This window comes from Coptis chinensis, chromosome 4 (genome assembly GCF_015680905.1).
Source record: "Coptis chinensis isolate HL-2020 chromosome 4, ASM1568090v1, whole genome shotgun sequence".
Lineage (NCBI taxonomy): Eukaryota > Viridiplantae > Streptophyta > Magnoliopsida > Ranunculales > Ranunculaceae > Coptis > Coptis chinensis.
In genome coordinates, this window is record NC_141459.1 from 28,411,230 (window position 1) to 28,483,318 (window position 72,089).

The 72,089-nt window shown below is 37.1% G+C and overlaps 1 protein-coding gene and 1 pseudogene across 8 annotated transcripts; one reads left to right on the forward strand and one right to left on the reverse strand.

Annotated features, from left to right (window-relative positions):
• The first annotated feature begins 24,243 nt into the window (after window positions 1-24,243).
• LOC147503035 (V-type proton ATPase catalytic subunit A-like) lies at window positions 24,244-36,622 on the forward strand. Of its 7 annotated transcripts, none has more exons than XR_015221876.1 (7): window positions 24,244-24,894; window positions 24,992-25,047; window positions 25,138-25,166; window positions 25,290-25,403; window positions 25,510-25,550; window positions 36,040-36,100; window positions 36,182-36,622. XR_015221876.1 is itself a non-coding variant. In XM_086607852.1 (5 exons), the coding sequence occupies exons 1-4, from the start codon at window positions 24,798-24,800 to the stop codon at window positions 25,363-25,365; spliced, it is 258 nt and encodes an 85-aa protein (XP_086463978.1). In that variant the 5' UTR covers window positions 24,244-24,797; the 3' UTR covers window positions 25,366-25,403; window positions 25,510-26,092. The 7 variants fall into 7 exon arrangements, 2 of the variants coding, with proteins under 2 accessions (XP_086463978.1, XP_086463979.1); XR_015221879.1 differs by having other exon boundaries at window positions 24,253-24,894; window positions 25,290-25,377; XR_015221877.1 differs by lacking the exon at window positions 36,040-36,100.
• Window positions 32,247-36,182, reverse strand: LOC147503036 (anamorsin homolog pseudogene; annotated as a pseudogene). Its single transcript, XR_015221875.1, has one exon. The product of XR_015221875.1 is annotated as an anamorsin homolog pseudogene (transcript).
• Window positions 36,623-72,089: the final 35,467 nt, after the last annotated feature.

A 72,089-nucleotide genomic window follows, 5' to 3' on the forward strand; every position in this document is an offset into this window, starting at 1 on the left:
TCATGACTTGCGTTACTAGAACGGCAAGGGGCGTGACCTAAGAGTGGCATGTGTGATAATATCAAAAAGAAAGGTAACATGAAGTTACCCTTTCGCCCTGGAGGATCCAAAGAAGGTGGAGGAAGGTCTTGTTGATGTCGGAAGGCTTCGAGGTGCCAATGACGTTCAGTCCCAGCCATTGAGTTACTGCTAGCTGGTTTCGTCGCACCGGAAGTCGATACGCATTTTCCGTCGATGTTGTACTCTCCTCGATAAAACGGGTCGAGCATTAGGTCGTAAGTCCGTGGGTACCGCAATTTGCTCTTCGAAGTCGTCCGTGGTCGACCAGTGGAATGCCCGTGATCCCGGAGAGCAACACCGGTGTGACTTCGTGTCGCACACCCTCGACGGTGATCCAAAAATGGTCGCCATTAAAGCTTCCATTGTCGTAGAATTTCATCACCAAATCCTTAGAATAAAGCCTCCATTGGCATATAACAAACTCTCCCATCCTCTGTGAGTGAATTTAAAGTGATCAAAGAATGGAGCAAACATCCCGCTTTCAAACAAATTTCCAAAAAATTTTCCACAAATCCGTCTGTTTCCGACCATTGCTGATCTAAGAGGAGGATGGCTATGGATTATTGATGAGGGGGAGAATTGGGATGATCGGCCGGGAAGGAAATTTTGAACGGAAGTGAGGGTCTCGCCGAGACCCGGTTTTAGTGTGGGCCTATCTCGCGTGCGAGGCCGATGCGAGGGGGGCAAGATCCGGTTTTTTAGGGAGACGAATCGTGGAATAGTGACGCGTGTTACCGGGTTGGTTGGGTTTAAATGGGCCGAGAAATCGATATTTGGGTTGGGCCAAAAATTTTCTCGAAGCCCAAATCAAGCCTAAAGCCCGATTTAAACCTAAAATCTAAATCGTTACCCATGACTCGTTTGGGTCTCGAATTGGACGAATGAGATATCGAAATGATCGGCACGAAAAATTCTATCCAATTGTATGAGTCATTCTTGAAAGTCACACATTTTTTTTTTTTTTTTTTTGAAGGAAAGTGTAAGGGTTTTATTTACATACAAAGGAGATATAATGAAAAACACTGAATGTCCGTCCCGAGTCAGCATCTTAAATCATAGACAACTGTCATGTCGGCTCGAGGCGAACCCAATCCGACCCGGGACTGTGGCTTCACCTCTATGTATTATGGGGTTAGGCGTGATCGGTACCATCCCCGACCGTCTTGCCAGCTTCTGGCCTATTAAAATTGCCCTTTACATATGGCTATCCTCAAACCGCCCCAAGGACTCAAAGTAACCAATTCTAGGGTTGGTCCGGTGGAATCCATTGCCCGCTTTGTGTTCCAAGTATGCAACATCCGAGGTTTGACACCAAATCCCTTGTGCAAAACTTAATGCAAAGGGAAGAGGTAACAAAATAAACATATTTACAAGGTGAGTCTTTTAACGTCGATCCTCAAGACGAATTGAGTCTTTTTAACGCCGATTCTCAAGACGAATCGAGTCTTTTATCGTCGATTCTCAAGACAAATCCCAACAACGTGGGAGAAACGGCGCGGCGGCGACGGAGATTATCCCGCGGTGGTGTTAGACAAAAGTATACCTTAAACCGGCTAGTATCGGATGGAAGTCGAGCCTAGACGAGAGGGGTGTTTGGCAATGCATACACCAGCCATCCTTCAAGCATCGCCGTTTACGAGCAAAAGAACTCCACGACCATTCCCTATTAAGTGATGAGTGAGACTTACACCAAATGATTAGCTGAAGTTCGCGGGTAGAGAGTAGAAAAGGGAAGAAAAGGAAGGAGGTGAAATTTTAGGTACCCATCGTTTACCAAAAACGCGTTTGCTCGTGTTGCGGGATCACATTTATACTCCGCTCAGTAAAAGAGTTTTAAGTGGACTAAGGTTCCGCTTTGCAACCACACACTTCAAAGAACTTTGGAGATCATAAGATAGAAGATGGCCCGGCTACCAAAATGGCGTACTCTCTATAGAAACAAGATTGAAAGTACGCCAAAAGCGAAACATCTAGTCTACGTGTATATTGGATTACAAAGAAGAGTCCGCTCAACATCCGTGGCGTAATTAGGTGGTAATGTTTTAGGCGTTGTCCATTGACTTGAAATTCACTGTTATCTTTTGGATTAAGCAAAGAGATTGCCCCATAATGTTTCACGGTGACCTGATGAAAGGACCGACCATCGTGTTTTCAATTTACCGGGAAAGATGTGTAACTGGAGTTATCAAGAAAACTTTTTTGGCCAATTTTGAAATCCTTACGCAAAATGTGCTTGTCGTGCACTCTTTTCATATTAGCTTTGTAGGATTTCGAGAGATCATAAGCATCACTCCGAATCTCCTCAAGCTCATTTAATTGCAGTTTTCGCTTCTCACCTGCCTCGATGATATTGTAATTGAGGCTTTTGATGGCCCAAAAGGCACGATGCTCAAGTTCAACTGGCAGATGACAAGGTTTTCCAAAAACAATGCGGTAAGGAGACATCCCTATAGGTGTTTTAAATGCTTTGTTAGGTATGCCCACACAAGGCATCCGATAAGCGGAGAGACGATCCTTTCTTGATGGGTTGACAGTTTTCTCCGTAATAGACTTTATCTCTCCGGGCTGGAGACTTCCACTTGGCCACTTTCGTTTGTGGGTGGTATGGAGTAGCAACCTTGTGAGTAACTCCATATTTCTTCATTAAAACCCAAAATTTTGTTACAAAAATGTGTACCCCATCGCCGATGATAGCTTTGGGAACACCAAAGCGAGAAAATGTTTTCTTTACAAATCTCACGGCAGTCTTATGGTCATTCGAAATGGTATATGCGAAAGTGCCTCAATCCATTTGGACACATAGTCTACAACTAAAAATGTATAGAAAACCTTGAGAAATAGGGAAGGGTCCCATAAAATCAATGCCCCAAACATCAAAAATTTCCACAATTAAGATAGGATTTAGGGGCATCATATTTCTTTGGTAATTCGACCTAGGTGTTGACAACGAATGCAAACTACGCAATGTTAGGTGTGCATCGCGAAAAAAGGGTAGGCCAAGAAAACCACATTGTAACACCTTGGTCGCAGTTTTCTTTCCACTAAAATGACCTCCGCAAGATTGTTCATGGCAAAAAGGATAAAACGTCGGTGTGTTCCCGGTCGAAATGCAGCGAATGAAGTTGGTCGGAACAATACTTAAAGAGGTAGGGTTCATCCGAAATAATATTTTACAAGGATAAGAACTTTTATGATCGGGGCGTGACCAAAAGGAGGGACTTCCTCAAGAACTAGGTAGTTAACGATATCCGCTTACCATGGAGATGAGAAAATAGAGTACAAGTATTTCGTGCGGGAAGGAGTCACCGATAGCTTCCGAATCACTATCGATGTCACCAACCGGTCTTGATAAATGGTCGACTACGACATTTTCTTCCTTTCTTGTCTTTGATTTCGGGGTGAATTCTTGTAAGAGAAGGATCCAGTGTAACAATCGTTGTTTTAAGTCCTTTTTCGCGAAAAGTACCGAATTGCGGCATGGTCAGTATATACTATGGTCGATGTTCCAACTAGGTAGGGGCGAAACTTATCCAAAGCATAGACAACAGCTAGGAACTCTTTCTCAGTTGTGGTATAATTACGTTGAGCGTCGTTAAGAGTTTTACTAGCGTAATAAATGACAACGGGTTTGTCGTCGCTGGCCGCTGGCCTAGCACGCACCAATAGCAAAGTCGCTAGCGTCACACATCAGTTCGAATGGTTGAGACCAATCGAGGGGGTTGAATAATAGGAGCGGTAGTCAGAGCGGTTTTTAGTGTATCAAAAGCTTGTTTGCAATTGAAATTGAAGTCGAATACTGCATCCTTAAGCAGGAGATTGGTTAAGGGTCGAGCAACTTTAGAGAAATCCTGAATGAATCTCCCGAAAAACCCGTGGCCTAAAAAGGCACGGATATCCCGAAACGGGGGGAAGGGTAGCGAAGAAATCTTAACAATTTTAGCTTTATCAACCTCTATCCCGTCTTTTGAAACAATATGACCTAGAACAAGTCCTTTTGTAACCATGAAATGACACTTCTCCCAATTGAAACCAGATTTTTCTCCTTGCAACGCGTTAAGACTTTGGAAAGGTTGGATAAACAATCGTTAAAGGAATTTCCGTAAATGGAAAAGTCGTCCATGAAGACTTCCATATAACGTTCCACCATATCACTAAAAATGTGAAGCATGCAAATGTTGGAAAGTGCACGGGGCATTACAAAGACCAAAAGGCATTCGTCTGTAAGCAAAGGTTCCAAAGGGACACGTGAAAGTTGTCTTTTCTTGATCGGCGGGATCGATGACAATTTGGAAGTATCCGGAATAGCCATCAAGAAAACAGTAGTAAGCATGACCGGCTAAACGTTCTAGCATCCGGGTCAATGAATGGGAGAGGAAAATGATCTTTACGGGTTACGGCATTAAGTTTGCGATAGTCAATGCAAATTCTCCATTTCAAAGGAATGCGAAAGTGGAGATGCACTCACCACTTTCATTTTGCACAACTTGAATGCCGGACTTTTTTTGGGAACAACGTGGACCGGGACTAACCTGGTCCACTATCCGAGATAGGGTATATGATACCGCATCAAGTAAACGTAGAACTTCCTCTCTCACTTCTTTCATAGCGGGATTAAAGCGGGCGTTGTGGTTCTCGTGATGTCTTTGTGTGCCGTCATCAAGATGTATACGATCGTGCATATGCTAGGGTCTATTCCCTTGATATCATCTAAGGACCATCCGATAGCGGAGCGGTGTTCACGAATGACATGAATCAAACGTGTCTCTTCGTCTGTAGTCAAGTGAGCAGAAATTATTATAGGGTGACTACCATCGGGATCGAGATATCGCGTACTTCAAATCAGGGGTAGAGGTTTTAAATCCGGAGTTGGAGGATTGGGGATCAAGGATTCGTGAGGGATCATCTCTTCAATGGAAAAGAGCGAATCTGGTCCTTCTGAATTAGTTTGCACCGAAGCATTAGGGTCAAATAGTGGTACTGACTCTAATAATGCATGGACATCCCTTATGTACGAGTCATCGTCAAACTCCGGATTATCAAAAGAAAGAAATTGGTGTATCTCGTCTGGGGGAAAAGAGTTTATGAAATAATCATGTTCCAGACTATCAACCAAGTTAATCTCGCCCTCCATTATAGGATCGGGAAACTGTTTCATTAATTTGAACACGTTGAGTTCGACAGAAAGGTTCCCGAAAGACAATGTCATTGAACCATCCCGACAATTTATGAGAGCATTGGCAGTTGCCAGGAAAGGACGTCCCAAGATGATAGGGATGGAGTCACAAGCTACTTCAGTATCTAGAATGACAAAATCAACTGGATAGTAAAAATCTTACTATGTAAAATCTTGACCTTTACTATAATGTTCTCTACTATGCCTTTTGGGTACTTGATGGAGCGATCCATGAGGAGTTCCAGAGTCATATTGGTAGGTTTCAATTCATGAAGACCTAACTGCTTAAATAAGTAGTAGGGAAGTAGGTTAACACCGCACCTAGGTCTAAAAGTGCAAGATGGCGGTATACTTGTCGCCTAGCGTGCGTATGGTACCGCTGGGTCGACTTGGGTCCTTAATATTCACCACACCATTGGTAGTGGTAATGGAGGGAAACCGCTTCGAAAACGCTTTTGTCGAGGCACATTTGTACGTCGTTTGGTGGTGCACATGTCCTTCAAAAACTTGGCATGCTTGGGTAAATGCTTTAAGCGTCTAGGAAAGGTAAGTTTATGGTCAAATTTTTTGAAGGTTTTCACGGATCTCATCAAAATGTTCGTCGTGTTTGTTCTTTACCAAACGGGCAGGAACGGAGCTTTGGGGACGAAATCGCGATAGGGATCGAAAAGGCGTCTTTCCCCTGGGGGCGTGGGTGTAGATTTTGAAGGTACAACTTCGTCCGTTATAGGTTGCGAGGTAGGAGTTGGAAGGACGTCAGTCGTGACTTCCGTCGATTCCTCGTCTGGCATACGTATATTATTGTCGATGGTTCGGCCAGAACGAAGAGTGGTAATGGCATTTACCTCACCCTGGCTTTGATTACTAGGTCCTGGTGCATTGTTGAGTTCAAAGGCAGTGTTGGGAGGCTTAGGGTTTGGAACTGCTTGGCCAGGGAACACGCCCTTTTGACTTTTATCCTGAGCTAACAGCTGAAGAGACTGTTGGATAGAAGCTAGGATTTGATTCTGTTGATTCATGTATGTCAGGAAAGTTTGACCGTTTTATCGGTGTGGATTGTACTAAAGGGAGCGGCAGGAACTAGTTCACGGTTATTATTCACGGGTTGATTTTGGTAGCCATATCCTTGACTAGCGGGAACAAGGTTCGCGGTTGTTTTGGTATCCCATATTTGGCGTTGTTGGGAAAATTACTTTGCCCTTGCTGAAATTGTGGAGGATTTCCTTGACGATAGGAATTGTAATTCGGGGTGGTTAGACGAGGAACGTTGTTGCCACACGGAGGAGCTTGTTGTTGGACGGGGGTGCCCAAGCTAAATTCGGATGTTGTCGCCAAGGTGCATTAGGAATGTTGAAAGCACAAGCCTCTTCGTAGGTTGGGGAGGACACTCATATACCAAAGGACAATAAGAATCGTGCTGCTTCGGGGACTTAAGCAAAGGGGCATGGGGAAGCGTTGGCGGCCATGACACCGTTGGGTTTTGTTCAATTACTTGTACCGAAAGAGCATCGACCTTTTTGTTTAAGGTCTCGATTAGAGTTTTTAATTCCGGATCGGGTTTGACCTCGAACATAGACGTAACTTTGGTAGGAGTGTCTTTAGAAGATCTAGAAGAATCAGTGTTTCCCCAATGGGTGCTTCGTGAGGCCTGTTTCTCAAGAAAAGTGTATGCTTCAGTAGCGCCCTTGTCCATGAAACAACCGCCGTTCATGATGTCTAATGTTTCCTTTTGATGGTCAGAGAGACCATTGAAAAATGAACGAACTAATACAGCGGTGTCGAGTTGATGATGGGGACATTCGAGAAGTAGATCAGTAAATCTGCTCCACGCTTCCGAAAAGGATTCCTGGGGGTGCTGGCGAAAGAATTGAATCTTTTGAAGCATTTCTGTAGTTTTCTTTTGAGTATAGAACTTTATCATGAATGCTTGAACAAGTTTGGCCCATGTGTCAATGGATTGCGCTTGTCCGTGAGCCAAACCAAGCTTTATCGACTAAGGTGAAGGGGAACAACCTAAGCAAGACTTGTTCGTTGGTAACGGTCGGATGGCGGAAAGTGGTGACTACTTGTTGCATCCGACGAAGATGATTGTCTGGTTTTCATGGTCTAAACCATGGTAAACAGGTAACAAACCGAAAATGTTTGGCGGAATACGAAAATCACCTACAATCGCATCGAGTTTAATGCAGGAAGCAGGTCCTTCCTGTAGGGCAGTATAGAAATCCGAAAGGGGTTTCTCGACTGTGAGGTTTTCTTCAGCCATAATTAAAGGAGATAATGGAAACGGAGATGTTTGACGAGGTTGATTCTGAGGAGGAGGAACAATGCCTAGGAGATAACATAAACAGTTGTTTCTTGTATTTTCGACGATGATATGTAAGTTCTAATTCCTTATGTTTACCAGACCGTAGTCTCATACAAATATGAATTTTAATTTAGTGCTCATAAGGAATGAATAATGACTGGAGGTTTTAGAAGTTAGGAAGGAGGGAATTTAAGCACGCGTTTTCACGAAATTGCTAACCCGGAAAGCTAGGATAGCGATGTGAATATTCCAAAGCAGCGGTTACGAGAGAATTGAGGGAGGTTGTTAGGTGCTAGCACGCCCTTAATTAGGCAACCTCAATTTTTTTCTCAAGTTTCCTAGGCACTGATGGAATAGGATGATGATTTATGATGGTGTATTATGCGGGGTGTTATTAAGATGATTTAGATGAAATTTTTAATTACGATGATTTTTTTTTTTTTTTTTTTTTTTTAATTTACGTAATTAGTGTATTATGGAGACGTGATTACGAAACATGCAATTAAAAACGATAAATGCTAGAAATAGAAACTAACTAACATATACTAGTTTACGCAGAAAGTCTACTCATGCAAATCTATAGTGCCTATACGTGCAACTATATGTAAGTTATACGTGAGCTAGGGGAATGTCAAGAATGAACTCATGCAATTGAATACCGTGTACGTGAATTGATGTTACATACACATACAAAAATATTCTAAGCAGGTGGTTTGATGCTACGCATATATCAAAATATATTCGAATCATATTAATTGTGTTACGTGAATATGTGATGACGAACCACCTTTACATGCACAGAGTTCTCATGTTAACATACAAATATACGAGGTAAAACAGGTTATAGCGAATAATATCCTCGACAAAGTTTGAGGAGTTAAGAGTTTGAAACCTGGCGTCCCGCGATTCCTCGTATAGCGATCGACTACTCCCCGAAGCTTATGCTTACTAGAAAAACAGGACCAAAAGAGCCCAAAAGAGTAATCGAAAAGGAAAGTGGCTCATACACGAAAACCGGAGTGTTGATACTCCGGGTTAGTTTCAGGCGTGCTTACTAATTCAGTCTCGTCCAGAGACTCTTTTTCTGCTTTAGTACTTCAAATTCCTACGAATTACTTAGGCGTGCTAATGAAAATAAACAAAACTTGGCTCCAGCTATTTGTTAGTAGAAAAAATTACGGTAAAGAGTTAGTATTGTAAATGTAAATGAAAATTAAAAAGATGATGAGGTAAGGGGAGGGTTTTATGGATGTATTCCAGTTATTACGTTAAGTCCAGAGTCCTTCGGCGTGCAGCGGCGCCATTTGATAAAACGGTCTTTAGGCACGTTTATTGGTTTCAGTTACTTATTTCTTAAGTCCGAGGTCCACAGTCCAAAGTCCGAGGTCCACAGTCCTGTCCAAAGTCCAAAGTCCAACGTCCGTATAGTCGTACGTTTTAGTCAAGTTACCTTACTCACGTGGGATTGGTAGGATAGGTCGAGTAAGGGATCGTCAAACCTTAGGGACGCGGATAGGTTCACAACCGGAGTTACAACTTTAGGTGAGTAGGATTTTTAGGTTTCTTTTAGTTGGTTTTAATTAAAATAACGGTAATGCAAATAATATAAATTACTACTGGCGATTATATGTAGGTAAATAAAAGTAGAGAAACAGGGGAGAGAGTTAATCATACTCATGCAAGAATCATTTTTCAACAGTTTTTATTACTAAATCACTACATCTCTAGTTAGTCTCGTTTAGGAGACGGCGTCGAAAGTTGATCCCTAGTGCATGCCCACATCTCTAGGTCGCAGCATTTCACTAGCATAAGGAGTTTCGATAATACCTCATCTCTCGGTATATTATTTCTGCTCGCAACGCAGTTCACATCACCGGACGAATTGGAGAGTCATGTCGACACAGAGAGTCGCGCCAGACACATTTTAGCTTGGCTATCTGGAGCATCGGCCTCCAACTTTGTCTGATCTCGATCATTTTGGGACCTGATGTTAATTCTATGTCTAATTCCTAAGTAGTGATTCTAGAATATTAACGAAGTCAATCCGGTTTTTACGAAAGCGGCATAACCCTCCCCGAGGGGATTAGCTAAATCATCATAGGAGGAATAATAAAACTTCTTTGTATACATTAAGTAAATAAATGCGGGACGTAAATTAAACAAGAAAAGAAATGACTGTTATTAAGGGTAAAATAACTTACGTATTAAAGATTTCAATGAAATAAAATGACGAGAATGTAAGAATCTTGAAAGAAACTAAATTGAAGCGGAAGCTAAAGCATGAAAAAATCTTTGAAGGGGAAATAATGAAGGCGACCCCCTCATATATATAGGCTGGAGACTGGAGACGGTTTTAATTGGGTTTTGGCCTTTTGTTGAATTGAGAGAATCAAAACTTTGAATATCTAAGTTTTGTCTCTATGTGAATTAATTTGACCCAAAGTTTTGTTACGAAACAAAACTTTCATTTAATGTTTTGTACTTTTGTGTTTTGTCTTTTAGCTAATTTCAATTCAAACCACCTGGTTTGAATTGATACGTGTCTTCTCTCTTGCCAGGTGGTATCAATTTGAAACCATCATTTGCCACCTGCCTATGCTGACTCATCATGTCTTCTGGGCCCGCATAATGTGTCCACTTAGTGTGTCGATTAAGCGGCCAAAATTGGCGTTTTACGACTTTTTTGTCCTTCTTGCAGAGTTAAATGCCCGTCGCCATGGCGAAATTTCTTCACTAGCCCACGTCGGCACCTAGATTTATCAGATTTGAGCTCGAAGTTTCACGCCTCTTTATATGTGGGCGGATTCCGGTTCTCGTTCTTTTTGGAAACTTCGCTCTAGTCGCTTTGTTTGGGCTTTTACGGGATTGGCGGGAATTCCAATATTCCCAGATTCTTGTACTTGGCGGCTTCACTAGCCAACGTCGGCACCTAGATTTATCCGATTTGAGCATCGGAAGTTTCCCCTTCTTCGTATGTGGGCCCGCCTCTCAAGACCGGGTTACGTTCTTTTGAAACTTCTTCGCGAAGGTCGAGTGGGAAACTCCAAATATTCCCGCATTCCTGTACTTTGATGCACGTTTTGTCACTATATTCATTTAAATTGCGGAAACCTGCAAAAGTACGAAAATATAATTATTACATGATTATTAAACACATAATCGACCAAAATGCTATGTCTCTCGGGGTTTAATATTACAATTTTGGGTGCTTATCAGTATCAATCCTACTCTAAATAACTAAGTGATGATAATAGAAATTTCTAATCTAAATTACCCTAATGGATGCAAGTAAAAGATGTGGCTAAGTAATAATTAATATATAGTTGATTTGATTTGAGATTTAAGCTATGCATAAAATAAACTAAATTAAATATATAAATATGAATCAAGAGAGAGAATATCTTGGGAGAGATGAATCCACCAAAATCATAGAATTAGTCTAATAGATCTACCTATCATGCTTAATATAAATCACCAATAGAAACTCACCATACCTACAAACCTTATGCTCATAACCATGATGATAATATGTGGCTTTCAACGTGCTTTCTATCTTTCCATCAAATATTTCTTCAATCTCCAATGATATCTTCTATCTAACCAAATTGTGCTTTAAGTGGCATTCAATATACAACTCTAGGTGCCATGGAAAATTCACATGTGGCATTAACCATACAACTAATTGAGGTGCCATAAAGAATCCAATCATCACACTAGAACACTAAAAACTAGAAGAAAAAAATCTAGGGTTTGTGGTATTTGGCTCTACACAATCTTGAATTACCCTAATACCTCCTAACCTCCACAGGAGCGTTAGATCAAGGGACGAATAAGAAGAAACTCAATGAGGGATTTAAACTAAAACATGATAGAAGAAGAACTAAACTAAAACATCACGAAAAAGCTTTCATCTCCTCCCAAGAGAAGGGAGATTAGCCCCTCATACTATGCTATGAACACAATATGAAAATGAATAATTTTTATAGCTATTAATGGTGAAAAGGTCCTGAACTTTCTTCTCTCTTAATTCTAGATCTAAGATGCAAACACTAAATTTCCTAGATGATGTAAACCGAGGTTTTGTGCCTTATATATTGGCTTACATGCTTTCGTCTGGATAGAGATCCTAATCCTATGTTTATTTGGTGTCAAACTTTCTGTAATCTTTCTAGAAGCAATCCTGGAAAAGTTAAATTCGGTTGGACCAAAGTTAGACGTGGCCCACTTTGCCCTGCAGGCTATTTCCCAAGCTGCAGCTTCTGACAGCTTTCAGTTTCCTAATTCTTGTGAAACTTTGACTTCTTTTCCATGTTGATCTCATCTTCCTATGAAGTCGAAATTAAGGCTTTGAGATCAGATTGAAGACTCTTCTAACTCAATTATTATCCTATTTTAGGACTCCATTAGGCTTGACACTTATGGAGACAAATATGACATTTTTGCCCTAGGCCTTTAGCTGTAATTCCCAATGACTCCTTTTTGACTTGTTTGACTTCTTTTCCCTCCATATTTCACATTTAGGTTCTTTGACCTGCAAAAACTCAAATTGCATCATATTAGAATATTTAAATATAAAATGGAGACTAACATACACATAATTGGGGTTATAAATCATTACTTTTGAGCACTTATCGATCTGACATGGTTTGATGTCGATGCCTTTGTAGGTGTGTAGGTCTAATGCAGAAAGCATGTGTCGGTGCTTCATCGTGGCATCGCGTTCTCTCAACACTATTTGTGGAGATCTCCGGACTCGGCAAGCTGCCATCCATCGTAACTATGAGACTTGCGCCCAGCGCGAGGATGAGCGTTGGGAGGAGATGAAGGCCAAGATAGAAGCTCAGCAAAAGTTCTGAGCAGATATACTTGAACACTACCCACCCTAGGGGGGTTCTTCTTCTAAGGAGGCGTCTGTGAGGCACGAGCGTCGTCACCGCAGGACGGATGGCTATGGCCCATCGGGAGCCCAAGAGTTATCTCCTTCTCATGTGCCATCCACTACCAGCAGCGTGTTGTTTAGGGATATTATGAGTTGATGTTGTTTTGTCGTTGTTTTTATTTAGTTCGTATGTTAATTTTTGAATTCCGTAGTTAAATTTGACTTGAGTAGTTAAATGATGTTTGAATTTCAATTTTAATATAATGTGGTTCTTTTCAAATTGTGCGTTGTTTTTAGTGTTAATCCCACCTTCCAGAATTGTTTGGGGGTGGTCTTATTTATTCTGGCATGATTTTTATATGAACCTCAATTTTCGAAGTTGTTTTGGAATGATTGTTGGGAATATTGCCGATATTGGCAGGATATGAGTAAATATGGTGGTAGGATGAAATCTAAACGAGTTTAGAAGTTAATATTCTAAATTCAGTGTAAAAGATATTAGGTTTGTTTTAGAATCAAGTATATGGGTTGTTTCCGTTTTCGGTTTTGGAAATTTTTTGTTTCTAGAAATTGCCTTAAAACTTTTTGACAAATTTCGGATTTGTTTTGGAAACTCAAAACCTATATAAACTTTATTCATTCTCTACACACAACCCACACTACATCCCACTTTCATCTCTCACCTTTCACTCCCAAGTTTCCCTTTTTTTCTTCTTCACTTTAGCACTTCATTAGCGAGAACACGCTGGCTATCGATTGGAAGCGCCACCTGCTTCAAATCACTGTAAGTCCAGTTTCCCTTGAGTGCGACCCGCACCCAAAACACTGTAAGTCAAGTTTCTCGGAGCGCATGCTTCGATTGGAAGCCCAGCGACCTCCTCCGTAAACACGAAAAATTCTGATTTTTCGTTTCCAGGATCGTTGCGGTTGTTCTAGAGAGTTGTTTTGTGATGACATCTCCTATAATCATACCTAAACAATCTTTCGACAAATTGTTGGGAAGCGAGTCTTATGGACATTGGTCCCGCGATAGGATCTTGCAGTTAAGATGACGACATCTACTGGTAAGTGAAGACGACTCGTATTCACCTAAGCTTACTGAATATTTTTACAATAATGTTAGTTTCTATTGTAACCAGGATGGAGAACAAGAATTCTCCATCATGGTTGATGACATGCCACTAGAATTCAATAAGTATTTGTTAGCGTTAATTTCGGGATTAGCCTTGCCTGACCCTTTGCACATGTGGGGATATATGACCGATAATGCTTACCTCTATGACTATACATATTTCCATGAGTATTATGGGGGAGGGGTGTTTCGTATAATGGACCAAGGGCATTATAATTTAGCCCTTGGTAGCCTATCCCTGAATGTAGGCACCACCATGTTATTCATTATGATGAATATTTTAGGGGAGTGGCAGTTTACTTCTGCAAATAGTACCGCTGGTAACGTTTTCCTTGTTTTAGCTGAGGGACGTCGCCGCTATAACATCCCCCGAGTATTAGTGTCTAGTCTTAAGAGAGCCCATAGCATGAGGCATAAGTATCTTCTTATGCCTGTTTTGGTTTGCCGCATCATGCACGCTTGTTTAACTGAACTCTGTACCCAGTTCATGGATTGGAAAAGGGTTGAAGTCATGAGACCCACCAATTGGGTGGTTCGCTCATTTCGAGCAATGACTTGGCCGGGATGGCAGGTGCAACCTCATTTGGTTGCTCTTTACACCCCATTAGACATAGTAACACTCGACAGGTTAGCACAAGTTGATGACACACGGCGGCGAGCCTGGCAAGTTATCATGGCGTGGCAGGATGCGAAGGAACCTCATCTCTTTGGAGAGGAAGATGAGGAGGATAATGCTTAGATGTGGGAGTTAAGGTAAGTTTTTAGTTCAGTTAGTGTCTGATTATGTCCCAAGCAATTTGATTCTTGTTAACCCCATAATGGGTGGAACTCATATAGAGTTGTGTCTGTTCTTCTTTTTCTATATTAGTATGTTTTAACCTTGTTTTGCAGATATTCCAGAATTTACGCGTTTCTATGGTATTTCTCTACCCTATTATTTAAATACTTTTAGGACAAAGCATGTTTCTTGTTTGGGGGGAGGGGGGGCATAGAAACACGTGTAATTAAGGCATCTGTTAGGATATAGATATGTATAATATGCACTTGTTTTCTAGTTAAAAAATTCAAAAATTTTAAAAATATAAATAAAATTTTTATGCTATACACTTAAGAATATTGATATTGTTTTCTTTCTCTATGCTCTCAATAATCTAGAAGTCTCAATGAGCTTTTGCATTAGAATATTTTTAGAAACTTGGGTTAATATGTAGGTAATAATCTTTGCATCTATCTATAAATAAGTTACATGAGTATCTATGATTGTTGGCGATGAAGTTTAAAATATAGGCTAGAGTACTTATTCTACAAATCCTGTGAGAATATAGCCTAAAGCCTTATATGAGTGAAACATTTGAGAAATGACACAAGGAAGAAGTAAAATCCGGATAGAGAAATCACACGTCCACTTGCTTGATCACTATACTATATCCTAAGCGAGAATTTAGGCCCTTTTGAATCGATATAGCAAAAAATTCAAACCTATGAAATTATTTTCCGCTAGTCGCCCTTCTGAGCCTTTCTTTAGCCTTTCATAAACCGCAAATCCATTACCCTGTTACAAAAACAAAACAAAATAAAACCTTTGAAATGAGTGTGAGAATAGAGATGAAGAATAGAAAAGAGAAAGACCTTTGAAATCAAGAATTTGTTAGTCGCTACAGATAAGAAAATAAAGTTTCCATCCAAATAAAAATAAATAAATAAATAAAAGAAAATAAAGAGTTAGAACTCCAAAAATAGAATCAAATGAGTCAAAAGCCAAAGAAAAAAAAATATGGCTAAGGATGGAAACAAAGTGTAGAAGCAAAAGTAAGGAACAAGGTTTTCTCTAGTTACATAACATGAAGACCCTATTATCTCAGACTTTTCCTTTTTGAATATCCATTTCCTTCATTCTTAAACCATCTCCTAATAAAGACCTCTAGCTCAATTAGGAATAGGTTAGTGTGATAGTAAGTGGCAGATGTGTTTGATCGACTCTGGCTTCCTTGTGTATCATTGAGATTAATATAAGGTAAAGTGTGCCCACTGCACACTGGAGTAGCGAAACTTGAGCGGAAAAATCATAGTGGTTTTTGTCTTGACATTTATGTGAGGACCTACTTAAGGACGCTATTCCGAGTTTTCATAAACGGACCTGCTAGTGCATTTCATAGTATTACTCATTGTATATATGTTTATTCATAGATGATTGATTATTATGCATATATTAGCTTAGGTTTTGACTTGATTATTCTATATTCATTGCTAATAAGATGTATAGATAATTGAGACATAGATAAGGAAACAATAGTTTATTTCTAGTCGTTGTAATATAGATACAGTTTGTGAGTATCTTCACTAGAAAACTCTCACGAGGCTATAACTCGTCCACTAGGGAATTCCTAGTGGTTTAAGGCCTTGTTGCATATGGTCAATGATGCAATCGCTTCTCTACAAAGCGAGTAGTTAAAACTTCATTTTTGGTTACTTATTCTAATTTCTCATATTTGCTTGAGGACAAGCAAAATGCTATTTGGGGGTGGTTTGATAAGAGCCCAACACTGTAGTTTTAACCCCTTAACAATAATACTTTTAGACCAATTATATGAGTAATAAATAAGAGTTAATGCTGATTATGTGTTTTTATATATTTCAGGCATTGAAGTCAATTATGTGCAGAAATGTGTCACTTTGGCGAGATAAAGGAGCAAGGGTGGTTGGTTGCTAAGAAGTTATGTGATTAAAGGCCAAGATTCAAGGAGAAAAAACCTTTGTAAAGCCCGGTCAAGGCTGAAAAGTTAAAGTCAACGTAGGCAAAAACAACACACAAAAGTCAGCAGAACTTCCGAAGACCGTATCTTTGGGCTCAGAGCTCGGAATTGGGCCTACCTTATGTCAAAACGACCGGCTTGGAATCCGATTTCTAATGGTTCAAGTCTTGACCCAATCAGAGGAGCAGAAGTAGACGAAAAGTCTATAGAAGTCAAATCCAGCTGAAAAGGCCTATGTGGACTGAAGAAATTGGGTTTTAGGCTCGATTTTCCGGCCCAAAACATGGATCCTCAGCCCATACACAAAAATGTGGATCTGGTCTCCTCCATTTCAACACACAAGACTTAACTCTTAAGTAATAATTAGCTTATGATAGAAAGTAGCCATTAGAGAATAGTTTTAGATCTAGATCTAGTTTTTACATTCCATTAATTAGTTTTCTATTACCTTGTTTTAATTTAGATTATTAAATTATTGTTAATTCTTTATTAGATTAATAAAAATAGTAGTTCTTCATAATTTTGGTTTTGATTTATTAAAGTACTTAGAACTAATTTCGATTCTTAGTTGTTAATCATTTCTTAGTTGTTAATTTAGATTGGAATTATTGTTTAGATCAAATTAGTAAGTTTACAATCTTTATATGACGTCTTGTTTAATTTCATTGGGAAATAATAGCATAATGATTCTAGGCTAAACCTCCATTAGAGGGGGATGAAGAAATATTGATGAAGCTTGATTTGTGTTAGCGTAGAGTAGTTGTAATTTCCATACCATTAATCTAGAAAAGATTAGTTTACTATGAGAATGGATTTGATTGTTTCACATGCTAGATGTTAGTTGGTAGAGATTACCATGAACAATTAGGGATTAAGAAGAACCAATTGTATGCGAAAGCAGTTCAATTCGGATTACGACGATTCTTCGTTAGTAAATTAAGTCGAGTTAAGGTGGAATCAATCCCCCCTAATTCTTTATCTAGTATCAATTTAGTATTCCGTAGTCGTATAAATTCATATCTTGTTAGTATAATTTGCATTGTAGTATAAATTCGTAAATCTCTCATTGACTTTGGATGGACTGATAATCTTAGAAAACGCTAATTCTAAAGAACTAGGAGTGGAACGAATATTTTACTCCAACTCTATTTCAATAGATTCGAGAGTAGAAATCTTTGATAAATAATTAGACACGAGTTCAGTTTTAGTTTTACTTGCATTTAGAATTCTATCATTTATGCGTAGGTAAAACTATTCATTTTACGTTTATCATAAGCCTTCAGGTCGTTGAAAGCTTTGTGGCATTCGTCTATCCATGTGAATGTTGCGCCCTTCTTTAGTATCTGTAGGAACGGTCTGCATTTGTCAGATGCACGTGAGATGAATCTGTTGAGGGCTGACACCATGTCAGATAGCTTGTGAATTTGTTGTTTGGAAATTGGTTCTGGCATTTCAAAGAGAGCTCGTATTTGTTATAGGTTTGCTTCAATGCGTCTTTGTGAAATGAGGTTTCCTAAGAATTTCCCTGAGGCTACCCCAAATACATAATTTGCTGGGTTGAGCTTCATCTTGTTTTGGTGCAATCTTTCAAAGGCTTCTTGCAGGTGAGAAATGTGGTCACCAGCCTTTGCGCTTTTGACTACCATGTCGTCTATGTAGACTTCCATAGTGTCGCCCAGCAAGTCTTTTAACATTTTTGTGACAAGTATCTGGTAGGTCGCACTGGCATTCTTTAAGATGAACGGTAGGATATTGTAACAAAACGTTCCTTGTTCGTTTATGAAGGACGTTTTTCCCGGTCTTCTTCTACAAGTGGTATCTGATTATATCCTCTATATGCGTCCATAAATGATAAAAGTTCATGACCGCAATTTTGATCTACTAGTATGTCAATCCTGGGTAAGGGAAAGCTGTCCTTTGGGCAATGCTTGTTGACGTTGGTGAAGTCTATGCAGTTGTACCTGGCCATTTTTCTTAGGAATGGCTACGATGTTAGCTAACTAGGTCGGGTACTCGACCTCTCTAATGAATCCAACTTTTTTTAGCTTTTCTATCTTTTCATTGATGGCTTTTTGAAATTTGAGTGCTAGTTTCCTAAGTCGTTGTTTGATTGGCTTTATAGTTAGATCTACATTTAATTTGTGGCAAGTGACCTGAGGGTTGATTCCTGGCATATCGATATACGACCAAGCAAAAACATTGTTATTGAGAGATAGAAAATTGACAAGTTGCTCCTTGAGCTTGGGGTCTAAATCAGCCCCTACATAAACAAATTTTGGGTCATCATTTGTGCCCAAATTGACTTTCTCTCCAGGTTCGACTTGTGCTTATTTTTCCTTAAACTTGTCTATTGCTGATGCTAGAGGGCTGGAAGCTTGAGGATCTTGCAGCTTTGGGATGTCTTTCGTCTGGACGACCTGAGTTTTGGCCTTGGTTGTTGTGCTTACTTGATTGCATCGATGAGCTTCTAGTTGGTGGCTTCTAAGCTCCATGATGCCTCGGGATCCGGGGAACCGTAGGACTAGGTGTAAGGTTAATGGAACTACTTGGATCTTGTGAATCCACCTGTGTCCTAAGATGGCAGTGTATGACGACTTGACAGCAATCACACTGAAGCGTGTTGAGGTCTTGACCATGTCATCTTTTTCTCCAATGGAGACTAGTAGGATGACGTCTCCAATGGCATCTATGCGGTCTCCATTAAACCCGTAGAATGGTGTATTTCACTCTATCATCACCGAGTCTGGCAGGTGCATATCCTTGTATGTTTGGTAGAAGAGGATGTCGCAAGAGCTGCCTGGATTGATTAGGACCCGTTTGACTATCCATCCGTCGATTTTGATGTGCACTACCAAAGCATCATTATAAGGTAGGCACACCTTGTCGAGATCTTCCTTGGTGAATGATATTGAGGTCATAGATTGAGCGCTGGCGAGAGTGATCACTTCAGTTTTGTGGGATAGGTGGTAGATTTCTTGCAGTGCTCCTACGCGCCTACGCTTTTCACGACCGGAGGTCTCGCTACTGGAGGTGTCTATAATCATGTGGATTACTTTTTCCTCATCGTGATCAGAGGAGTGTTGTCTTATGTTGTACCTCGACCGACTTGGAGATTTAGATCGTTGGGCTGTTTTGCTTCTACTCTTTCTACGAGCAGGTCGTTCATGACTACAGCTCCTACTTCTATTGCGGTTGGCATTCAGTTTATGCCTGAGGTCGCTTTCTAGCAAGAACTCTTTTAGTTTTCCCTCTTCGACTAAGTCTTGGAGGTAGTGCTTAAGGCTCCAACATTCATCGGTGTCATGGTGGTGGAGTTTGTGGAAGTGGCAGTATGGACGTCTTGAAATTGTGATCACCTTGTTGATGCTTGATTTGAAGTAAGGTGTTGTATATATCTTCTTCAGGATATGGCTTGGCGTCCTGGAGAAGTTGGAGAATTCTGTTGGTGTATGATGGCTTGTAGGAGTTGGTGCCCTTGTTGTTGCCTGAGTACTGGTTGCTTTCTTTGGGTCCCCGTTTGTCGCTAACTGCGAGGACTTCTTTGCCTTTGTGTTGGGCCATCCATTCTTCGTACTTCATGTACTTGTCAACTTTGTGGTACAACGAGTATAGGTCGGCTTGTTTCTTCCTGTTGTGGACGAACTCTGCTGCGAATGTCTCGACCAGCTTACCAAAGTTGTTGATTGAATCAGGAGTTAGCGTGTAAAACCAGTCTAATACTCCGTCCTTCAAGCTGGCTGGAAATAGTTTGCATTTGAGGTAGTCAAAGTCTGGAGCACTGTAGAGCACCAGGATTTGGCTAAAATGAGCTATGTGTTGGCTTGGACACGAGCTTCCGTTGTACAATAGGAACTTTGGCTGGATAAAATCAGTGGGAGGCTGTTTGTCCTTGACTTCTGTGGTGAATGGTGGCGCTTTGTATGATTGGAGCATCTTTTGTACGATCTGGGCTACGCTAGCTTTTTTGTTTGACTTCTCCAACCACTAGGCGAAGTCCTCTAGTCGTTGGTTGGTGGTTGTTGTGAGGGCTATGACTGCGTTGTTTTCAATTGCGTCTGGAGCCAGGTTGTTGGTGTTGGAGGTGGTTTGCTCGTGCATATCTTGGTTCGTGGTAAACGATTCATGGAGGAACTTTACTTGATCTACTAGAGCTTTTAGTTGTTCTTCCATGGTGGTTTTCTAACCAGTTTCGTGGGCTTGAAAAAATAGTGTGGGTGTTTTTATCAAGGAAACGAACTGGCAGACGGCGCCAATGTAAAGGTGTGGATTTGTATCTACGAACTGATGTTAAAGTTGATAGGGAATGGCTGCACTCTTTCTTGGGATAAGAGTGGCCTACGTATCAAGTTTCTTGGGTGAACTTGAATCAAGCATTACGTAGTTCATCTCTCTCTACATATAGATGTTTGAGCTAACCTTCCTTATTTGCTCCAGGTCGTTATCAAGTGTAGATCCATATTTTGTGCTATCTTGATGATTCATCATTACTTCTGTTGTTACCAAGTAAATGTCTCCTTCATTGGTGCGTTGACTGAGCTTCAGGATCACGGTAGATCATTTGCTTCCATATATGGCTGTGTTTGATATTTGAGACGACCTGAGTCCTAGTGGCGTGGTACGACCTGGTGATGTATGAGCTGTGAAATTACAACCTAGTGTGTGGACACATGTGCTGTAGTGATATGTTTGAGAATGGAGGGTACTTACAGTCATTGTGTCCGGATGATGTATCATCCGTGATCCGTCTTGTAGAAAGCTTGCAGGGTTCTGACAAAGAAAGGGCGTACTATATTCACTTCCATTGCAGATAGATTTTTCAACTGAGATACCCCATATTACATAAGTTCAGGTTGTATATATGACGATTAATTTGTAAAAACAGAGAGCGACTCTGAAGGACAAATTCCCCGAAAAAGTAACTCTCAACACCACCCTTTTTTTTTAATCACCCTCAAGGACCGGGTAGATGAAAGGTCAAGTATACTCTTGACACGAAATAAAAAACGGCTCTAGCAGATGAAAGGTTAAAAGTATACCCCTGACCCAATGTATATAGTATGAACAATCATTGTTCATATACAAAACATGCGAGCTCATTGTTCATACCTATTGGTGTATGAACACTCATTGTTCATACCTATTGTAAAATATGAGCAATGATTGTTCATACCTACTAGAGTATGAACAAAGCGTGTTCATTCCCATTGGAGCTATGAATACTCATTGCTCATACCTTTAAGCAGGGATAAACCATAAATGTTCATACCCCCAATTATGAACATGAGCCTCCCTTTATTTTTCTTTTTCTTTTTCTTTTATTGTATTTTACACCTTTTCTTAATAGAAATTCAACTTACCAGGCAAAAAAAAAGTTATCACATATAGCTCATGACTATCAACAATCATTGTTCATAGTCCAATTGTGGTATGAACAAAGAAAGTTCATAGCTCATGACTATGAACATTAATTGTTCATTGTACAATATGGACTATGAACACTCATTGTTCATAGCTCATGACTATGAACAATGTTTATAGCTACCGAACTATGAACAATCAATGTTCATAGTCCAATTGTGGTATGAACTAAATTTACCTGATGATCAATTTCTCTCTCAAATAGAAGATCTTCAACTAGAACACCCTGTATTTGTAAAATTTCATCTGACCAAGTGATTGCTCTTCAAAAAACATAAGAAATAACCATTAGTCAAAAATGATATTTCCTCAAAACAGATATGAACATTGATTGTTCATACCCAAAACGTATATGAATAATAAATGTTTATACCCAAAACATATATGAACAATACGTGTTAATACTTAAAGTAGGTATGAATAATACGTGTTCAACAGTAAAAAAATGAACAATATTAATCATTGTTCATACTTATTGGACTATGAATAATCATTATTCACACTGAACAATCATTGTTTATACTCCTGTTGGACTATGAACAATCATTGTTCACACTGAACAATTATTGTTCATATCTATTGGACTATGAATAATCATTGTTCACACTGAACAATTATTGTTCATATCTATTGGACTATGAACAATCATTGTTCACACTGAACAATCATTGTTCATACCCCTAGTGGACTATGAACAATGATTGTTCATACAACAACAACATGAGGAATGATCAATGAGAACACCTATTGGACTATGAACAATCATTGTTCATACCCCTATTGGACTATGAACAATCATTGTTCATACCTCAACAACTATGAACTTTTTTTGGACTATGAACTTCTTTTGGAACTGAATTTCAGGAACTTCTTTTGGAAGTGTCGTCCAAAAATTAATCACATTACACAATTGATTCCTTGTTTGATTAACATTAAAATTTTAGACGATCTTGGTGGAATCGAACCACCATCACCTTTGGATATCTCCAAAGTGCTTGTCCATTTGAGATAAAAATCCAAATCATGCACAGCCAATCATTAAAACAATAAAATAAACAATCCCAAACAATAGAATAAAAATATAGACACTTATAGAGAGAGAGGTGAATCAGGGAAAGCAAATTGAGTTTTAACCTTTCCTAAGGTGAGCTAGAACTAGATCTTATTTTATTGCACATGCCCTTAAATCACCTGAGATCGCCATCACAATTTTCTCTCTTTTCAGTGAGACTGTTCTTGGGAAGGGCAAAAATAGATTGTGAGAATGAGAGAATTTTAGTGGGGGTTTTTTTTATAAAATAACGAAGTGTACTTTGAAGGGTAAAAGTGGGAATAAAATAAAATAAAACGGACCGGGCCAATTTATTTTGTCATTGAGGGTTATTTTAATTAAAAGATTGGGTCCGTGAGTTATTAAAACGTGGAATTTGGTTTTGTGAGTGATTTCTAAAATAGGTTGTCCTCTAGAGTGATTTTGGCTCAAAATTAGTCCTCAGGACCAATTTCTTGTTGTAAAAATGGGTCTCTATTTCTGATATACATATCCATATCCATATCAAAGTAGAAGGCAGTATTAAGGAAAAGCCATATGTGCCTAACACACTAACAAGCAGAAGCCAACACCATACACATATACCGTACAGACTTTCTGCATTAAAGAAAAAAAGAGATCAAAGAGATGGATTCAGTCTTCCCTAACAGATATTAGGAACACATGCACCGTTTAGGTAGGAGGAAAACTCCTACATCTAATGAGTCCAATTAGTGGATCACTTTTATGGTAATCTTAAAGGTTATGTAACCATCCCATCAAATAATAATTTCTATAATGCCTAATTAATAAGGGAACTTTTCAATTCTATAATCGTTGCTAATTTCTAATCTTGCACACACTCACTATAGTGCGTCTTGAGCTTTGATTTATTCACCCTTGGATGGAGTCAAAAGAGTACAAATTTGAATTCCAAATGTTTGATATTAATGCATCTATATGATTCTTACTTCCTACCCCACCATCTCAATATAAATTCAAACTACATTCCGTACAACTCAATAATGACCCGTTATGAAATTCCTTTTTGTCCAATACTACAAAAATTAAGACTTGGATCTCATTATATTATATTGTGATTGTCTCAAGTCCTTTTTGGTACTAGCAAGACTCAATTTTGAGAGGATTGATCATTATAATTAAATACGTCATCATCATATAACACCCAATACCCACAAATATAGTCCCTCTCTTAAACGTAGGTACTTAAGATAATAACTAATCCTAAAACTAAAAAACCCTACCGTATCTCTCTTTCCCTCCTTATTTTCTCTCCCATTTTGTGACTTTCTTCTCCTCCAACTTTTCTCTCTCACGGTTTTCCCTCGTTTCTCTCTTTCTCTCTCTTCCAAGGAAAAAAAAAAAACCGTTCATATCTCTCTCTATTACTTTTTCTAGAGAAAGTTTTTATTTACTGTTTAAAAGTATGAGTTACTATTTATGCCTCATTAACAATATTATATTGAAGTGGCATGTAACAATATTATCTTGCAAAAAAAAAAAAATCAAAGTTCAGACAAGGATTTTCTTCTTCCATGTCTGGCTAAGTAAACATCAATTTCGTAAACAACAATCTTACAGCAAAATATTGGTCGTTGGATCACCAAATCTAAATCAGATCTAAACACCAAAATATCAAAATCATACGTACGAACGAAGGGTTTTCCTCGCTCCTTCTCTTTCCTATTCCTCTCTCCAACACTGAAATCATTCCAGTAAATTCAATGCATTTCAGCTCCAAAATCAACCAATTGCAACTCCTCCAAAGTCGAATTCTCCAAAATCAACCCATTGCAGCTCCTCCAAAGTCGAATTCTACAAAATCAAATTCTCCAAATTCAACCCATTTTTTTTTTAATTCTCGAGTTTGAAGATTGGAAAGCGAATATGGTTACATTCGCAAGGAAATTTCGATTCTTATTTAATATAATTTGTTGCATTAGGTGTGAATTTTGGTTGACTTGAAAGGTAAAAAAAATTGGTTGATTTTTGATAGGTATATGGGCCAGTGGTGGTTGCAGATGGAATGGGAGGTGCTGCTATGTACGAACTCGTACGTGTTGGTTATGATAAACTTATTGGGGAAATCATTCATTTGGAAAGAGATTCTGCTACCATTCAAGGTTTCTATCATCATAACTATTGTGTGTTCGTCTGTTGTTAATTGCTTGTTGAGTTGTAATTAAGAAAAATTAAACTCATGTTTTCTGCCCTTTGTAGTTTATGAAGAAACAGCGGGCTTGATGGTGAATGACCCTGTTTTACGAACACACAAGGTATTGTAATAGCTTTTCTTTGTGATTAGATGGAGTTTCTTTACACTATGTAATCTTATTATGAGTTTTTATTTTTATTTTCCGTTGTAGCCTCTTTCTGTCGAGTTGGGTCCATCCAGGTGTGTTGTAACTAATCTATTAGTCAAACATTTTCAAGTGAACCTTCCCAATGTTGTTGCAACTTGCAAATTATCAAGTCATCAGTGCTAATGGGTTGCTCTGATCTCTGGTTCAACACATAGGCCTTTGAAAACAATTGCTAAGATATCTGGTGATGTCTACATTCCTCGTGGTGTTTCTGTCCCTGCCCGGCCTTGACAAAGATACTCTGTGAGAGTTCCAACCTAAAAAAATAGGTAGTGCATAATTATGATGGTTAATTGTTTACAATCCATGCTTGCAAAGATGGTAGGGAGTGGAAATACTTGTTTTGGTCAATTCCTTACATTTGTCTGCTTGCAGGTGAGGGAGACCTTCTAACAGGCAGAAATCATATTGAAGTGGTAAGTTCATATTTTTTCGGTTGAGTTGGCCATCTGTATTCATATTTTGGTCATCACTGGTTATGGTTTTTTACCTGCTGGCGCATCCTGTTTGTTTTGCGCAATTCGTAATCAAAGCCATTGGCTTTCTCTTCAGCCCAAGTTGATTCTCATTCATCTTATCGATCAAGTTCTGATTTATGAGTTCAAGTTTTCAAACTTGTTTCATATGGTATTCGATAAAATGTCTGCAAGTGATTTTTGTTTAGTTTTTACTAATTTGCTAAGTTGGGATAAGTTGTTTTTTAAATAATATGTTGAGCAAACATCCAAATCGACGATAGTGGATCTTAAGCTCAAATGGCAGAGCAGTTTGGAGATATCCAAAAATAATGGTGGTTCGAATCCACCGAGATCCTCTAATAACAAAAGTTCATACAACAAAACTGGTATTTCGGTATTTCCTATTAATTTTGTTATCTCAGATCATTCGTACTGATAAGAGAAGCACTCTTACCATGTAAAACAAAAAACTTACCATGTAAAACAAAAAAGAAAATAAATCAAAGAAACATGTTACGTACAATAAAGCCACTGTGGAGACAAGACAACTTAACTCCTAAAGAAAAAAAAAAAAAAAACTAATGAATCTATCAAGATTAGGGGAGCAAAATCCATTGAGTGTTCACCTTCCTAATAGCATTACTCAATTTGGCAAAAGCCTCTACTTGCAAGAACTCAAGCAGAACCTGCAACACAAAATTATAAGGAGAGGCAGGAAGAAATATAAAAATGAAGAGGGAAAGAGAATAACTTCTTGACCCTAAAGAGAAAATATGGGTATTACTCACTTCTGCACTTGAAGCAGCATAGTTTGATAGCCTCTCCATCAGTTGAGACAGCACTGTCTTGGTGTTGACAGTTGGCTGAAAAAGAAGGAAGCCTTAGCTACCATTTGTCACATAGATCATAGCAGTTACTTCCCTGGAGATGGTCTTGGCATCACTACTTCACAAAACTCAATCATCTTAAAACAAATTCAAGGTCGACACCCTCTATTTGACTGAGGGCATGTAAATTTTTCTCAACCTAATAAGTACATAGAAGGCAATCAGAATACTTGTAAACTAATATTAGAGTAGGAGATTAAAAAAATTCAATAAAATGATCTGATCCAATTCAGACTACTGATAATACTAGATCCCTGAGCTCGCTCCTCTCCTTTTCCCACTTCTCTTTTTCACGGACAGGACCCTACAAAGAAGATAGCCCAAATTGCAAGGGATCACCTACGAGTGTGAACTAGTAAGTAATATAAGATTGTATGATCACAATAACAACAGGTTCTTGTTAATAAACTTCAAACATGTTCTTCCAAATCTCAGTAGAAACTTATAGCCATTACTACATGTGGTTGCTAGCTTGCAGTGTACACACGAACTCTCTTAGAGTCTTAGTACCACAAACTTGTAGAAACTAGTATGCACTAATAAATGTATTGTTGTGAATAATTAACTGCGGAAACAACGTTACCCACACCAAACGGATCAATCCTACACAAAGATTGATCTTTCTCAATAGACAAGACTTCAACACCCTCCAAGCAATATCCCAACACTTCTCAATATCAAATAACAAGCATATGAAATAAAACAATCAATGTAAAGAAGAACAAACCACAAGAGGCGAGATATATATCGTGGTTAGCTTCCACATCAAGTTCAAGCTTTACTAGATGTCGAGATGGCCCGATTACAAGTCTCTCTCAATTCACTCACAAAGAATGAACACTCAACTCACTAAATTGTTCTCTTGTAATCACTCTCTTTCTTGGTTTTAAAAAGTTAAGTTTTCCAAAAGACCATTTTGTTTTTATATCAAAACCAAAATTTCAAAATATCCAAATAAAGCACGGAAAATTCTCTGGCCTTGGCATGTGTTAAAAGCCATGGCCAGCGGGTTAAGCCCTTTCTTTGGCGCGGTCATCAAATCATTAAAAGTTCACATTCTCTACCTCGGTGAGGTTTTAACACATAAAACCGGGCGAACACATCCATCACATCCATAAGTACACCTCCGGAAGACTTCGCGATCACCGCCTCTTAAGTTCTCTTTCAAACATGTAGGATTTGGAGCAAGTCCAAAAACTTAACTCCGGTGACAACTTTCATCGGCATATCGGCCGGGTTGTCATGGGTGTCTACTTTCTCAAGTCTACATCACCATCCTCAACGACATCCCGGTATAAAGTGATATCGGACATCGATATGCTTGGTCCGAATGAACTTGGTTCTTCGCCAAATGAATAACACTCGACTATCACAATACCGCAACAACATCGTTTCGCTTTCGATACCCAAATCATCTAGAAGACCTCCGAAGCCATAGTGCCTCTTTCATTATATATACTCTTAGCTCGGTGTAGATTTCAGAAAGCATAGACCTCCAACTAACCGTGCACCATGCATCATAAACACATAACCAATGTCGATCGTCGTCTATCTAGATCACTGCATAATCGGAATCCACAAACCCAACATAACAAGTGCCTCCACCATAAGCTAATCCCACATCCAAAGTACCGCTTCAAATTACCTTAGTACCCATTTCATCGCCTCCCAATGCCGCTTCCCGAGTTTGCCATATACTACACAACACTAATCGCCTGAAATGTCCGGCGTGTGCACACCATAGCATACATCAAACTACCCACGGCACTTGCATAAGGAACATTAGCCATATGCTTTTGTTCCTCCAATCAACTAGGAGAAACTTAGGTAAAATGCCCAAAATAAAGGGGTAGAAACCGACTTTGCATTCTCCATACCAAATCGAAATTACTTTTCGAATGTATTTCTTCCGAGATACAACTATCCGTCGCTTCTTCCTATCTCTGTCAATCTCCATGCCCCCGATCTTCTTGGCTCCACCTAAGTCTTTCATCTCAAACTTCGAGCTAAGTTGAGATTTCAACTTGTCTATCTCCACCATGCTTTTGGAAGCAATAAGCATGTCATCCACATAAAGCGGGGAGATAGATGAAGTTATTACCACGAAGCCTTCTAAGTAGACCGCGCGATCATACTTCCATGTTGCATCATGAATGTGTCAAAGCTTTGTACCATTGCACAAGCGATTGCTTTAACCCGTTGGTGAAACCGATTCAATTTGCATACATAATCTTCTTTCAAACGACAAACCCTTCAGGTTGTCTCATATAGATCTCTTCTTCAAGTCCCCATGCAAAAAGTTTTCACATCAAGTTGCTTTTAACTCCAAGTTGAAGTGAGCAACTAGACTTCAATAACACCACGAATGGAGGGGAAAATACCTCATTGTAGTCGACTCCTTCATTCGTGAAAAACCGCTTTGCTACCACTCTTTGCCTTGTACCCAAGATCTTTGTCGGACTCGGGAAGGACCTCTTTCTTTCGAACACCCATTTATCCATAGTCATTTTGCCTAGGTCCCATGTGTGATTTTTATCAAGAGATTCCATCTCGCTTTGCATATCTACCAACCAATCTCTTGTAATGAGCATCTCTAACGGCTTCCTTGAAGCTATCCGGCTCATCATCTTCGATATTCGGTCATATGCCCACTAAATCCACGACCATAGTGTTTCACCCACTTCATGCCCATACTTGTGCACTTCTTTAACTTGTCTCTGTGGCTGGTAGGTCACTACAAAGTTCATGGATGCTCATGCTCTTCTTCCTTCTTTGTGTGGTTCCATGATTTGGTACCTCATCATGATCTAACCAAATCATCTCTGCTGCGTCGGTCTTTCTCAAGCTCAATGGACTCACCATTCGCCCTTCCTACTCGAAAGATAACCGCGGAAGTCTCATCAAAGGTAACATCTCTGTACCGGGGAACTTGTGGTCTTCTAGACACCACAATCGTATCCGCTTTACCCCATTTGCGGGCTAAGAATATGGCCTTCTTAGCTCTGGGATCTAGCTTTTCCCCTTACATGGTAGTAAGTTGTCATCCAAACACTTTCGCAAAATACTATAATCCTTTGGGTTACGACCACACCTCATAGGGTGTCCCGCAATCTATGGTCGGGTATTGGTGACCTATTAATACAGTAACACGCCATGGACACCGTGATTCGCCAATACTTTTTCCTGGGGACGGCATTAGACAATAAACATCTTGCTCTTTCAAGCAAAGTTCTATTCATCCTCTCTGCCATTCCATTCTGGCGTGCGTGCAGTTCCCGATTAATTAATCAACCGGGTAATTCCTGTAACTCTTGGAAAGGTCCATAGGTATACTTCGTTACCATTGTCGGGAGAATGTCTTTACCTTCCTATCCGTGCGATTCTCAACCCTTGCCTTCCACTTCTTAAATGTCTCAAACACTTCATCTTTTTCGATTTCATCATATACACCCACACATAGTGAGTATGATCATCAATGAATGAGACATAATAGCGGTTACCTCCTTTGGAAGCCACCACGAGGGTCCCCGAAACATCCGTTATGCACATAATCAAGGATGCCTGTTGTCGTGGTGCTTGCTTGACTTGAACTTGACTGCTTTCTTCCCATAGACCTTGATGCTCACGAACCCCATACTGGCTTCTTGAGTTCTTCAAGAGCCCTCGCCTGACTTCTCGGACAAACCCTTTTCCCATATGCCCTAAACGTATGCCACATCTTAGTGCACTCGGAATCATTACTACATGCACTCATTTTGCTACATCGCTATCACCGCATTCTACTACCCGTCGAGTATACAAGGTTCCATATTTTTGACCGCTTCATAACAACTAAAGAGCCGTTAACAATATTTAGGACTCCACCTTCGCCAAAATTTGTGGCCTTTGGAATCAAAGGTACCAAGAGAAATAAGACTTTTCTTTAGCTTCGGGAACATGTCTCACATCGGTTAGAGTCCTCACTACACCATCATACATCTTGACCTTATAGTTCCAATTCTACCGCCTTACAAAAGCAGCGTCATTACCCATTAAAAGCGAGAACCACCATCAATGCTCTCATAAAAACTAAACCACTTTCTATTCGGACACATATGATAGGAACATCCTAATCAAGGATCCACCTCTCGGTCGTATAGTCTTGTGTGGACACACAGATCGAACTCATCCTCTTGAGCACGAAGCATAATTTGCCTCAAATTTTGCCTTACCTTTCTTCGACCTCTCTCTCTTTGTTCTCTTTCTTGGGGTGAGGACAATTACTTAGCGTAATGTCCTTTTTCATTGCAATTGTAGATTTGTACATGTTTTTTTAAGGCTTTCTTTGACTTGGACCTAGAATTATCATTATTTAAATAATTACGAAACTAGCCCCCGACTTGCATCAATGTTATTCTCTTGTCTTCTTCATCAACTCATAAGAAAGAAGTGCACTCTGAACTTCGTCAAGATCGGCGACTTCTCTGTTCATGAATGTAGTCATTAGATGCTCATAAACCACCATGCCGCATCATCCATCTTCATACCAACATTCAAATAATCCGCTAGGCGTCGGCGGAACTTCATAACGTGCTCTTGCATCGTTGAACCATCGACCATCATGTACCGATAAAGACGCTTCTTAAGGTACATCTTGTTCGGCTTTTGGTCATATACATAGACTCTAGTTTGAGCCAAATACCGGCAGATATTTTCTCCCATCACACTATACATGACATCATTAGCAAGACATAACCGGATTGATGAACAAGCCCCAAGATCGAACTCTTCCCAATCATCATTACTTTTCATTCCCCTTCAAAGCCTTGTGCAAACCTTGTTGGATGAGGATGTCCTTTACTTGGACTTGCCAAATCCCAAAGTTATTCTTCCCATTAAACTTCTACTTCAAACCTTGCGTTTGACATCTTGGGAGCCATCTTTCAAGTTACACACAATAACCCAAAAAACGGTTTCATTTAATCGAACACCTTGTCTACAAAATTTTTAGTACTAAACTCAAAATCCCAGTCGTTATACCTACGCTCGATACCAATTGTTGTGAATAATTAAGCTGGAAACAACGCGTTACCCACACCAAACGGATCAATCCTACACAAAGATTGATCTTTCTCAATAAACAAGACTTGAAATATCCCAACACTTCTCAATATCAAATAACAAGCATATGAAATAAAACAATCAATGTAAAAGAAGAACAAACCACAAGAGAGATATATCGTTGTTCGGCAATTTGCCTACTTCCACACAAGGAGTTCCAAGCTTTACTAGATGTCCCGAGATGGCGATTACAAGTCTCTCTCAATTCACTCACAAAGAATGAACACTTCGACTCACAAAAGAATTGTTCTCTTGTAATCACTCTCTTTTCTTGGTTTTAGAAAAGTTAAGTTTTCAAAAGACGATTTTGTTTTATACCAAAACCAAAATTTCGGTAGCGAAGCCCACGGAGAAAAAGCCCGGCGGACTTGTGTTTAAAGCCATGGTAGCGGGTCCCGCTCTTTTTGAGCTGGTCATACTAAATCATCGAGTCATGAGCGAGTCTTATCTGGCCTTGGCGCGCCTTCGATCGTGAAAACGAAATTTTCTCTACATGTACCTTAAATGGATATTGGTGGATTCGAACCACCATCTTAAGAGATGTAGTGGAGATCCACTAGCATTCTCAAGCGCTCTACTGTTTGAACTAAATTCCATAAAGAAAATAACACATAGTACCAAAAATATCCAAATAACGAAAATTATGTGTCGATACTCGATCCCCTTAAAGTTCACCAATTCTACTTCCAATTAACATTTTACCCGCATTCAATTTCACTTAAATTAAATATGTTACAAGTCAAATTAAACAAAGAATCTTGCTTTTGCAAATTAACAAAACAAACGCCTGCAACAATTCTCTATAAAACATGATAGAGAAAGAGATGTTTTGAAGGACACCCGACACTTTTTCCAGAGACCTAAACTTCAGGTATTGATTCCAAATCCAAGTGCCTCTGGACCAAACTTGTAGATGCAGCCTGAAACACTCGCCAAAACAAAACAATGCCACTACATAAACAATAATTTTAGGGGTATAATAGGGTTATTTAGGGATTGGTCCTACTTATTTAGGGGTATTTAGGGATAGGTCCTAAAATTATCGATTATTAGGCTTTAGTCCTACTTTTATCAATTGACCTAGAGTCATCTCAGTTGACCGTGGTCAACCCATTTTATAATAATATAATTTTTATTTTTTATAAAAATGGCCAAACTACCCTTGAGCGGGCTTGACCAGACTATCTCTAAAATGGAAAGCCCATGAGTTTTATTCCAAACTACAGCATCTCCATCGTAAATAAATTCTTTAACAACAAACTTCTCTATAGATTTCTTTTGTGGTAACTAGAAGTCAGATGCAAGAAAATTCCCATCCAGTGATACCTTCTCACCCAGTTTAAATGGAGGCAGACTTTTGTAAGGGCACGAGCCGCAACAGAATGCATCACCTAGACCACAACTACCACATGAGGATTGAGGATTCTCAATCTGGTCCATAGTGAGTCCGAACTTCTCCACTTTCTCCACTGCCTCAGCACGTCCACAACTACAATTTTTACATGTTTTCCTTGTGCTTCCAACTTCACAATCATCAACTGGTAGCAATTGTACTTTGGGTAGACTCTTTGTAGACCTTTTTTTATGGTAAAGGAGGAACCTATCTTCCACGAAGGCTTATTGGCCCTAACTGTGAAGGAGTTGAGATTTTCCAATGGTACTTTTGCATCTAGAAATCCCGCTAGCAATAACCTACGCTTAAGAGAGGAAACTATCTCATCTTTGTTCATTACGTCAGACTAAGACTTTTGAAAGGTAACTGCACCACCAGGCTTTAACGCTCTTAAACATCTTTTCGAGTAACTCATGACCAAGAAGCTCGTGTGTCGTCAAGACAAAGACAACAGCATCCATTGAGAAAGATGTAATTGGCAACTGTTTTAAAGATAAAGCTTGTGTGATAATTAAGGGATCATTCAATTATGTTCAATTCCTTTAACCCCATGCTCTTCAATTCCATTCAAAACTGCACTAACAAGCATGACCACATTGTCTGTAAGTGCTAGAACACTTCTGTTCATCTCAGCAGTATCCTGAAAAATAGATCCCATTTAGTTTTGATAAAAAATTTTCCAAGATTTGACTTTGGTTTTTTTTTATTGGGTGTCAAAAATGAGGATTTGATGAATAAAGACCAACAAACTATTAACTAGTGGCTAAACATGCCACATTAGCAAATAAACCTTTCTGTTAATACCTTTCTGTCGCCAAGAAGGATGTGCAACACTAGCAGCTCCTAAGGAAGACGAACTAGCTTGATCACCATCCATTCCTTAAAAACTCAAAAAACTAGCAATTGCAAACACATAACCAATACTTGGAAGTGTTATTTTAATGCAAATTTAAGAAAGGGTCAATGGTGGAGCAGTTGGGTAGTTTTGTTGTCAGTTAATTCAACTTATATTTCGAGACTTTGAAAACGTCAAACACCCTCTTGGACGAGGATTTCAATGCAAAGCTCTCAGACTTTGGATTAGCTGGGCAGGGACCATCAGAAGGACTTGGCCATGTTTCAACATCAGTAAGCTTTGTGACTGTTACTTGACTTTTTGGTAGTGACATTATTTTATAGGGAACTTGAATATCAATTTGAATTGTTAGTATAATACAATCTCCTTGTTAATGTAAGAAATTCCTTGCAAGGGAAATAATATAAGAATTTTTTTTGGCAAATGGGTCTATATGTAAATGGGTGAAAGAGATGATGAAAATGGCTTATATGGGTCAGTTTCGGCTGAGGTGGTATGGCGAGTGGAAAATACAAATAAAACAAAATTGAAAAACAATAGACACATCATCACTTAACTGGGGATGCTAACATATTGCTATTTTTGTGAAATCGGGCATAGTACATTGATACGTTTGTGAAAAAAAATTCTATGTTGATACAAGTGTTAATAGGACCTAAGTATGTTGCATATTTTTGTATTTAAAACTAATTAAAATGGTTTCAATTACGAGTTTGGAGAGAGAGTCAAACTCAAGAATTAAAAAAAAAAAAAAAAAAAAAAAAAAAATTGAACAAATATTTCAAAATTTTAAAAAGTACATACCTTGTGAGAATCTAGAATGGGTTCAAATCGAATTTTAAACCCTAAATCAGAGATGGGTTCTTCAAATTTGGGTGTTGAAAATCGAAAGAATAGTTGGTTGCTCGCTTTTGATTTTGGGTTAGAAATTTTGGGTTTGATTTTTGGGTTATTTTGAGTTTTGTTGGGGTTAGCAAATTCCAATTTTTGATTTCCAGTAGTGGAGGAGAAGGTAAGGGTTTTTTATCGCAGAATAGAAATGAAATTTGGAGAGAAATAATTAAATTTAGCAAAATACCCCTGCTTTGTTTAGATTTGTGCCTTTGATTTTTTATTTAGATTTGGTGATCCAAGGTCGGAATTTTGCTGTTTGGATGATGTCTACGAAATTGATGTCTCCCTAGCCTAACCGTATATATATATGGGTCAGGCTGCCTTGACATCTTATTTTGCACCTTATCTTGAAATCCACAACCAAAAATCGAACTTGCACATTAAATTAAGGGCTGATTTTTTGTAGAGAATATTTTCATATCATGGATAGAATCTCCACCAAAACTCGTCTGAATTGGATATGTCTAGTTTTATTAAAAAGAGTGCTAAAATTGTGAACTATTAGATAAATATCGAATTTAAACACAACTTTTGATAAGGTTAGACATCTTCAAATGTCTTGATATTTTATGGAGATGATCTTTATTATATGGAGAACATATTCCCATAAAATCCACCCTTAGTTCATTGTGTAAGTTGTGGATATCAAGATAAGGTGTCAAAATAAGATATCAAGGTAGCCTGCCCCATATATATATATATAGGGGAGGGATACACCCACTCCCATTTTGCCCACATCCAGCCCACTCCCAATCTCATCCACTCAACTCACGAGATGATCTCAAGATCTCATGGCTGAAATTAAAACAAAGCAAAAGAACGAAATAAAAGAAAATAGAACAAAAGAAACCCTTCGCAAGTTTGAACTGAACTAAACCCTAGCAAAAACGAAATCCAAACAAACATAACCACTCCAAATCGAACCAAATTATTATATTTTCATTTTATAAATTTCTGAAATATATACTACTTCTGACCTTCTCAAACAAAATTCTCTACTTCTCAAATAGAGTTCAAGCTGCATAGCTGTCTTCAGGCTTCTGGCAAGTAAAAAAAATTCGTTTTATGCAATGTTGACATTTTTGTTTTTTTTCTGCATTGCTCTAGTTTTTGTTGTTTTGATTATGTAAATGTATTAGATATTAGAGTAAATTCGGACCCATTCATTGATAAAGTTATTATTGTTTGGAGAGTGTTGAAATCTGGACTTCGACTGGGAGTTTATTACAAATTAAATTGGTGTTTGGATGGGAGGAAATTGCATATGATTGATTGTATTAGCATTTGATTTGTTTAAGCTATTGAAAAATATGTCAGAACTGAAAATGGCATGCAGTGGCCTATCAATGTACTGAGAGTTTATTGAAGTACTTGGCTGGTGAGTTTTCTCATTTCATAATTGTAGTTCCACTCTTTTAAAACTATAAATAATAAATTAGTTTTGTATTTTTTTTTATAGAGCAACATCCTCGACGAAACTACTTTCATGCTGGAGAAATCTCTGCAATTGGGTGGGCCTGCGATTCTCGAGGAAGCAAAGAGATCGTTCAACAAAGCAGAAAACTTGACTCGGTGCAAGTTTATTGGTGGGTGTTACTGTTGTGATCGTGTCTAAAGTTGGAGCTTCGAAGTTGGATTAGGGTTTTGTATATAGATTAGGGTTTGGTTGTTACGGATTAGGATTTGGTTATGGATTAAGAGTTTGAACTTAGAATTTGAAGTTTGAAGTTGAAATTTATATGTTTGAAGTTATTTTATATGAATTTCAAATTTGAAGTTATGTATATGAATTTGAACGTGAGTTTGAGTTTGAATTTGAATATGGATTGATGTATATGAATATGAATTTGAACGTGAATTTGAATATGGTTTGATGTATATGAAGTAAGTTATTTAAATTTGATCGAGTGTTTGGATATGAAATGAAGAAAAAAAAAAAAAAATGCAAGTTTTTTGTCCAAATGACCTAATCAGGTCGTATAACTCAAAACAATCTGAAGAAATCGTTGCCTGAGAGATTTTCCCTTGATGACCCATGCAGACCGCTTGCCTTTAGACCTAAACAACCCCATCAGATCGTTTAGGTATGCAGCCAAGCAACCCATCCATGCTGTCCAAGATCGAATTTCTTGCCAGAGACATTTGCCCTTGACGACCCATGCAGACCACTTAGCTTGGACCTAAATGACCCCATCACCTCGCGAGATCTTCTCAAGATCGTGGTCACTCACCTCGCGAGATCATCTCAAGATCTAAGGGTTTGAAATAAAACAAAACAAAACAAAAAAATAAAACAAAAGAAAATTAAAACAAAAGAAACCTTTATCAAGTTTGAACTAAACTGAAAACCAGCGCCAAACCCTAATGTATTCATCTGAAACCCTTAACTAAAAACTAAGAATAAACTCTCTCCACTAAACCAGCAAACCAATTCTTACTAATTCTCTTCTCCAACAAACCTTTAAACTCTGTCCAGTTTCCCACCAACCAGAAAGAGAGATGGAATTGACGCTAACATTGAATGATTCAGGTGAGCAAACATTGATTTTTGCATACTTATATTGAACTGACAGAGTTGTTTGCACTCTACTTATATTGCCAAGTTATATTTCGAAATTATTTGATGTTGATTTCAAACTTATTTTGACGTTAGGGGTTTTCAACTTGGTTGCATACTTATATAGGTGACTTATATTTTCAGCCCATATTTTGAACTTGTTTTGAACTGGCAGATGAAAATCTTCAAAGATGATTTTTTTTCCCCTTCTCTAGCTTTCAACTGATTATCTATTGTGTTTTATGTAGAACCAATTGATGACATCTTTTTTCATGCTGGAGTATCTAAGGAAAATGAAAATGAGGCTTCTTCGTCTTCTCATCCAACTCTATACGACATATACCGAGTTGATAGGGAAAAGATTTCGTATTTTATGATGAATTTTACAAGTCTGGAAGGTGTGAAACATTTTTATATATACTACAGAAAAGCATTGGGATTTAGTGTCATTACTCGAAGTACCTAAAAAAGAATTATTACATTCAGACGAAGTGAGTACTTGTTAAATGACTTACGAGCGTTTTGGGACTTACATAGAACGAGTAAAAAAAAGAATAGATGAGGGTTTGAGAAAGAAGTAATAAACAAGAGGAGAAACACGAATACGGTGAAATGCAGGTGTTTAGCAATAATGAGAGCGACAAAACAAGACAGTGGATTATGGAAAGTGGTGAAATATGTTGGTGCACACAATTTCAACCTTGTTAGTCCGGCGAAAAGGATGTGCATGCCTATTTGCAAAAAATTGCCTTTTGCAGCTAAGATGTTGATTGACTCGTTCTGTGATAAAGGCATACCTCTGAATATAGTTGTTGATATACTTGATGGACCACAAAATGGTTTTTTTGACAGAGATTGTTTGGAACCACTTAGGTCCGTCAAAGTAGTATAAGAAACCTGTCAAAGGTGATGCTACTGTAGTGCTAATTTTTTTTTTTAAGAAGAAGAGTATAAATGATCATAATTTCTTCTACGCAATACAAATGGATAGCAAAGCATGGGTAATAAATTTCTTTTTGGGTAAATGGTCGTTCACATATGTAATTTCAATATTTTGGTGATTCTTTTCTTTAACACCACATATCGCAAGAACGTATATAAAATGTCATTTGCGTCGTTTACTGGAGTAAACCACCACATGCAGTCAATCTAGTTTGGTTGTGCACTCCTATTGGATGAGATAGAAGAATCTTTTGAGTGGGTTTTTCAGACTTGGCTTGCAGCCATGGGAGGGCAGGCCCCATCTTCAATCATCACAGATCAAGACAGAGCTATGACGGCGGCTATTGCAAAGGTTTTCCCAAATACACGACATAGATTTTGCCTATAACACATTTTGAAGAAATTCCTTGAAAAACTTCCACATGTTTATTTCAAGAGGTCATCTTCCAAAAAAGCTATCAAAATGTGTATTCTGGAAACTTATATTCCTAGTATTTTCGAAACAAAGTGGAAGGAATTGATGTCTACATATGAGTTGGTGGAGAATGAATGGCTCATAGGACTATATGAGATTTGAGAAAAATGGGCACCGGTTTATCACTTGATACTTTCTATGCTGGCACTAATACTATTGGGCGTTCCGAAGGCATGAATTCTTTTTACTAGGATTTTTTCCGTTCAACTACAACTCTTAGAGAGTTTGTTTTAAAGAATGATAGGTGTTTGAATAGAATTATTCAAAGAGAAAAAAGAAGATTATACTACAAAACACTTGGATCATATCACATGGTCGATAGTAATGTCTTTCTCTTAAAGAGTGCATCAAAATTGTATACGAGGAATGCATATGATAGGTTCAAGAAAGAATGTGAGAAAGCTCGAGCTGAGTATGTCTTGGATGATGATGAAAAGGGTAGTGATGGCTACACGATCAACATTTACAAGTCTCGAGTGGAAGGTGAAGTTCAACTCATCCACAAAAGAAGGTAACTGTGAATGCAAATTTTTTGAGTTCCTAAGGATACACTGTGGACACCTTGTAAAGGTTTTTCAGTGTCGTGATATAGAGATACCCAATCACTTTATTCTAAAGAGATGGATGAAAAGGGCTAACAAATATAGAGCTGAGTATGACGGTGGAATAGTAAGTGGCCATGAGAGTTCTGAGGTACTAAGAACTACCCAACTTCATATGGTTGCCAATCAATTAGTCTATGAAATAGCTGAAGCAAATGAGACTTACCAATTGATGTTGAAAAGATTACAAGCACTATTATTGGAGCTCAAGGAAATAAAGAACACTAATGACGGGACCAAGATTTAAGTTGTCGATTCATGCACTGTCAATGAAAATTCACAACTTGCAATTGATGTCTCACAAGTTTTACTTATGAATCCCAACATCTCACAAACTAAAGGAAGGAAAAAGGAAGTGAAGGTTTACAAAAGTTGTACTAGAAGAAAAGGAGGTTTGGAGAAAGGCATTGCAAAAGCTAGTAAAAGGAAGACAGGCAGGAGATGTACTAGTTATAACCAGGTTGGTGTTAATCACGACAAATAAAATTTCCACAAAATTCAAATAGGAAGAAGGGGATAAGTAAGTAAATTGATTTTTGTAGTTTTCATTCATTCCTAGTATACTAAATTTTCTTGTTTGGAGTTCATTGTAAAATTTACATTTGTCATCACTTTCTTACTTGAAAGCTAATGATGAAGAGATTGAGGATGTGGATAATCATAGAGATGATGACGATGACGGAGATAGAGATAGTGATGAAGACAACGAAGATAGAGATGGTGAAGAAGTTGAATTTAAAATTTGAAGTTAGAATCATTTGTGTTTGAATTTGAAGCTATGTATATGAATTTGGAATTCGAAGTTATGTATAGTGGCATTTGAATTTGGAATTTGAACTTAGAATCATTTATGTATGAATTTGAAGTTATATATATGAATTTGGATTTTGGTTATGTGCATTTGAATTTCACGTTTGAATTTCATGTTATGTGTGTTTGTATATGAATATGAAAATGTGCGTTTGAATTTCATGTTGAATTTGAATATTTTATTTGAACGTGAATTTGAGTTTGAATTTGGTTGGATAAGAAATGAACTTGGTTTGGATATGAAATGATCTTGGTTTGAAGTTGGATTAGGGTTTGGTTGGATATGAAATGAATTTGAGTTTGAATTTGGTTGGATATGTGCGTATATGAATTTGGTTTGGATATGAAATTAACTAAATCAAATAAAAAATTTGTTTAGATTTTGGTCCAGACGACCCACCCAGGTCGCACAAAAGCATCAAAAATGATTCCAAAATATCGTTCATAGGCGAATCTGACCTTAACGACCTCTGCAGATCGTTGGTCTATAGACCTAAACGATTTTATGGGGTCGTTTAGAGGGATGATGAGCGGTGATAATAATTAGTTTGATAATGTAAAAATAGTAAATTGAAGGTGAAGAAATAGTAGATATATGATGGGAAAACAGAAAATATAATACTCTCAATATCGTAAAAATAATGATGAGAGCCGTGTTCGCCAACTCTAGTCGTACATTACTTGGATGCAAGTTTATATTAGAAATATGCTTTACTTGTCAGAGCCAAAATAGTAGATTTGAGGGTGAAAATAGTGAATTTAAATGACAAGAGAAGATATTATAAGGGGTTTAATCTGCCACATGATTCGATTGACTATTAGTTACTATCGAATCGCTTATGTTAATCCCTAGTGAAGACCAAGTCCTCTCGGATCAAAGTTTCACTAGCATGAGAGTGTAGCTCCACCACAAATCTCTTTGGTGGTACTTCTATACTCTAGTTCTCCATTATAAGCTCTATCTCTAGACACTCATAACGAAGAACTTGACGTTCCTTATGAAAAATAATAAAACTAATAGCTACTCATCCTCACATGGCTTCATAAACCTCCTCTAATGGAGGTTTAGTCTTGTATTATTAGAATCATTACACTAAAGCAATAATAAGAAGACATAATTGAAAAGATAATTGAATTGAATTTAACTAAAGTTTTTTATTTATGGGAAATAATGGTGGCTACAAAACTAGAACTATCCTAAACTAAAGAAAAATAAACCTAATTAAAACTAAACTAAACTAATTATTAACAATAGAGTGGAAACTAGCAAGAAAGATTAAGTGCTCAGGAGTGTTTAGCCTTAACCCTCTTTATATAGGAGAGGATTAGGGTTACATTTTTGTGCATGGGCCAAAAAGGGGGACTTTGGGCCTCTGAAGTGAGCCCAAAGTCTATTAGGTTAAGTCTAAAGAGGCCACAGCTGTTGGAAATTACTTTTGTATCCTTTTTGTCTATTTTCTAGCTCTGATTAGGACAAAACTATGTCCATTGGAAAGATGGTTCCGAGCCGGTCATTTTGACCTAAAGTATGGCCAATTCTGAGGCCCGAGTCCAAAGATACGGCCTGTTGAAGTTTTGTTGACTTTTTTGTGTTTTTTCTACCCGGATTGACTTTGACTGGCCTTGAAAAAGGCTTTTCTTCATGATTCATGGGCTTTAAACGTAGAACTTCCTTAGCAATCATCTTGACTCATTTTCCATGCAAAAGTGGTGCATTTAGTCACCTAATCAACTTCAAGTCCTGAAATGCACAAAAACAAATAAATAGTACTAACTCTCATTTATTATAAACATAATTGTCCTAAGTAGAATACTATAAAGGGGTTTAAAATACACTTTTAGGTGCTTATCACACCATCCCCAAATAGTATTTTGTTTGTCCTCAAGCAAAGATGATAAATAAAAACAGATAAGTGGCCAAAAGTGTGGTGCTAACTAATCTCGTTTCGCAGAGTGCGATTGCATTTACCATATGCAATAAGGCCTTAAACCACTAAGAATTTCATAGTGGATGAGTTATAGCCTCGTGAGAGTTTTTCAGGAAAGGTACTCACAAACTTTATTTATACTACAACGACTAAGAGATAAAAATAGTTCCTAATTAATCTCAAATATCTATACATCTCGATCACAATATAATAAGAACAATGCTTTTGAAAACTAAACTAATATATGCATAATAATCAAATCATCTAAAGATACACATGCATGCTATGAACTATGTTATGAAATGCAATGGCAGGTGATAAATGTAAAATGATAGTTTTACCTACGAATAAGTTACAAGACTCAAACGCAAGTAAAACTAAAACTATTTTCAATTCTAATTATCAAAGATTTCTATTCTCGATTCTATCAAAATAGAGTTGGAGTAAAAGATTCGTTCAACTCCTAGTTCTTTAGAATTCGTGTTTCCTAAGATTATCAATCTATCCAAAGTTAATGAGAGTTTTACGAAATTTATACTACGATGGAAATTATACTAACAAGATATGATTTTATACGACTATGGAATACTAAATTGATACTAGATAAAGAATTAGGGGGGATTGATTCCACCTTAACTCGACTTAATTTACTAACGAAGAATCGTCGTAATCCGAATTGAACTGCTTTCGCATAACAATTGGTTCTTCCTAATCCCTAGTTGTTCATGGTAATCTCTACCAACTAACATCTAACATATGAAACAATCAAACCCATTCTCATGGTGAACTAATTGTTTTCTAGAATGGAATGAAAATTACGACTATTTTACGCTAATCGAAATCAAGTTTTCATCAATGCTTTTTCAACCCCCTCTAATGGAGGTTTAGCCTAGAGTCATCAAACTATCATTTCTAATTGAAATTAAACAAGACATAATATTAAATATTATAAATTTACTATATCGATCTAAACAAGAATTCAAAACTAAATTAACACTAAGAAATGATCCTAATTTATGAATTTAACAATACTAAAACTAATAAGAATTTAATCACTAAGTTTATTGGAATTAAAAACTAATACTTTATTGTAAAACTAAAATTGATTCTCAAATAATAATCTACTTGTTCTAACACTAATTAATTGAATATAAAAACTAGATTAATCTATATAAACTAATTTAATGAATTAAAACTAATTCTATATTACAAAACTAATTTTTTATGAACTAGAACTAGGTTTGGATCTAGATTGCTTAAGAGCTAAGCTTTTGTCTCTTTATATAGAAGAGCTAGATCCCCAAATTTGTGCATGGGCTGAGGAGCCATATTTTGGGCCAAAAAATCGAGCCCAAAACCCAATTTGTTGAATCCAAGACTTTCAATTCTGGTCGTGTTACTGTAGCTCGAGGTTTCACCAACTTATACTACTCTGATCGAGTCAAGGTCTAGACCATTGGAAAGAGCTTTCTGAGTCGGTCATTTTGATATAAAATGGGCCCAAATCCGATGTCTGAGCCCGAGGTCATTTGATATAAAATGGGCCCAAAACCTTTTGAAGTTCTATTGACTTTTCTTCAGCTTTTTAATCCGGTTTGACTTTCACTTAACAGCTTGACTTGGGCTTTTTAAGGGCTTTTTCTCCATGAAACTTGGGCTTTCTTCATAGAACTTTCATAGCAATCATTTTAGCTCCTTTTAGCACCTAATTATTAACAAATTTATATTTATTCAACTCGGAAGCCTGAAATACTCAAAAGCACATAATTAGTGATAAACATATATTATTAATCACATAATTGGTCTAACAACTATATTGTTAAGGGGTTAAAACTATAGTTTTGAGCTCTTATCACCAGGTCCATTTTTGAAACTTTTGGAATAACATTCTTAAGTAGGTCCTCACAATTTGTCAAGACAAAAATAATCTAATTTTTCCACTCAAGTTAGCTCACTCCAGTGTGCAGTGGGCACATATTTCTGCACAATCTCAATGACGCCCAAAGGAGCCGAGGTCGATCAATCACATCTACCACTTATTATCACACCAAATTAATCCTAATTGAGCTAGAGGTCTTTAGTAGGTGATACAGGGCAGAGGTGATGGTTTTCAGAAGAAACGGAATGGATATTCAAATAAACAAGTATGAGATAATATGGTCTTCAATTACATGTAACTAGAGAAAACCTTGTTCTTACTTTGCTTCTACACTTAGTTTTCGTCCTTAGCCTTTTTATTTTGGCTTTTTTACTTCTTTTATTCTATTTTTGGAGTTTTTGTTTTATTTCTATTTTTATTTTTATTTTTTTTTTTTTTCTTTAGATGAAAGTTTTTTTTCTTTTTTCTTTTCTGAAGCAACTAACTAATTTTTGGTTTTCCACAGGTCTTTCTCTTTATTTTCCTTACTTATCTTATTTCTCAAACTCATTCAAGATGGGTAGGCTTATTTTTATTAGTTTAAAAGATAGGTAAAGAATTTGTGGTTGTAAAAAGGCTAATTGAAAGGCTCAGAGGAGTGACTAGAGGATAATTACTTATAGGGATGAATTTTTAGCTATATCGATCCAAATATGGCCTAAATTCTCACTTAGGATATGGTATGGTGATCAAGTATGTGGATGTGTGATTTCTCTACTCATATTATATATCTCCTTTGTGTCATCACTCAGATATTCACTCATATGAGGCTTTTAGGTTAGAATCTCACAGGATATGTAAAATTAAGTAGTATAACCTAGGTTTTAGAAAAATACTGCCAAGTACACTCATACATGCTCATGCAAGATGTTAATGAAAAGATGCAATGACTATTACCTACTTATTAACCTAAGTTTCTAAGAAATATGCTTAATTCTATAGCTACTTGAGATTTCTAGACTAATATCATCATGGAAAAGGAAATAATACCATTATCCTAAGTGCATAGTATAAACTATTTTTATGCTTTTCATATTTTTTATATGACAAATAATACGTAATATACAACCTATTATGTGCTTAAACATTTACAACGTATTTCTATACCACCCCCAAACGGAATCATGTTTTGTCCCTAAAGTATAGAATGAAAATAAATGATAGAGAGTACCATAGAAACGTACTTGTAAATGGGAGCACCTGTAAAAGGAAGTTAAATGATACAAAATATAAACAATAAATTGCAGACGCAACTCCTATATGAATTCCATCCATTATGGAGATAAAAAATCGCTTGGGACATAAGTGATAAGTATGTAAATGTTACATTATTTACGCCCAATTTTATATTAGTTAGTCCGTTTATTTTATTTGTTTAATGTAGTTAGTGTGTTTCTTGTGAATGTGCAGAAAATAGGCATAATGTATTCAAATGGCGTAAACGTTGAGATTCTGAATATAGATTGGAACTCCAGTAGAGGGGCTTGCCAATGCGGAAATTTTATGTTGGTTGGCTGACAATTGATTGTGCAATTCAGTGGAGATTAGCACCTGATCAGCAAGGTTATAACTATGTATATTTGGGAATGCACATAAAAAGGAAACTTAAGTGGGCACGTGACCAAGGTGGAAGCTTCCTATCCATGTGATTGTTCATGACCGAAGGCTTGGGTCTGTTTGATAGAATATGAGCTAACAGGTGAGGTGTTGATTGTTAGAATACATGGGACCAAGTTTAGTTGGTCCAAGAACTAAGACCGAACCATCCCATTTCTTAACACCGAAGCCCCTATAAACTAAAGCCCGTTCCCACCATAGTTCCTAGCTACTAGACCACCTGAACAGTCTCCACCTTTTGTCTCTCACGAATAGAAATAGAAAAACCCATCCCGCAAATTCCGGTCAATGAAATTGAACATTCAAGCTTCCAAAATCAAACCAACCAGTAAACCAAAATCAAAGCCCACAACATCATCTACCATCCATTCGATACAACTTGTAGCACCGAATCATAGCTTTTCCCTTCATACAAGCAGTAAGAAAAGAGACCGACTTCTGGATGCGAAACTGTATTACCAAATTTCATGAGAATATTCCAATTTCCAATTGCATCTTTTTGGGAGAGTTTCCGAAACCAAATGGACTTCCTAATTTCGGTTTTGGGAGACACTATATAAACAGGGGAGACAGAGAGTTTAGGGAGGCTCTCCGTAACGCATAACATAAAAGTAAGAAAGAGAAAAAGAGAAAAACAGTAGAGAGAGCTCGAGAGTAAGAGGAGAGAACTAGAGAGAGACCGCATGCTTGAACATGTTATATCTTACAGGGTCGAAATAGTGGAATAACGCAGGAGCAAGAGAAGAAGACAGAAACTGGAGGAAAGGAAGAACCGAACCCACTATTTACATGAGTCCATCTATCCCTTCCTCTAGTTTATGTTTACTTATGATTATGTTTGGCTAAGTTCAAGCTAGGGTTTAGATTAAGCCCTAGACTTGCGTAGGTTTTTAATGTTTAAAGAGTTTATTGTTCTCCAACTTATGAATAACTGATTGATTTCTCTGACATTAGTAGAATACTTTCATTGATTATATCTTGCATGTTAAAAGTTCATGACTTGACTAGTTAATCGTTAGATAAATATTCCGTTCTTATCAAAGCATTGATTTTATCGTTTACGTAAACTTGTGAGAAGTCGTGCTGTAAGAAGACGATTTTTGCTAGGAGTTTATATTCTTGTTTGCTAAAATTCAATCAAACCAATATATAAATTATATTAAAGCTCAACGTTCACATCTTCGAGAAAGCTAGGGTTCACTTTCCCTCGTGCTACTCGTAATTAAAAAAGAACTTTAAATCAATTTAACTAAGATAATCTACAACAGTCTAGGGTGGATTTTTTATTTTTTTATTTTTTATTTATTGGCAAGCCTGTTTTAAATGAGATCAGTAACTCTTTGATGCTGGCGAGGTTCGAGCCCCAGACCTCTAGTATCATCACCCAAAAGTTTTACTAACTTTGCTAGTCGGCACTTGCAGTCTAGGGTGGATTCGAGTGTCTTAGCATTCTCTCCATTAATAGTATTTAATATTAGTTTTATTATTTCCATAGTCTAACTAGCTTTAGTTAATAATTATCATTCCTACAAACCAATATAGTTCGGATTAGGTTAAGTAGTATTTAAATATTCAATTGTACCCAACACGCATTCTCTGTGGGATCGACCTCGTATTTGCACACCTACTACAATAGACCTCGTGCGCTTGCGAGTATTATTATAAGTAAAATAGGATTTAATTAACCTATTTATTTAGGTTGATTAAATCTCTATCAATAAGCAGACACTAACAGGAAATTATAAATATTACCATATATAGGTGAGGTAATCAGGCATTAGCTTCACCTTGCTCGACACTTGTGAAATGAGGCTCCTTTAAATCTTGCATATCTATGACAAATTTCCATGCCTTCATCTTGTTTTCATCTACCTTAGCCAACCTGTTTAGTGCAATTTGGTCGGACGGGGTATATAGGGCTACTAGGTGAGGTTGTAGGTGCCAGCCAGGCCAAACATAACACATAAAGAACGGACTATAGCATTGGTCATACGCATTGTATCAGCATTTACCCAATCAGTGAAACGTTTACAGAATTCTGAGAAACAAAAGGTCATTATACGTGTGACTGTGAGTGGCATAAGAATGTATTGATGCCTAACAGTCTGTGCTCTTGCAACCAGCCACTATGGTTTTGGATATATCATAATACCAACACTCTTCTGCTAAAGCAAAGAAGGCGTTGAATGCGCGGGAATCCGCATATTTGAAATGCCAATCTCCTAGGATATTAAGCTAGCTATTAAGGAAAAGCATAGCAGGGCCGTATTAAGGGCCGTGCTTCCTAAGGATACATTATGTTGGCCTTGGTGTACTACTTGAAATATACCCGCACCATAGGTCTAGTGGAAATTTACCCAATCATAATGGTTATCATTATCATCTATATAATTAATTTGGGTATGTGGGGCAGGGGTTGGAATTTCTAAGGCACATGCAATTAAGTACTTAGTCAGTAAACAAGGTTTGTCATCTAACGTCACTATGAGTCCGTTTTCTCCTTGGGAGCATGTATAGAATTCAACGTGCTCATAAAAATATTTAGTAAGGATAGGAGAATAAGTTTGATCAGGTCTTACCAGTAGGGTTTTCCAATGGTGCTCCATAATCATATCATCAAAGTATGCACCGTACTTATCATTGAGAAATAGGTCCTCAAAAGACTGTTTCGGTATAATTTTTGGAGTAGACATAGCAAACAAGTAATGAATTAAAGTACTGGAAGTTAGAAAGGAAGAACCTGGAAATCTGCGGTGAGGGTGCGTGAGCGCTTGAGATATCCCTTCGGAGGGCGCGGTACAGTACACAAGTAAGAATGCTAATACCAAAGTTATATGAGCGTGATGCGCGTTAAGTTTGTTCGTGTGTAAGGCGCGTACACGCTCTGGGATGTAGCGATGTGTTTAGGGTTTTAAGTTATGAAACTACATGCTTAGAGATTGTTTTTATAATGTTTGGTTTCTAAGTCTAAGGCGGATGGTTGCTAAATAAAAAGATGTGAAAAAACATATTTTTAGAATAGTTTCCTACACATGAATTCTATTTCAGTTTTTGGAATTTCTATATATGATTAGCTTCTAAAATTCCCTGAAATTTTGACAATCTATGAAATTTAAGGTTCCTAATTACATTATGGATCCCAATTAATGTAAACAAGGCCCATGGGTTGCATATAATGGGTTTTCTCTATTAGATTAGCTTTTGAAATTCCATGAAACTTTGAAATTCTTTGAAATATCAAGTACCTAATTACATTATAGATCCTAATTAAATTAAACAAGGCACAATGATTCTTATATTTTGGCCCAAAACTTACAAAAATGTGATTAAGGCATGCAATTTCATACATGCATAGCCACCCCCAAACAATTTGAGAGGGGGGGGGGTTCATGACATTGATCAATTAAATTACCTAAACATGCTGAATATCAACAGAAAAACTATATGGTAAAGAATATGTGATTAATCATGTGTTAAATTTAACGATACGTGCATAGTATAGCAATCACATAAACAAATAAATACTATCTACTTAACTAAATAATGCAATAAACAAATAATTAAACTAAAGTTACTGAAATTAAAACAAGTACAAAAATTAAATTGTTATTACAAAACCAAAAAAAATCTAAATCAAATTCATCACAACAAATATAAAAGAAAGAATTTATCCCTGAGAAGAAAATGGTCCAGAACCATCAGAAGGACGACGGCGACGCTCATGTCTAGAGTCAGAAGAAGAAGGCGAACCTCCTGGCTGGGGCAAACATCTCAAGACCTCGGCCTGAAAAGCTACCTATGCCTCTTCCATATTCTCTATAGAATTAAGCTTGTCAGCTATGGTTTGAATGTTTTGCTCTAAGTTGGGGTGATCACATTAAATGGAACCCTGACGCTTCTGTATCGATTCATAGAGCGTGGATAAGGTTCGCTGATGATCATAAAGCGTACGCATCCCGCTATGGAGTAGTGAAAAACGTGCAAAATCAGAAGAAGCACGATCCGTAGCATTCTCAGCAAAACAAACAGGATATTCATCCTCCTCCTCATCCTAATCTATACCATCAGCTCTCTCTTCAAGCAATGTCCAATGCCTTTGAACATAGTCACTATACGCCTTTACGTTTGAGTGGAGCTTAATATGAGTCCAAGGTAACTCAGGCACGCAACCCCAAGATAACATAATCTTAGTAACTAAAACAGGTAGGGGTGAAGTGCTCAGTCCTACAACCATAAGCTCTTCACGCAGAAAATCAATGAGGCAAAAGCCATACCTCCTGTTCTACAAAACCCAAAGAACGTGCAGGAATAACAAGCTGATGTCACTCGACTTTGAGGTGCTACAAGTGTTCTTGCCAAGCCACTGCGTCACAGCCAGCTGGTTAATCCTAAGCGACTGTTGCCTGGCACAATGAGAACGAACATTGTAATGACCCTCGAGCAGCATCTCTAGCATCAATTAATGCACTCTATCAAACTAGGATCTCTGTAAGTTCAAGGTGACATGTTTAGTGGGTATCCCAGTGATGGATACAAGCAAATCATGCGTCACATCCCTCTGAACTCCATCTAAATCCATAAACATCCTCCCTGAAGGAAGTATCCTCTTATTCTAATAAAAACGCAACACCAAATCCTCATGGTAGTACTCCTCAGTAGAGTACCACATTCTATCCCACTCTCTAGCATGCATCTCAGTACCATAGAATGACTGGAATATCTCTGCGTTAAATGCGAATTCGGCATGATTTTTACTGGTCGGGCCATTGGTTAGTTGGATTTTGAATACGGGTAAGGGTTTAAATAGGGGATGATTAGGGGAAGGTGTTGTAAAAAGTTGGAGAAGGTCTGTTTTGATGAAGGCGGTGTGCGCTATAATTTAGTTTTTGATAAGCGCAATGCGCGCTGGGATCGATTTAGGTCAGATTGAATTTCGTGTGGGAAAATGAAGTGAATGGGCTGGTGCATGAGATTAAATGGGATGGCTGGTGGGGTATAAATATCGTGGATTGGGTGTAAAAATAAATTTTGGCCCAAGCAGAAATCTTTTCTGAAATACCCATCATGTCTTGCTGCCTCATAAACTTAAAACTAAGATTCCCAATTTGTTACTGATCCGATTTTTGTAAATGAGCTATGAAAATGATCAACATGAAGAATACTATCTAATGATCTAGGAAAAACTAAAATCTAACCGTGGATGACATATGAAATGGTAGAAGAATGCCTCAAAATGCGTAAATGGTATAAGTTATGAGGGCCGAAGGAAAATCTAGATGACTAGATTGTGTCACACGAATCTATACAACTTAAAGCAGCAAAAACAAAGATAGGAAATTGAGAGAACAAGGTGGGATGATTACCTACCCTCAAACAAAATTTTGAAATAGGATGAATTTTTTTTGTGTGGTGAAAAAGAAGGTCTTTTAAACTTAAAGTCAGATACCCTAGACTTTCTACTCTATCTAATATTTTTGGTTTTTTATATTTTCTAATTTTTATGAAAAGGATTTTGAAAAAATACAATAATAAAGCAAATAAAAAAAGTAAATCACTCCATAGAGAAACACTACTCAAAAGAAATGAGAAAAAGTGCAAGGAATGCGTGAAGTACATGAACGTGGACTAAGGATCCGGCACTTACAACCACACACTCCGAAAGGAGAGTCCAATTACCTTAATGGAGTACTCCCAAAATATAGAATATGGATAGGAAGTACACCAAGCATAGAGGGTCAATCCTCATAAACAGGGTCTTGTAGGAGGGTTTCTTCTACATCAGGTGAATGTAATTTGTGGAAATGTTTTAAGCGTTGGCCATTTACTTGAAAGGTATTGTTGTCTTTGAGATTTACCAAGGTAATTACCGCTTGAGGGAAGACATCAGTAACTAGAAAAGGTCCAAACCAACGTGTTTTTAATTTACCAAGAAAAATATGCAAACGTGAGGTATATAGCAAAACTTTTTGACCAAGATCAAACTCTTTACGCAAAATATGTTTATCATGAATACGTTTCATGTTAGTTTTATAATCCTTCGCTAACTCTTCTAGCTCATTTAATTGTAATTTGCGCTTGACACTAGCAGCGCTAATGTTGAAATTAAGACTTTTAATAGCCCACAGAGCACGGTATTCTAACTCAATAGGCAAGTGACAAAGTTTACCAAAAACTAAGTGGTAAGGTGACATACCAATAGGTGTTTTAAAAGCCGTTCTATATGCCATAAAGCATCTGTTAAGCATCTAGACCAGTCTTTCCTATCAGGATTAACTGTTGTTTCTAATATCTTTTTAATTTCTCTATTGGACACCTTTACTTGACCACTAGTTTGAGGATGATACAGAGTCGCCACATTATGGGTAACTCCATATTTCTTGACTAAAGCTTCAATAACTCTATTACAAAAATGTTTTCTCCATCACTAATAATGGCCATAGGTACGCCGAAACGTGATAAGATATACTCCTTCATAAACAATACTACAATTTTATGGTCATTACTACGACAAGTCATGGCTTCAATATATTTAGAAATGTAGTCTACAACTACAAGAATATAAATGAGACCATGCAAAACAAGAAACGGGTCCATGAAATCAATACCCCAAACATCGAAAATTTGCACTATAAGAATGGGATTTAAGGGCATCATATTATGTTGAGTAATACGCCCAAGTTGTTGACATCTAATATACGCTTTATAGTGTACATGGGCATCTTGAAACAGGGTCGGCCAATAAAAACAACATTGAAGAACTTAGGCGGCAGATTTATTTCCACTAAAATGGCCCCTACATGATTGTTCATGGCAGAAGGATAAGACTTCATTCTGCTCCCACTGGGAAATGCAACGACGAATTAACTGATTCGCATAATATTTAAAAATGTAGGGTTCATCCCAATAGTAAAACTTAACTTTGGCCAAAAATCTCTTGCATTCATTCCTAGTCCATATATCATATCAGGAATGATCTCAGACACTAAAAAATTAACAATGTCTGCATACAAGGTGTATAAAAAATTGAATAAAAATGCTCATCTAGAAAATAGTCATATATCAATTCAGAATCACTGTCATCCTCATTAGTTAACCTAGATAAGTGATCTGCAACTACATTTTCAGCTCCTTTTTTATCCTTAATTTCTAAGATAAATTCAGTTAGGAGAAGAATCCAACGGATCAATCTCTGTTTAGCATCTTTCTTCGTGAGAAGGTACCTAAGCACAACATAGTCTGTATAGACGATGGTCGTGGAACCGACTAAGTAGGGACAAAACTTATCTAAGGCATAGACAATGGCTAGAAATTCCTTTTCAGTAGTAGTGTAATTATATTGAGCTTCATTTAAGGTTTACTAGCATAAAAAATAACTGTGGATTTATTATCTAACTTCTATCCTAGCACAGCACCAACGACATAACCACTAGCATCACATATAAGTTCAAAAGGTTTTGACCAATCTGGTGGTTGTATTATAGGTGTAGAGGTTAAAGCGGTTTTAAAGTTTCAAAAGCTTGTTTGCAATCATGATTAATTAAAATGAAAAAAAGCATCTTTTAAAAGCAATTGTGTTAAAGGCTTAGCTATTTTTGAAAAATCTGTTATGAAATATCTGTAGAAACCTGCATGGCCTAAAAAGGCCCTAATGTCACGGATAGTCCGTGGTATAGGCAGAGATGCTATCTTATCTATTTTAGTTTTATCTACTTCTATTCCATTTTTAGAAACAATATGACCTAAAACAATATGGTCGGCTAGACGTTCAAGCATTTGGTCGATAAAGGGTAAAGGAAAGTGATCCTTATGTGTCATAGCATTAAGCTTTCTATCATCAATACAAATCCGCCATGTTATAGGAATTCGGGTGGAAACTAGCTCTCCATCGGCATTACGAATGACTGTAACACTTGATTTCTTAGGGACTACATGAACTGGACTCACCCATTCACTATCCTAAATGGGGTATATAATGTCAACATCGAGTAATCTTAAAACTTTTGCTCAAACTACCTCCTTCATGGCAGGGTTCAAATGATGTTGTGGCTCATGGGAGGTTTTCACATTATTTGAACCTCCTTCATGGGAGGTTCAAATGGGGTGCAAATGTATGCGATTCATTGAATAGTTGCCCAAGCTCACATAAAAGAAAAGAAGATATTAATAACATGAATATAGGAACAACCTTAAGTAGAGTTATTAGAATAGCGATGTTTAGATCCAAGAAAAGGGTATCGGCAACCTTTAAGTAGAGTTATTCGTTATTGCCTAATTGTAGTCTACTTGTGAGAACAACCATGAAGGGAAAGATCATTGAATCAAAAGTATTGGTGGATTCTAATCTCTTGAATTCCCTCTCATATAAATTCTCGATAGTTTAGTTAGTTTAGTTTAGTTTAGCATTAGAATCTACAATATCTATAATCATAGTTTTTAATCCCTCAAACCCCCTTTCCAGTCATGTCCTTCATATAAGCATACACTTAAAAGTGGAACGATACCCTATTCATCCTTTACTTATTGAGGGATAATTAGGTTTTGATACGCTTCTATTTTGTTCAACGACCATCATCTATCTACATCATCCATATACCATCTCACACACAAAAAGGAGCGAGGTCAAATGGCGTCGCTGCCGGGTTAAGTTGTTTATGTTTAACGTTTTCTTTCAAGATTAGAACTTTGGATCTTGAGGTAATTTTAGCCGCATCATCCATCCTTTTAAGAAAGAAAGAAGCTTGAAGGACATCTCGAAGACAAGATCTACCATCCAGGTTAGTCGAATCTTCATTCTTTTTATTTCATTCTTAGTATAATTGCATCGTAGTTTAGTATTATTGCTTTCTAGTATAATTGCATTTAGGACCTTTTCAACAATTGAAGTTGTAAGCCAACACAGCGAAACATCAAACTCTAGTGTTTCTTGTCTGAATTTTGACAAACCGACTATCGTCTGTGGGCCATGGTACTTAAGCAATCCAAGTGATTTACTATAACCCTAGAAGAGACAGCTTTAGACAACGAGCGAGATACTAGCTGCAAAGCCTAACCCAGTTGAAGGAAAGTAGTTTTACATTTTAGTATAATTTAGAATAGTTGCATATTATTCAAGCATTGTAGGATAGTTTTTCATCATTTTTCGTATAACATTTTCTAGTGTATTCCCCGTCGTCCTATATCATCGTCCGGTAAGAACACAACAGTGGACAAGGTTTAACAACCGACTCACAAGAATACTAGACGAGATTGATACAATAGTTGCACGCAATGATGGAGGTGTTATGGACACCAATAATCCTGAAGCTATCCCACCCATGCAAGCACAACAGAGGAAGAAGCTGAGTGATTTCTATTTGCCAATCATTGGAGACCTATCCAGCAGTATTGTTTTTCCAGAGACAGAAGCTAACCAGTTTGAACTTAGAGCATCAATAATCTCTATGCTTCCAAAGTTCAATGGTTCAGACAATGTTTAGCCTTATGTTCACATGAATAAATTTCTATCAGTCCTTAAAACTTCAAGAAACAGAATATCAAGGATGAGAGTATCAAGTTAATTCTTTTTCCACTCTCACTCGAAGGTAAAGCATTTGAATGGGAACTGCACAGCCGATCAATTCAATCAACAACTAGGAAAAGTTGAGAACAAAGTTTATGAACACGTTCTACCCAAATGAAATTGCAAAGCGGATGTCATGCAGCGCAAGCCATCAGCAATTTCAAAGGGAAGGTGACTGAAGAATATCATCAAAGCTGGGAGAAATTCAATAATCTACTAGTCTCATGTCCACATTATAGATACAACAAGAGCACACTATCTCATTTTTTCTATCGAGGACTCTCGATGATGAACAAGCAGATGATATAGTCAATGCATAAAGGCAAGTTTACATCAATGGATGGAGAGGAAGCTTACAACTTTCTCGAGAATTTAGCTAAAGAAACACAACAATGGACTACTAGCAACGAGGATGTAGCTAGAATGGAGGGGGAGCCAAAGCAATTTGGTTACCAAGCACATGAACAATCAGATCAAGAACTGAAGTCTACATTGGCCAGCCTGGCCATCAGCATTGAAACTCTGAGTAAGAAATTCAACCAGTTCTCCATGAATCCCTCCAAGATCAATAAGTCTCAAGCTAAATCTCTCCCAGTCATGCAAGCTAGCCGATATTGTGAAGTCTGTTTGAACAATTCCCATGCAACTCTAGAATGTCCTGGTTACCATCAACATGCATTAGTTAGAGAGTACAATATGAACTCATGTCAGAGGACCAACCAAGGTGGTAATAACTTTCAAGGCAATTATTGGAGACAGAACGCTGGACCCCCAGGTTCTCAAGATCAAAGTTATATTCCATAGACAAGTCAAGCTTCACAGTTGGTTCCTCAACAACAATTATACTCTTAACAAAATTCCAATACAAGTGGAGAGTTAGTGACTGATCTTAGGAGAAATTATGCCGCACCTGCCAACCTGGAGAATGCTATTACTTTGCTATCACAACAAAATCAGAAGTTTGAAAGTGTTCTAGAGCTTATTGCACAGTCTCAGCTCAATCTCCAACAATCTCAGGCAAGTCAATTTTCTAGAATGGAGTCTCTAGAGGCTAAGGTCGACCAAGTCACTACTACTTTGTCTATAAAGACACAAGCCACTCAACCTAGCTTATTATAACCAATATTGAGGAGTGAAGATGTATGCCACATTAGGACAACTTCTACTACTGATCACCTCCATGATCATGCCAGCTCAGTTACTACTCTTAGATCAGGATTGAAGATAGACAACAAGGTTGACTTACCTTCTCATGATGACATTGCTACAGAGCAATCGGTCAAGATTTCAAATGAAGTTTAAAAGGAAGTGGGAGAAATCCTTTCAACTCCCATTTGTCAAGATAACCAAGACAAGATATGCAAGAATGCCAAAGAGAAAGAAGAGCAGACACATGCTGATGTGTTTGTACCAAAGGTACCTTTTCCTATGTTTTTTGCTCAAAGAAAAAAGGACAAGCAATTTTTAGAGATGAAGGAGGCATCTGAGAAAGATAACATCAATATCCCATTTCTCAAAGCGATCAAGCAGTTTTCATCATATGCCAAATTCTTGAAGGATGCATGCAACATAAATAGAAGTACTCATGTTTCAAAGCGAGTGTTTCTAGCTGGACAAACAACATCTATTATCCATCAACAAGCTCCAGTCAAGCTTAAAAATCTAGGAAGTCCTGCAATATCATGCAAGATTGGAGAAAAATTCACAAGTAATACTCTTTTAGACCTTGGTGCTAGTGTTAATTTCTTGCCATATCATGTGTACCAAGCGTTGGGCCTGAAGAACCTAAAGCCTACAAAAGTCAAATTGAAGTTAGCTGACCGTTCTACCAAGATTCCCAGAGGCATAGTTGAGGATTTTCTTATTCAAGTAGCTGATTTCTACAATCTAGTGGATTTCATTGTGATAGACACCCAGGAGGCCTTTGATAAAATTCCAATTATTCTAGGCCGACCTTTCCTCGCTACCGTAAAAGCTTTGATAAATACTCACAATGGTGAAATGAATATCAACTTTGGTAAGATGTCCATAGACATAAATATCTTTCACTTGTTGCATAAGGATTGTGATGACATTGAAAGTGAAGAGGTGTACTTCCTTGATAGCATGATACAAGAATTCTGCCCATTCGAAGATACAATTGAGAGTGCTCAATCTACAGAAAACTATGATAAACCTAAGAACCCAACCACAGAGGCGTTGCTAGCCATGTTCTTGAAATCTCTGTAGAAAATTCAGGATTTAAGTGAGCAGAATGGAAAATTGGCAAAGAGAGTATCATACCTTGAGAAGATGAACTCTACATTTCAGGATGAACAACAGACTTTTGCCCAGAAAAATCAGTTGCTAAAGAATCAGCTTAAAGAAGTTTTGGAAAAACAACAGAATCTAGAAACTGAAATTAGTCTTATGAAGCAGAAAGTGGACCATATTGATAAGAAGCATTGCACTATTGAAGCTTCTTGTACACCATCATTCTCTGAACGAGAGAAGTATGTGAACCAGTCTACTACCCACCTTGAGCGTAGTCAGACAGACATCTATTATCATTACTATAGTGGTAAAGGGCACATCAGATAATATTGTCTTGTTAGAAAGAAAGATTTTCGTCAATCTTCTACACAGAGGAACCACAAGGCCTATCATACAATCATCAGACTTGAAATCGTTCAAGGTAGAGAAGCAACTTCACCAGCAATCTTTCCAGCATATCAAGGAGTATTTTTGGCAACCCACAAGGTGAGACCTCCTCGTCATCCAAACATTCGTCAGATTTGGGTAAGAAAATCTGATTTTCTCACTCCAAATTGATAATGCATGATATATAGTCTTAGAGATCTGACTTAAAAAGACCTAACAAAAAAAATAAAAAAATGAAAAAAAAATCTTGGTAAAAGGAAATGTTCTTATTTTTGGGATTAATTTTGATATTCGGCATCAATGGTAACATCTTCCCTTTTTCTCATTGATTTCATTTACTTAATTTCTATACATTGAGGACAATGCATATGTTAAGTTGGGGGAGGGTGTACTTGAGAAATGAATTTCAAAAATAAGTTTTCAAAAACAAAATATTTTTGTTTCTATATCAGCAGCATGAGAAAAATGAATTTTAATGATGAGTCTAGGATATATATTCTATACTACTTAGTGTTGAGTTTGATTGATAGTTGATATTGTTGATTTCATTACCACTTAGACTATTTATTATGATCAGACATAGTTCTTGTTGATAGAATTCTTTATCAAGGCACCACCATAGTACTTGGTCAGTTTTGTGTAATTTTGCTAGAAGAGAGATTTAACCCCTAGTAAACTGGAAGTCGATTTTTTTGACTTAGCCCGTGAGACTTGAGCTTTATACCCATTCTTTGGAGAGTTCTTACAAAAAATCCGAGTATGCATGACTCAACCTCTTTCAGTTCTCTATGTCGTTGTAGTATAGTCTCATTATTCGTTGATTTGGTTAATCACGAAGTGACATCAACTGGGGAGATAGTCATTAGGTCTTGTAGTCTATTTGAAATAGAGTATCATACTGATAAGTCAAGGAGTGAACCTATTCAGCCTTTATCCCACCTAGTAGGACCATCATGTTAAACCCTTTTGAGCCTTACAATAAGCCATTTTCTTTCATAAAACCCTTTACCCTTTACCCAACTCCAGACAAAGAGTATAGCCAAAATCTTTATCAACCATACCCATATGTTTCTGAGAATACGAGGGGCACAAAGAGGAAGAAATAACATAAAAGGAAGATTACAAGAAAATACCAGAGAGATACAATGAAGACCATCATTATGTTCTAAGTGAAAGAAGTTAATGGAAAACAAGTATATCCAGTACTAATCAAGGATATACCACTGAGCTAAGAAATTTAAAAAAAAAAAAAAAAAAAAAAAAAAAAAAAAAAAAAAAATGAAATGGAAATGGATGGAAAAGCTAAGACAAAGGAAGAATTTTTCTCTTAATCTGAGAATTTGAAGAAATCTTCCAAAGAAATAAGCAAAACCCTTAGTGTTTTTAGAAACAACCTTTGAATCCTTTTTACCTTTCCTTCATAAACCAATACCCAAGCCAAGTTACAACCCATGACTTATCACTACAGTATGGTATGAAGTCTAGAATAGGTGAGAGGATGCTAAAGTGAAGGACCCGACACTTCATATGTGATTGACATTCTTTCCATGAGACTACTGTCATCTAGAAGTCTGTTTTTCAAGGTAGTATGTGGGATGTTGGTATTCATTATTCTTTTCCCCACATACACAAGGTAAAATAGTATACTATCTTCTGAGAGATTCTTTTCTAAGAGTATGACCGGTGAAGATTGAAAGTCGAGATTATATATTTAAAGGTAAACTAGGGATTCTATTTCTTGGATAGGAAAGTATAGGAGATTGACTAAGTACACACATAAGCCTTGATTGAGAATTTTGTCAATTTTTACTATCTCCCATCATTATCTATGAGTCTTTGCAGCAATGTAGTTAGCAATGGAGACCGTCTGTTGGAGTAAGCACTAAGTGGGTAAGGAATTTCTCTCTCTGAAAAATACAATTATTCTTGAACATGCTATTGATTGATTTTGTGGGTATATCACCTGAAAACCCTCACGAGACTATAACTCATCCTTTTTGGGGAACTTAAAGGTTTAAAGCCTTGTTGCATATGGTAAATGCAATCACGATGCCTGCGAAAGTGAGTTAGGATTTTATTTTTTGTTATTAGGATGTGATTTTGATCACTTATCTATTTTTTTAGGGTTTTTTAGACTTTGGTCCTATGCATAGTTGGTTTATTAGACTTTGGTCCAGAAAAGCTTGAATATTAGACTTTAGTCCTAGTTCTGTTTGTTCACCGTTAGTCAACTCAGTTAACTAACGGTCAACGTGGTCAATCTGTTTAGTTGACTAACGGTGAACAAACAGAACTAGGACTAAAGTCTAATATTCAAGATTTTCTGGACTAAAGTCTAATAAACCAACTATGCATAGGACCAAAGTCTAAAAAGCCCATTTTTTTTATCTTATTTGCTAAGAGACTAGCAAAAGGCTAGTTGGGAGTTGTGATAATTGCTCAAAAAGTGTAATTTAACCCTCGATTATGCCTTTTGTTTAGCCATCTTAGTGGACTAATAGTGTTTGTAAGTTAAGTTTTATGATTCTATAGGTGAAAGAGAGAGTTTTGTAGAATATTAGAGAAAAGGGGATAAAACGGAGCAATTCAGAGCATTAAGGATCACATGGGAAGCCCGTGGACAATCATAGAGAAGGCTAAGGAATTGAAGCTATTAAAGATGCGACTTGGACCTATTTTAAAGCCTAAAGCCAAAGGATTCGTTGCTTGGACCAAAGCCCGCAAAAGAGGATAGAAGGATAGAGCAAAAGAGGAAAAATAAACTTCCGTGTCTGGGACGCATGGATCATCACGTCGGCCCGCATTAATCTCACATCACGGATGGATGCACGACAAGGATCGTAAGGCCCGGCGTATGAAATGACATCAGCCACTTCCTTCGCAGTTTTAGAGACGAAGTTGGACTTTGAAAGAAGTTAATTTGTATTAGGAAACAAATGGCGGTTTGGAATGCTTCTAGAACTCATTGTAACCCCTATAAATAGAGGACTTAAGTGGCTCATGTAATTTGCCAATTTACTTATACTCTTGTCTCCAGAATTTGAGGCAGAGAGAGATTAATAATAAAAGATTCGGTTTTAACTAGCCGAGTCTTAATAAGTTAGTCTTTCTAGTCTTATGTTCTTCGACTCTTCTTCTTCTCGTTTTTCGTGTTCTTCTTTCTTTATGGAAGGCTAATCTTTTCCTTCAAGGGAGAAAATGAAGCCGGTGCTTAGGGTTTGTTGATTCTTTTGGTTCATGGTATTTTTTAATTAGGTTAGTTCTTTATGTTTTTAGTTATTAGTTCCATTGCCCAGACCAAGGGATGGAAGTATAGATTAAGATTTTTATTTATTGCAATCGAATATCATGCTAGTTTAGGGTTTTATTTATTACAATTGAATATTTGCTAGTGACATGCTTTTATTTATTGCGATTAAATATAATGCTAGAATAGGGTTTTATTTATTGTAATTGAATATTATACTATTATTCTCTACTTTTCTTCTAGTTATGTAGTGTTTTAGAGTAAGTGAAGTATTCCTTGTGTTTGCTTTAGATGGTGATTCATTGAATAACTGCCCAAGCTCACATAAAAGGAAAAAAAGATATTAATAACATGAATATAGGAACAGCCTTAAGTAGAGTTATTCATTAACGATATTTCGTCCAAGAGGGCATCGGCAGTCGCTCGATTGCCTAATTGTAGTCTACTTGTGAGAACAACCATGAAGCGAAAGGTCATTGAATCAAAAATATTGGTGGATTCTAATCTCTTGAACTCCCTCTCATATAAATTCTCAATAGTTTAGTTAGTTTAGTTTAGTTTAGCATTAGAATCTACAATATCTATACTCATAGTTTTTAATCCTTCAAACCCCCTTTCCAGTCCTGTCCTTCATATAAACATACACTTAAAAGTGGAACAATACCCTATTCATCCTTTACTTATTGAGGGATAATTAGGTTTTGATACGCTTCTATTTTGTTCAATGACCATCATCTATCTACATCATCCATATACCATCTCACACACAAAAAGGGGCGAGGTCAGTTGTTACTTTTCTTGGATTGATTATCTGAATTTATAAGCATATGTGGCTCCTTTACCAAGGAAATTACCTCCATTCATGATATCTAAAGTCTCTTTATGATGTTAGGATAGGCCTTTAAAGAAGGCACGAACTAGTGTGTCTTTACCAAGATTATGATGTGCACATTCTACTAGAAGATCAGTGAAACGATTCCAAGCCTCAGAAAATGATTCTTGAGGCTTTTAATGAAAGAAATGAATATGTGATAGTATTTCATCAGTCTTCTATGGCAGTTAAAATTATTCCATAAATAATTTAACTAGTTTTTCCCATGTGTCGACAGAGTTCAGCTTTTGTGATGTTAGCCAAGCAGACGCTTTGTCAGCTAGGGTGAAAGGAAACACCCTGAGCTTTATTTGTTCAGGTCTTATGTTAGGATGATGAAATGTAGTAAGAACTTGTTGTATCCTATATAAGTGTTGATAAGACTTCTCATGGCCTAACCAATAGGAAACAGGTAGCAGATTAAATATATTGGGGATTCTAAAATCTCCCATAGTATCTGTAAGAATTATATATGCAAGACTCAGGTCCATCGTTTAAAGCCTTATAAAAATCAGAGATAGGTCTCTCTGCTATTTCTTCACCCATTGCTACAAATGTAGTGTTGGTGGTGGTGTGTGTGGTAATTGGTGAATTTCTAGATATACGATTATTTATGCGTCTACAATAAACTAATATAGTAGGTCTATGCGTACCAAATCTTAATCTTATGCAAGTTTTAATTATAATAAGCAAGTCCTAACAAGCGTGCAAAAATAGCCTGATTATTACTAGAAATAGAATCCTTTGACAGTAAATTCGATGATGTATAGTGGTGTTATCTGGAGCGTCCTTGCTACGCGTATAAATAGCGTCTTCAACAACCTTGAAGCACGTCTACGTTACTTGAACAATTATATGAGTACTGGTCCGGGTATAGGGTGTGGATTGTGAAGTCCTGTAAAAAGATTAACCTTATTAGTTCAAGAGTTTTAAGAATTAGGTTAAGGCTTTTTATTCTGGGCTTCGTGTTGGGCCTTGATGTTAGGCTTATGAAACGGGTAGTGGGTGGGCTTACTAACTAATATTAATTAATTTTTTTGTATTTTGTATCAAACCAATGGCCAGGTCACTTAGGAATTTGAGGGAGGTTGTCCGTGCGTGCACGTTCTTTAATTAGAGAACCCAAAATTCTTTCAGTTTGCTAGACACCGTTTAGAATGAAAAAAAATAATATATATATATATATATATAGTCTTTCTCTAAAAAAATAGCTACTTAAGTTAATTTTAAAATAAGTAGGTAAGTAAAACTTCACCTACAAAATGAATTCAAACCTATCTTTTTGTGGATATGATCCACTCAATATTAAGATCATTTCTACAAATTTTCAACTCATTTAGAAACCTCTAACATTGGCAAAAAATGATTACAAAAACTTAACATTCCTGGACCGTTAGATTTCTTTTTAAAGATGCCAACATTTCTATTTTTTTTTAATTTTGTAATTTTTAGCATATGAGTATTGTACTGTACTCTTGAGATAATAATACAAATAATATTAAAAATTTGAGTTACTGTATTTAACCAAGGGCGTGTGCGTGCTTACAAATAGGGCAAATTGGGCGCGGTGAAGTTAAAGAAAGGTGCGAGTCGCGCTCAACGAAGGCAAAATTGAGGTGCGCGTGCGCTCGTGAATTAAAACTAGGGTTTAAAATTTTCAGGGTCAGGTCACGGGAGGGCAGGGACTTGGTTGAACAACTCGTATGCTCTCAAATAGTAGCATAAAAATTCGAAGAAAATGCAAACAGTGTTTTCAATGTTGATTTTGTGAATAGTAAAAATAGTCTTTCGTAATCTAAACACGCGTAATATAAACGAACTAGATGGCAAGCGGAACCATTGATAATAAATGGCTTGATAATGTAAAAATAGTAAATTGAAGGTGAAGAAATAGTAGATATATAATGGGAAAATAGTAAATATAATACTCTCAATATTGTAGAAATAATGAGGAGTAGTTGTGTTCGCCAAACTCTAGTCGTACACTACTTGGATGCAAGTTTAGATTAGAAATATGTTTTACTAGTGAGAGTCAAAACAGTAGATTTGAGGGTGAAAACAGTGAATTTAAATGACAAGAGAAGATATTATAATGGGTTTAATCCACCACGCGATTTGATTGACTATTAGTTAGTATCAAATCACTTGTGTTAATCCCTAGTGAAAACCAAGTCCTCTCGGATCGAGGTTTCACTAGCATAAGAGTGTAGCTCCACCACAAATTTCTTTGGTGGTGGCTCTATACTCTAGTTCTCCATTATGATCTCTATGTCTAGACACTCATAACAAAGAACTTGACATTCTTGATGCAAAACAATAATACTAATAGCTACTCATCCTCACATGGCTTCATAAATCTCCTCTAATAGAGGTTTAGCCTTGTATCATTGGAATCATTATACTAAAGCAATAATAAGAAGACATAATTGAAAAGAATTTAACTAAAGTTTTTTATTGATGGGAAATAATGGTGGCTACAATACTAGAACTATTCTAAACTAAAGAAAAGTAAACCTAATTAAAACTAAACTAAACTAATTATTAACTAGGAGGAGAAAAGTTGCAAAGCTATCATTTCATTCTTTAAGGATAACACTCTCCCTCAAGGTATGAATTCTAGTTTTCTCATCCTAGTGCCAAAAATAGACAACTCCATGGCAGTTAAACCATTTCAGGCCTATATGCTTAAGCAACTTTCTCTTCAAGATTATCACTAAAATTCTTTTTTTGAGAATCAAGCATATCCTAAGCAACATCATAAGTGGAGAGCAATTAACCTTCATTAAAGGAAGAACATGCATAATAGGAATTGTTTTGGCTTTAGAAATGATGAATGAGCTGGAACTAAAGAAAAGGGGTGGTAATGTGGCAATGATACTGGATATCACCCAAGCTTTTGACTCACTTAGTTGGGATTTCCTTCTTGAAGTCCTTTCAAGGTTTGGGTTCAATGATACTTGGTGCTCATGGATCTCTACTCTGCTAAAAAGTGATCATATCTCTGTTATGATCAATGGGGGTCCTTGTGGGTTCTTTGGAGCTGGTAGAGGCTTGTGGCAAGGTGACCCACTTTCTCCTATGCTATTTGACATAGCTGAAGATGTTCTAAGTAGAGGTATAAACTGGCTCTTCCATATGGGGAAAATTAAGCATATGACAGCAGCCGGGAATTGTCCTAGCCCTACACACATCCTTTTTGCTGACGATATATTCATCTTTGCAAATGGAGACATTCGTGGACTTAAACTTCTTAAAGAGATGCTCTATCTTTATAAGTTTTTAGCTGGGCAATTTTTTAATCCTTTAAAGAGCAAACTCTACTTGGGAGCCATGTCTGACACCAAGAAGCATCGAGTTGTCTCCCTGTTTGAATTCCAGCTAAGCCAACTACTAGAGAAATACCTTGATAAACGTAAAAAGAGTAGTTTTACAAATGACTAAAGCTCGCGAGAACTCTAAATGCTAGTAAAACTAGAACTATTTTTATGTATCTAATTTAACAAAGTTTTCTACTCTCAATCAAATTAAGATATAGTGGAGTAGGAAGTTAAGTTTAATCCAAAACAAAAATCCTAGTTCTTTAGTATTAGCTACCACGATTAACAAATGGTTTAGATTTTAAACTAATCAATCATAAGTCTAGTGAGAAATTTAATGAGGGGAATTCTATACTACTCTGAGGTTAGACCATTCGAAAGCTCTTTTCAATTAACAAGTTACTTAATAACCAAAGATATGAAATGAGAGAATGCTAAGGGTTTGAATCTAGATAAAGAATTAAAAATTGGGAATTGAATCCACCTTAAACTCGACTTAATCCTACTAACAAAGACTAAAAAATGCGATTGTTAAGTGGTTAAAACTGATCCAAATTGAATGCTTCATATGACCAAAAATGGATATCAAAATAGTAATTCTAATCCCTAATTATACATGGCATACATGTTTCTACCAATTCATAACTAGCATGTGAGCTGACTAAACCCATTCTCATGGTGAATTAATCGTTTCTAGAGTGGAATAACTATCACGGCGATTTCTAAGTTTTTTTTTTTTTAGTTTGATAATAAACCACAAAACTGTTTGTGGTTTATGGAAGGCTAAAGAAAGGCTCAAGGAGGGCTTCAAATTAAAATGCGGAAAATAATTCATAGATTTGAATTTCTGGCTATATCGATCCAAAGAAGGCCTAAATTCTATTCGTTTAGGATATGGTATAGTGATCAAGCAAGTGGACGTGTGATTTCTCTATCCGATTTTTTCTTCTCCCTTGTGTCATTTCTCAAATGTTTCACTTTTATATAAGGCTTTAGGTTATATTCTCACAGATTTGTAGAATAAGTACTCTAGCCTAGATTTGAGAAAAACTTTTTTTTATGGAAGGCTAAAGAAAGGCTCCCCTTTTATTCTAACAATCATAGATACTCATGTAATATATTTATAGATAGATGCAAAGATTATTACATACATATTAACCTAAGTTTCTAAAATCATTCTCAAGGAATGCAATGCAAAAGCATTGAGACTTCTAGATTATTAAGAGCATAGAGAAAGAAAACAATACCAATATTCCTAAGTGTATAGCATAAACTTATTTATTTATATTTTTGAATTTTTTTAAAAAATTTAACTAGAAAACAAGTGCATATTATACATATTTATATCCTAACAGATGCCTTAATTACACGTGTTTCTATGCCCCCCCCCCCCCAAACAAAAATGCATGTTTTGTCCTCAAAGTATTTTAAATAACGAGGGGAGGAAAATACCATGGAAACGCGTGAAATTATGGGACATCTACAAAACAAGGGTAGAACATACTAATATAAGAAGGAAAACTGACGCAACTCTATAAGAGTTCCACCCGTTATGGGGTTAACAGAATTAAATTGCTTGGGACATAAGAAGACAATAACAAAACTAAAAACTTACCTTATCTCCCGCTTAAGCATCCTCCTCCTCATCAAAGAGATGAGGTTCCTTCGCATCCTGCCAGGCCATTATAACTTGCCAAGCTTGCCTCCATTTATCATCTACTAATGCTAACCTGTTAAGTGTTATTATGTCTGATGGGATGTACGAGGCGACCAAATGAGGTTGCACCTACCATACCGGCCAAGTCATAATTCGCAATGAGCGAACCACCCAATTGGTGGGTCTCATGACTTCAACCCTTTTCCAATCTGTGAATTGGGCGCGAATCACAAAAAACAACTACGATGATGCGGCTTACCAAAACAGGCATAAGAAGATACTTGCGCTTCATGCTTTGGGCTCTCTTAAGACTAGCTACTAAAACTCGGGGAATGTCATATCGGCGACGTCCCTCAGCTAAAGCGAGGAAAATGTCACCAGCAGTACTTTTTTTCAGAAGTGAACTGCCATTCCCCCAAAATATTCATCAGGATGAATAATATGGTGGTGCCTACGTTTAGGGACAGGCTATCAAAGACAATGCTATATCGCCCATGATCCATTACTCGAAATACCCCTCCCCCATAATACTCATGGAAATATGTATAATCATAAAGGTATGCATTATCGGTCATATATCCCCATGTGTGAACAGGATCAGGTATTGGTAATCCCGAAACTAAAGCTACCACATATTTATTGAATTCTAGTGTCGTGTTATCGACTACGACGGAGAATTCTTGTTCACCATCAGTTTGTGTTCGCTATTATTTCATTGTTTTTATTGTTTTATTAGTTGGATTTTAATTCAGTAGTTAAATTTAAATATTAATTTATTTGTTTTATGTTGTTTGGATGATAAACGAAATAATGATAGTTTTACCTACGAAATGAACAATAAAACTCAAAATGTAAGTAAAACTAAACGAAATTACGTGCCTAATTTATCAAAGTTTTCTACTCTCAATCAAATTAAGATATAGTGGAGTAGAAAGTTCGTTCCACTCCTAGTTCTTTAGCATGCGATGGTTTCGTGTCAACTAATCAATCATAAGTCTAATGAGAGATTTACGAGGGGAATTCTATACTACGAGTGAATTCAATTAACAAGTTACCGAATAACGAAATAATAGAATGCTAAGGGTTTGAATCTAGATAAAGAATTAAAGGGAATTGAATCCACCTTAACTCGACTTAATCCTACTAACAAAGACTCATCGTGATCCAAATTGAATGCTTCGCATATCAAAATAGTAATTCTAATCCCTAATTATACATGGCATTTCTACCAATTCATAACTAGCATGTGAGCGATTAAACCCATTCTCATGGTGAATTAATCGTTTCTAGAGTGGAATAACTATCACGACGATTTCTAAGTTTTACAAAGATCAAACTTCATCAAGGCTTCTTCAACCCCTCTAATGGAGGTTTAGCCTTGATTCATACAACTATCATTTCGCATTGAATTAAAACTAGACATCATATAAAAATTCTATCTTTATGCAATTTGTCTAAACAATAATTGAAATCTTAGGTAATAACTGGGAAATGAATAACAAGTAATAAAAGAATTAGATCTAAACAATTGTAAATGACAAAATCGAATGAACAAGGATCTACTATTTTATTTATCTAATCGATGAAGAACAATGATTTAAGAGTTTAATGTAAAACAAGAATTGAATTGAAACTAAACTTAATTAAAAACAATTAAAACTAGATCTACAATTATCTATAGTTTAGGTCTAATTAGCTACCATTAACAAAGAGCTAAACTTTTGTTTTTATATGCTTCAGATCTAAAAATTGTGCATGGGCTTGGAGCCATGTTTTGGGCCAGAAAATTAGGCCCAAAACCCAATTCTTTTAGTCCGAAAAGGGCTCTTCAATTAGAGTTGGCTTTGACAAACTTTTCGTCCATTTATTCTCCTTTGATTGGGTAAAGGTTTAGACCATTGGAAAGCTCTTTCCGAGCCGGTCGTTTTGACGTAAGGTAGGCCCAATTCTGAAATCTGAGTCCAAAGATATGGTCTTCGGAAGTTCTCACTTTGTTGTGCACTATTTTCTTTGCGTGGACTTTGACTTTTCATCTTTTGACCGGGCTTTACAGAGGCTTTGTCTTCTTGAAAATTGGCCTTTAATCACAAAACTCCTTAGCAACCAACCCTTGCTCTTTTATCTCGCTAAAGTGGCACATTTCTGCACATAATGAACTTTGAAGCCTGAAATGCATAAAAACACGTAATCAGTATTAACTATTACTTATTATTCACATAATTGGTCTAAAAGTACGATTGTTAAGGGGTTAAAACTACAATTTTGGGCTCTTATCAAACCACCCCCAAACAGCATTTTGCTTGTCCTCAAGCAAATATGATAAATTAGAATAAGTGACCAAAATGGAGTTCTAACTACTCGTTTATTGAGTGCAAATTGCATTTACCATATGCAATAAGGCCTTAAACCACTAGGAATTCTAGTGGACGAAGTTATAGCCTTGTGAGAGTTTTCTAGTGAAGGTACTCACAAACTTCATCTATACTACAACGACTAAGAAATAAAACTATTGTTTCCTCATTCATGTCTCAACTATCTATACATCTCACTAGCAAATGAATAAGAATAACCAAGTCAAAAACCTAAGCTAATATATACATAATAATCAATCATCTATGATACAAATATATATACTATGAGTAATACTATGAAATGCCAAGCAGTTTCATTTCTGAAAACTCGGAATAGCGCCCTTAAGTAGGTCCTCACATAAATGTCAAGACAAAACCACTCGATTTTTCCGCTCAAGTTTATTTACTCCGATTAATGCGGTGGGCACACTTTACCTTACAATCTCAATGACAAACAAGGAAGCCGAGTCGATCAAACACATCTGCCACTTTACTATCACACTAACCTATTCCTAATTGAGCTAGAGGTCTTTATTAGGTGTTCTTGGGATTAGGAGATGGTTTAAGAAGGAAGGAAATGGATATTCAAAAGGACAAGTCTGAGATAATAGAGTCTTCATATTATGTAACTTAGAGAAAACCTTGTTATTTTCTTTTGCTTCTATACTTTGTTTCCATCCTTAGCCATATTTTTCTTTTTCTTTTCTTTGGCTTTGACTCCCTTTTATTCTATTTTTGGAGTTTTTATTTATTTCTATTTTTCTTTTTCTTTTCCTTGGATGGAAACTCCTTTTCTTTTTCTGAAGCAACTACTAATTTTTGTTTACACAGGTTTTTCTCTTCTTCTTTCTTCACTCATTCTATTCTCAGACTTATTCTAGATTAGGTAAGTTGAATTTTTTATTTTGTTTTGCTTTTGTAACAGGGTAAAGGAATTGTGGTTTATGGAAGGCTAAAGAAAGGCTCAAAGGGGCGACTAGCGGAAAATAATTCATAGGTTTGAATTTCTGGCTATATCGATCCAAAGAGGGCCTAAATTCTCGCTTAGGATATGGCATAGTGATCAAGCAAGTGGACGTGTGATTTCTCTATCCGGATTTTACTTCTCCCTTGTGTCATTTCTCAAATGTTTCGTTCATATAAGGCTTTAGGTTATATTCTCACAGGATTTGTAGAATAAGTACTCTAGCCTAGATTTCATAAACTTACTGCTAACAATCATAGATACTCATGTAATATATTTATAGATAGATGCAAAGATTATTACATACATATTAACCTAAGTTTCTAAAAATTATTCTAATGCAAAAGCTACGTGAGACTTCTAGATTATTAAGAGCATAGTGAAAGAAAACAATACCAATATTCCTAAGTGTATAGCATAAACTTATTTATTTATATTTTTGAATTTTTTTTTTTTAATTTTAACTAGAAAACAAGTGCATATTATACATATCTATATCCTAACAGATGCCTTAATTACACGTGTTTCTATGCCCCAAAACAAAATGCATGTTTTGTCCTCAAAGTATTTTAAATAACGAGGGTAGGAAAATACCATGGAAACACGTGAAATTCTGGAACATCTGCAAAACAAGGGTAGAACATACTAATATAGGAAGGAAAACTGACGCAACTCTATAAGAGTTCCACCCGTTATGGGGTTAACATAATTAAATTGCTTGGGACATAAGTAGACAATAACAAAACTAAAAACTTACCTTATCTCCCGTTTAAGCATCCTCCTCCTCATCAAAGAGATGAGGTTCCTTCGCATCCTGCCAAGCCATTATAACTTGCCAAGTTTGCCGCCATTTATCATCTACTAATGCTAACTTGTTAAGTGTTATTATGTCTGATGGGATGTACGGGGCGACCAAATGAGGCTGCACCTGCCATCCCGGCCAAGTCATAATTCGCAATGAGCGAACCACCCAATTAGTGGGTCTCATGACTTCAACCCTTTTCCAATCTGTGAATTGGGCACGTAATCACGTAAACAACTACGATGATGTGGCTTACCAAAACAGGCATAAGAAAATACTTACCTCATGCTTTGGGCTCTCTTAAGACTAGCGACTAAAACTTCGGGAATGTCATATTGGCAACGCCCCTCGCCTAAAGCGGGAAAATGTCACCAAGAATACTTATTTTGCGTAAGTGAACGCCATTCCCCCAAAATATTCATCAGGATGAATAACATGGTGGTGCCTACGTTTAGGGACAGGCTACCAAAGGCAATGCTATATCGCCCCTGGTCCTTTACTCGAAATACCCCTCCCCCATAATACTCATGGAAATATGTATAATCATAAAGGTTTGCATTATCGGTCATAAATCCCCATGTGTGAACAGGATCAGGTATTGGTAATCCTGAAACTAAAGCTACCACATATTTATTGAATTCTAGTGTCGTGTCATCGACTACGATGGATAATTCTTGTTCTCCATCCTGATTACAGTAGAAACTAACGTGGTCGTAGAAATAAGCAATAAGCTGTGCTGAATATGAATCGTCATCACTTACCAGTCTATGGCGCCATCCTAACTGCAGGATCCTGTTTTGGAACCAATGTCCATAGGTCTCGGTTCCTAGCACGTCTTCGAAAGACTGTTCAGGTATGACTATAGGAGATGTCATCTCAACTACTCTTTGGAACAGCTCCAAAAATCCTGGAACAACCCTCAGAAAATTAGAAATTTTCGTGGTTTACGGGTCGGTCGAGGTCAGGCGCTCCACTTGGAAGCAGCGCGGGTGTTTTGGATTTACAGTGTTTTGGGCACGAGTCGCGCTCAACTTTGGAGCAGGTGCGCTCTGAGTAAAATTTCTAACAGTGTCTAGGGCGCAGGTGCACTCGTAAGTGCTGAAGCAGAAG

Excerpts from the sequence above, each read along its gene's own strand:
- LOC147503035 (XM_086607852.1), top strand. The coding sequence starts at position 24,798 with ATGGGAGGTGCTGCTATGTACGAACTCGTACGTGTTGGTTATGATAAA. Across the intron at positions 24,895-24,991 it reads AGATTCTGCTACCATTCAAG|TTTATGAAGAAACAGCGGGC; the intron begins GTTTCTATCATC and ends TGCCCTTTGTAG. Across the intron at positions 25,048-25,137 it reads CTGTTTTACGAACACACAAG|CCTCTTTCTGTCGAGTTGGG; the intron begins GTATTGTAATAG and ends TTTCCGTTGTAG.